Here is a 72,089-nt window from a genome sequence, read left to right on the forward strand (position 1 = left end):
TTTCTCCTCCAAACAAGGTGTGACATCCAAAAAGTTCAATTTTGGTCTCATCTGACCAGACTATATTCACTCAGTATTTCATTGGCTTGTCCAAATGTTGTGCATCTCAAACAAGCTTCAGCATGTTTTTTCTTCAGTAGGGGACTCTTGCATGGTGAGCGTGCAGAGGCCATGGCGGTTGAGTGCAGTACTTATTGTGTTCTTTGAAACACGTATACCTGCTGATTCCAGGTCTTTCTGAAGCTCTCCACGAGTGGCCCTTGGCTTATGGACAACTCTTTGGATATTCTTTTGACTCCTGTCAAAAATCTTGCAAGGAGCACCTGGTTGTGGACAGTTTCAGGAGAAATGATGTTCTTTCCACTTCCAGATAATGGCCCCAACGGTGCTCACTGGCATGTTCAGAAGTTTAGAAATTAATCTATAACCAATGCCATCACTATGTTTTGCAACAATGAGGTTGTGAAGGTCTTGTGGAAGGTCTTTACTCATCATGAAATGTTTCTTGTGTGACACCTTAGTAATGAAAAACCTATTTATAGGTAAGCAATGAGGACTAAACCAGCTGATATTAATTTGCACTGATAGGGGGCAGGACTCCATTCTAAATACTGACTGATTTCAGCTGGTTTCTTGGCTTAATATATGGTCTTATTTGTTTTGATTTTATTGTATTTGTAGATTACTTGGGTTGTTACTGACATCTGGTGAAAAATCCTTTTCAATAGCCCCATTAGAAATATGTTTACTGAGAAAATGTTGACACGTTGACTGTAGTGGATTGTTAAAAATGAAGTTTAAAGCTACAATGGACCAAAAATCAAAATTCAGCTGTGTTCAATTGTTCAGGAAAAAATCCCCTTGATGGTGTTTAAAAAATCTCCAGAAGCCTGAAGAGCAAAAGACTTTATTGCGGGCAATAAGGAGAATAGTTCAGATATGCACAAGGTACAAATCCGAAGGATTCTGACCTGCAGTGGTCTGTGCTCTACCTTATATCTAGTTCAGTTCAGGGTTTACCATGCCCCTGCAGGCATCTTCTCTTTGTTTCTAGGTTTTTTCAACTTTACACCATTAGGTAATCTTTTGGCAGTTGATGTGCCTTGGATTTCTCTTTTTTTTCCCAGATTAGTAATGTCACATTAAAGGTGCAGCCTTAAGGCACACCCCTTTTTATTTTCTCTCTATTTGTCCCAAGTTACACCATTATTTCTTGACCACTGTCCAAATTAATCCTTAAAAAGGTTATCAAACATAGTTATAAAATAATATAAAGCCATAAGTGCATAATACAAAGTATAAGAGCATAACACACAATAGTATTATTATTAAGTGTACTTCAAAACCATGGTGTGATTATAAGAACATTCAATCCATTACACAATTCATTCATTCATTCATTCATTCATCTTCTATACCCTCGCATCCCTTTTGGGGTTGCGGGGCCATTACACAATTATGAGTTATAAAATGAATACATATTTAAAGGTCACTGTCAGACAGTAAAGGCACTGTGAGTTTACTAGGGGAAAGTTCACAGCACGGAGAAGCTGCCAAGACACCTGCACACAAATCATAAGAAAGTCCCAGGAAGCATGTGCATGAGTACCACCATGCCTCTGCTCAATGCTCAGCACAATAGCACTGCATGATTGTTGCCACAGCTGTTTCTCTGGTCATCAGTGCTCTGCTTATATCGCAACACAATAGCTGACACATCTGCTTCTCAAGTCATCACATGTCTGCATAGGAAAAATTACACATCTGTTTCTCAAGTCATCACATGTCTGCTACAAGAATTCTACTACATGACCACTGTCTTTTCTAAAGTGCAGCCATACACTGTATGTATTCTGGAAGCCCAGGTTAAATGTTATGAAAATTAACATCTAACTCTACCACTGTTTGTCATTAAATCCTCATCAGCACCCATTGGGGCTACATTTTCAAGTTCTGGCACTTAACATGGAAATTTAATTTAATAAAATTTTCTGGTAAATCTTTTATCAGCGAAATTGACACAAAATGGAGAAAGTTGTACAGCAATATCTTCCTCCAGGTACAAAAAGTGATGTTATATCTTTCAAATCTCTGTGTTGCTCTCAAGGTGTGACTTGCATAATGCTTGTAGGCATGCACGTATTACATTGCCTCAATCAGCTGCCAAGTGTGACTAGCAGGTCTAAATATTATTACTTTTCTGCCTGATTGAGCTGCTTCCTCCTGTTGAAGGACACTATGTAAATTTTAAAATGTGCTATATAAGACTGCTTTGCCTTGCCTTGTGATTTTGGGCTCTATTTTCGTCCCCGCCGATGGTAGGGCACAGGGTGTGCACCCTGAATTCTAGCATCCCTGCAGTCTTTCAGGGGGACACCCCTCTGGATGGGTGGCTGCTAGGTGATAACAGCTATCCACCGAAAACGTGGTTGATGACGCCATATATCACACCCTCAACAAGACGGCAGCATGCCTGGACCTCCTGGGAGAAGTCTGGGGGTCGGACAGTTTCCTGCGCGGGCTCAGTCATCCTCGAAACTTGCCATGCGCCTCGCCAGCGGCGTTTTTAAAGGTGAGGCGAGGAGCTGGTGTGATTGGTGAAGATAGGACTCGGATGTGTCAAACCCACTCCACACCTTCTCCCCTCCTTCCTCCTTCCTTCCGAGTTGCACCGCTGGGTGGGACTGAGATGAGAAGGGGGAGTAGTTGCGCCCGCAGTGCAGTGCATGAAAATACCAAAGTCTGCGCCGCCACGCCCCATTGGCAAAGCAGACCTCACTTTGCGCCGTGGAAACGAAAATAGAGCCGCTTTGTCTGCTTTTACTTACATTGAAATCACATTAGGAACAGATCTATTCATGCCCAACATGGACAGTAAGAACAATATGACTGATAACTTTTTAATTTACTGATGAACATGTCAGTGTTGTTTTAAGACAGACTTGGAAAAATGTGTACTTATCCCCCAAGACCCCTAAAACCTTGTTTTCGTTGGTGGTTCAACTTCTCATTTTGCTGCAGTGATGTAGAACTTTAATTCAGATTTCATGTCACGACACAGTGACATCGCTGGTGGATGTGGTTATGGGTCCAACACAGTACACTTATTACTGTAAATGGCAAAGTATGTCCCTCACTGGCCAAGTGAGTTACATCATGGGTTGGTTGAGTATTGGAGTTTGCCCAGTGGCCCTTGCTCCGCCCTGTATTCATTAGGAGTGGGTATTGGTACGTGCTGCTTTTAAGGTATCAACTGAAATAACCCCGCACCAAGTAGCAGCAAAACTTTGTTCTGTAGGATATTGCAGGATATTTGCATTTGATTCTATTTTGTCCCCAGGTCTAGAGAAAAAATACTATTGCAGCCACAACAACCCATACAGTCTGTGGAATTGGACAGAGTTGGCAGTTTAGTGTTGGAATCTCGCCACTTGGATGAAGAAAGACAGGCTTACATGTTCAGCCAAAACCCTGACAAGAATCCAGGACAAAGAACAAAGGAATACTGCCAAGATCATGTCAAGTTTTGCAAATCACACCTGGGTGTCAAATTTGGTCTAAAACCAAATTTTGGTTTCCCTTAATATGTGAACTACTAGAACCCAGGGGAATCCCCATGTCACTGCCATGACGTCATGGATATAAGCATCAGCACGTCTCACTCCTCTTTTGGGTGGTTTGCTGTTTGTGTATCTGGCAAACAGATTTTACCTGCAGAAGGAATACATGGATTAACTGTTTCTTCTCGAAGGATACTTCTATGCCTCAAAGGAATGCTGCACACACTGGACGGACTAAAACATATGCTAATTGCTCTCAAAGTGATCTCAAGTAAGACAGGTTAATAATAGTGTGTTACTATAAGCATCATTGTTGTATAATGAATGAATGAATGGAGGCTTTATTTCAAGGCAAGGCAAGGCAAGGCAAATTTATTTGTATAGCACAATTCATACACCAGGCAATTCAAAGTGCTTTACAGAAGCATAAAAATACATTAAAATCATACATTTCAAAGAAAGAAAGAAAGAAAGAAAGAAAGAAAGAGATTAGAAGAGAATAGAAAAATAAAAATAAAATACAATTAAAGGAAGCCAGTAAAAGACAATAATTCAGTGTTTAAGACAATAATCTAGCATTTAAAATGATTACTTTAAGTAAAAGCTGTAGCGAATAATAATGTTTTCAACTCTGGTTTAAATGAGCTGACGGTGCAGACCTCAGGTGTGCAGGGAGAGTGTTCCACAGGTGAGGAGCATAATAACTGAAAGCTGCTTCACTTTGTTTGGTTCTCATTCTGGGAACACACAATAGACCAGCCCCTGATGACCTGAGAGGTCTGGATACTTCATATGGAGTTAATAAATCTACAATATATTTCGGTCCTAGACCATTTAATGCTTTGTAGACCAACAGTAAGATTTTGAAGTCTATTCTTTGACTCACAGGAAGCCAATGTAGTGATCTGAGGACTGGTGTAATATGGTCCATTTTTCTGGTGTTTGTAAGGACTCGTGCAGCAGCATTTTGAATCAGCTGTAGTTGCCTAATTGATTATTTGTTTAGGCCAGTAAAGACTCCATTGCAATAGTCCAACCTACTGAATATAAATGCATGAACCAGTTTTTCCATGTCTTCTTTGGACAGACATCCCTTAATTCTGGTTATATTTTTCAGGTGGTAGTAGGCTGATTTGGTAATGAGCTTTAACTGGCTGTTAAAATTCAGGTCAGAATCAATAATTACACCAAGATTTCTGGCTTTATCTGTTGTTGTCAGTGACATGGAATTAAGGTGAGCACTGATCTTTGACCTTTCATTTTTGGGGCCAAATACAATCACTTCTGTCTTATCTGCATTAAGCTGAAGAAAATTGGCACATCCACTCATTGATTTGATGAATACACTCACTCAGTGAAAGTAAGGGACTGTAGTCATGTGATGACACAGAAATATAAAGTTGTGTATCATCTGCATAAGTATGATAAGAAATATTATGTTGCTCCATGATCTGAGCTAGGGGCAACATGTAGATATTGAAAAGAAGCGGTCCGAGAATGGACCCTTGTGGCACCCCACACATCATCTTTTGTCGTTCAGACACATGCTCACCAATTGACACAAAGTAGTCTCTATCTTGTAAGTAAGATTTGAACCAAATCAAACATGTCAAACATGTAAAAGCAATGCAAAACAGCAGTACCAAAAACAAATGAAACAATATGAACATGTTCGAAAAGGAGTAGGAAGAAGCAAAAGCTTATTTAATCCTACCCCTTCACCACTTAGTAATTAATGTCTACTTCCTGTGTATCCTTTTTTGTGTTTAGTTTTTTTTTTGAGATCACATACTCATAAACACAATAGATAAACATATTTGCCTGTGCCAACAATAATAAAAAAAAAAATAAACAAGCAAACAAACAATATGTGAGAACTCTTCTTCCTCCCTGTACATTGTGAATACCACATGTTTGTACTGCTGTTTGAACTTGCTCATGCTTGAATATTGCCTTAGCTCCAACGACAGTTTGTTCCACAGTTTGACTCCACATATAGAAATACAAAATGTTTTTAAGGTTGTGTGAGAACAAAGAAGTTTGAACTTCAGTTCCCCACTCAAATTATATCCCCCCTCTCTTTGGAAAAAAAAGTTTGGGAATATTTCCTGGGAGTAGGTTGTTTGTTGCTCCATACATGATTTGTGCTGTTTGAAAATGAACCAGATGAGTGAATTTCAATGTTTTTGATTTTAAGAATAGAGGATTTGTCTGTTCTCTGTAACCAGTGTTATGAATTATCCCTATGGCTCTTTTTTGCAGTATAGACAGTGGTTGTAATGTACATTTATAAGTATTGCCCCATATCTCTGCACAGTAATTCAAATATGGTAATATTAGTAAACTATAAAGAATGTGGAGTGATTTGTGATCCAGAAAGTGTTTTGTCTTACTTAGTACTGAGATGCTCTGTGACAATTTATTTTGTACATGTTATATGTGAGAATTCCATATTGTTTTTTCATCTATAATTACACCAAGAAATTTGCTTACATGAACCCTCACAATGCCAACCCCATCTGCATAATGCTTGAGTATTCCTTTTACAATTCCCAAATAACATAGTTTTATCAGGCTGTCAGGCTTTGTTATGTTGTAAATAAAGAGACTGTTATTGTGCCTTTCTAAAGCTATTAAGATTTATTTTTGGCTTGTTTTGAGCATCAGTGTTTATTGATTAAAGGATTATTGAGTGTTGGTCAGTATTGCTGGAGTTAAATAAATACTATCGTGCATTTAAAGAGCATTCATCTGTGATTACTGGTGCATACGGGTTGTGGTACCAGCTGGTTGCAAGGGTCAGTGCTTGGATTTGACCCTTCACTGTGTCACTAAAACAGTACTTTAAACATTGGCATTTTAAGTGAACAGCCATTTGTGAGACTGGTTGTTTGGTTGTTGGTCCCTGATCTCAGGGTGCTGCCCCGCTATTATTAATTCATATAAATAATTTTATTGATATTAATGCAGTTACTGGTATCAATAACTATCCTAAATATCTCCCACCTACCAGATCCTAGCATCACTATGCTGAGATGCAACCAAAATTCTATAAAGTATGGTTTACACTACATGCATGTATTTGTATGGCGCTTTTCTAGTCTGATGATCACTTAAAGCGCTTTCATAACACAAGTCTACATTCACCTGTTCGCACACACATTCGTATGGTGGCTAAGCCACCTGCTTATTATGAGCGTTACCCATTCAAACACACTCACACACCAATGGCACAGCATCAGGAGCAATTCTGGGGTTCAGTATCTTGATAGGGATACTTCAGCATGTGGACTGCCAAGGCCAGGGATCGAACCACTCCACTTTCCTGCTAGAAAGAGGAATCCCACTTTTTCTTTACAAGTCATAAGGAACACATTGTTTATCTTGAAATATTTATTTCTTTATAAATTACATTCACACACTGAGTCCCTTAGTAATTGCTTGTAAAACATTAGATTGATACAATAGAGTTTCTGCTTTCCTACACTATCTGCCCCATTACAGCTCTCTCAACCATGCTCATTTTCTCTTCCTTGAAGGAACCAAACAACTTTTAACAAAATTTTTACAATCAAAATCTTTATTCTCTTTTTACATGGATTATTTTATGAACAAGACAATCACCAAACTGATTAAGACATTGCATATGATCAGTTGATTGAGCAAAGACAGAGTTCAAACTGGGTATTACATAAAATCTTATCCAGTGGAAAAGAAAAATATTATTTAACACACATGAAAAGAATATCCCTTTGAAGGAGAAAAGAGGCAGCAAAGGTCAGGGTTAATGATAAAATCTTTAGAGGCAAAATAATTGCTTGATTTTTTTTCAGCCCACTCAAAAAAACTTCAAGTGGATGCATGCTAAATTTACTGAACAATATGAGGGCATCAGTATGCTTCAAACAAAAGTGCCTGTCAGCAAACTGAACATTTGAATGCCACTTTCTGAAAGCTAAATCAGGGAGCTATGTCCAATTCTTTTAAATTTTCTGAAACAGACAAAACAACCTATGTCCACCTCAAACAACAATTGGCCAGATGCATGGAGGTGTAAAGCAGGAATGGTTTGAAATTGACCTCTATCGTTTCATGTGTACAAAAATACAAATGCCATCAAAAAACAGATTGAAAGTGGGAGCTGTTATTGCATCATGTATCTTCATGCCAAGATACGCTACAGAAACAAAGAGATGACGGAGGCGGTGACAACAGGCTATGTATCCTGCCCTCCAGTGTGGACAGTGAGAAGAACTAAAAACCTGTTCACTTTTAGATGTAGTCGGAGAAGTACGAACTAAATTGTTTGAAGCATACTAGGACTTTAGGGCCACAGGAACAGAATAAATTTTAACTGATTGTCAAAATGCTGAGATTTTCTTAAAAGTCTGTAGAAAGAATGTAAAGATTTCTAACACGTTTCTCAGAATATTGGTTGAAAGTGAAATGTGGTGAATATTCGTTTTATATAAATGAAAACACAAAATCGCATATAAATTGAGCAGATACTTTAAATATGTACACATCACTTCAGGAGAGGTTACTGGCAAGTAAGACAACTGGTAGAAGAGGGTGATTACAAAACAGATGAAACAGTATACATGCAATCATTGGTGGAGCATGTTTCTGTCTTATGCTCGGCAGATTTGTTACGTTTCCTTTTGACTCTGGCATAAACAAAAAGCAATCTTGCTTTTCATTAAGTACATCAAGCCTCCTCCCATTTGGTGAGATACTTACACAAAGTTTTAGCCTTTTTTGGTACTCCATCCCTCTCACATTCCTTCTTCTTCTTCTTCTTCCTCCATTGGCAGGTACGGTGGTATTGGTGGCATGGTGTCACAGTGGTAACACTGTCGCCTCACAGCTAGAAGGTCCCAGGTTTGATTCCCACCTGAGGCACTGTCGGCGTGTCTACCACCATGCCTTCGGTGCCTGTTGCTCAAGGAAAGGGGCCTTTATGTGTGGAGTTTGCATGTTCTCCCCGTGTTCACCCACTAAAAAACCCACTAAAAACACGCAAGATGATCACCACCTGACCAATGGTGACAGGAAGGAACTGGGTCCCCGGGCGCCGCTGTTGGCTGGCCGCCCACCACTCCTGGTCTGCCGCTACTGCTACCTTCTGTAATTGACAGGTCTGCCCTGAACTGACAAGAAGTTAATGCGACATTGCCATGAAGCAGTATCAGGTGCATCTGTATTGGAATAGTTTTACAAATACAAGTACATGAGCACAGTAACAGACCCAGTACTGGTATGGATGCATCCCTTATGGGAACCCTTGCTATCAGTGCCTGGCGTAACCCCACTGAGCAGCAATTATTTCAGCCAAGCATTTTCTGTTATGGTGGACCAGTCCGACACATTGGCTTGGAATCATTTTGGCCCATTCCTCCTTACAGAACTGCCTCAAACTCAGTGATATTGCTGTACTTCATTGTATGAACTGTTCTCTTCAGGTCTTTCCACAACATTTCTATTGGATTAAGTGGCTTGACCATTTCAATTTTTTTCTGCTTTAACCATACTTTAGTAGACTGACTTGTATGTTTCGTAATAAGATATAATAGAATAATATGCTTTATGTATATGTGTATATGTTTTGACAACACCCCAGGATTAAGTAGCATATGCATATACAGAGTGCGGAACCTGAAAACACAGGAAAATTCAGTTTTCTTACGACCTCTGTCTAATGTTGTGATTATGGCCCTCAGTCCTCTTGGTTGTGATTATCCATCAAAAACACCTTATATCTTCATTGCTGAGATTTGGGGACACAATGCCTCCACATGGCTTTTATGCATGAGGCATCAACACAAGCCATCAAAGACACCATATTATCTAAATGATAACTGTAAGTGAGATTAAAAGTGTTATTACCCAATCCGTCTACTGAAAACATCCACTTAATCTTGCAGACCTACTTCCTGTTTCAAATTTGACAGTAGACCTTAAAGTGGTTGTGTGCTCATGCAGTTTTACAACACTATGTATGACTGTAGCATACATTTCAGTTTCAGTCAGTTTTGGTTATTCCTCTAAACTGGGTGATTACATGATAGGATTAAATTGGGGACCCGTTTAGTTGGTAAGTAGTAGGAACAAGAGACCAAACTACAAAGAAATGTAAGTTAACTTAAGTTACCCTTTACACAAGAGAACATCAATTTGAACACAGCTTTAGCTGTCATGACTTGAAATGTGTGAGAATGAGGAAATCGATAAAAACACAGTTCAGTGGAGGAACAGACATTGTTAGTGGTTTTCACATTGCACATTATGTTATTTTCCCTGTTATATATTATCACGTACATAACCAATAAGAATAATGACAAATTCTGTGAAAAAAGGATTGCATAAACACAGCATTTTAATTAAGGGCTGGTGATATTCTATATTTTTCTGATGTCACCAAATCTGATGTGCTGAGCCAAACCAACACTGAATGTATCTACTAACAAATTTTGTGTGGGATATTCCTGATATATCGAATCCCTCTGTGCCACAGAGCTCCATTGTTGTTCAAATACTATCAAAAACACATCAGTGAGCCATATTGTTGCAGTGTTCCTTAATTACCTTGAACACACACTCTAGTTTATTTGGACTCAATCCCCACATACACCATCCTGCTGCCCCAAATATTCACTACAGCGCTTGATCTGCTGCAGAAAATAGTCCCAACAAATGCACTTCCATTTCCTCCTGTTAGAGTAAAGTTTGGTAAAAACTATAATGTCCAGCTGTTTTAGGAGATTGCTGAACTGTTTTTAAAAATGATTAAAAATATTTATTTATTTTTTTTCAATTATCATTAGCTGTTTTAAAATATGTAGGATCCTATGTGCTTGGAGCCATAGTCACAGTAGGGAAGTCACAAAGGAATGAGAGATGGACTAGCATGTGGTTTGTCTTCAGTCTTTTCAGGAGAGTTGTTGTAATTACAAAAATGTAGAATAAGATTAGACTTGTCATCTTGTCATTTGAGTGTTTTTCTGCCCAATTGCCCAAATCCGTGACCAAGTCTCAGTCCACATTCACTACCTGACAAACCATGACATGGTATGACTGCTTGACTAGCTCTTTGCATCAATGCATCAATCAAACTGCCACCCCGTCTCACTGTGACTCTAACATCAGCATCCACTGCGGGTTCTTATTTTAACTCTCTGATAAGCAAAGCTGGATTCAACCCTTTAAAAATCTCAACACACAACCCACCCAGCAGCCACACGTGTAAATGTATCTGATTTCCTCTATTCCCATGCTAAGATCACACACACAGACTTACACACAAAGACAGACACACCCACACGCAACCACACCCAAAGGGCTTGTCAATGCAAGGATCCATTCTTCATGAAGTGTCTTCCCCAGTTAAACACTGTACATCAGTCCCCAGAGCCACAGATACAAAGAACCAATGCTGTCAGCCCAAGCATGTTCAATACCAGCTTCTGCCCCACTCCCTCTCATCCAGCCCTCTGCCTTATCATCTATAGTCTCTCAGAACATTGCTGTGTCCTACGCCAAGCCCATTTCCTCCAAAACACTCCTGGGTGACTCATCCTCCTGTAAAGGGAAACACAGATATGTTAGAATCAAGAAGTCAGTTACACTTACAACACAACAAATAGACATATTTCAGGGCTGCCAGCTCTCAGGGGTACAGACACGTGTTACTATAGTTAGACCTTTTTCAATCACGTACATTATGATATTATGCAACCCTGAAACATTCAGAAATATGGAAAGAAAGACAAACATAATCTTGTCTCTGGCGGACCACACATCACACTGCCATGGACAAGATACAGCGGGTATTTCTCTTAAATAGTAGTTCACATGTGCATTAACTATTAAACACTTTTACAGTAATGACTTCCGCTAGTGTATTATACTGTGTGCTACACCTGAAATAAAGACCAACCAGGAAACATGAGTACAAATTCAGTGAAACGTTCCTTGAAGAAATAAATCGTGAGCTAAAGCCAGTGTGACTGAGGCACAATGTAGTTTAACATACGCTATGTGGGTGGCATTTGTATTCATTAAAACATAATAAGTTAGTTTGAATTCATTCAAATTTGATTTTTTGAGAAGTGACTTATCTCAAACGCAAGCAGAGTGCAGACACTGCTGCCACACCAAACTGAAATTAATTTGATAATCACCAGCTGGATGCAGGCTTCACCCAACAAAGTCACATAAAGTCTCATTCAGTGTTTCTGATACATTGATTTATTCGTGGCGGCCCACCATAATATCAACATTGACAGCCACATACTGATTTTTTTTTCCTTTTTTACAATTTAAAATGGTTTCAGTCGTATTTCATTGCAGAGCTCTGCATACTGCGCGGCGAAATAATTCGTTCAGTGCCTCCTTGACCTGCTCTTGCTTTCTCACAAACACATTGACTGCAATGTTTCCCACACTTAGACAACACTAAAATACACTAGAGAATTAGGAGAATTAAAATGATGAAATAAGAAATAACCCAGGGCATGGCTTAATTCCTATTAGATTTCATGGAAGTATGTTCCACCTTGTGATAACCAGCTAACTGTTAGATATAGAGGCAAGACAAGAAACCCAAACCCTAACCATCCTTGGTGGAGGTGAGAGGTGAAGCCCAGGTTACCTCCTGCAGTAGGTCTGCTTGTTCAATGGCCTTAAGGACGCTCTTCTTAGACGTGTCCTGGATCTCTCCTCCCATCAGGAACTCATCTAGAATGAAGTAGGCCTTCTCAAAATTAAAGATGATGTCCAGCTCACACACCTGCACAAACAAACACAAGCTAATGTTTTCTACAGAAAGGAAAACATGCTCTTGAGCAAAGAACTTCTCTCTTAACACTGTAACCATTGTATAAACACTACTAATAAAATTGAAAATAAAGCATTTTTCAAAAAAGCATTTGTCCTTTTTCATTTTAGTATTCTTCAACCTTCAGTCATCCTCCTCATCTACTTCCTCATCATTATCATCACCATTATCCATAGCCAGATCTTTTAGAGCTTGGCTGATAGACACTGACTTGAACCCCAAGAATGACTTTTGGAGACGGCTTCATGACTAGAGCTCCTGCCTGTTTTGTTAATCAAATGTATATCCAACTCTGGAGTCCTTGTTGCAATATTCCAGCTCCGGCAGCCTCTTCCTCGCTTTTCTAGTCAGTATCATTTTACTGCTGGATCCTTCTTGAGACCCCTTGTCCAGTCAGCTGCTTATTTTACTGACAGCATGCCTTACCACAATGATGTTTATGGCGGCCAGTTTTAGTGACGATAAAATGTTTTTTCATCAAAGTTGTTAAGAGACATAACAATTTTGAAAATACAGATGCTATGCTTTGGGTGACCCGTAAAACGGGGAGAGCGCTGCCCACTTCAGTTTCATAATAGGTCAGATGTCGGTGAGGATTCAGCCATTGTTGCATGTGCAACATTTTGTCACTGAGGTGGCAAAGGTTTTTGAGGGTATGAAGTGGAGCTTCACAATAGTCTTCCCTAAGGTAAAGTTTAAGAGTTAAGTGTGTTTTGATCAGTTTTAGTCTGAATGTGAATGTTTTCAATCAGTTTCTTGACCACCGGTCAGTTAGTAGATGGGGTTAAAATACTGTGTGACAACGCCACCATACGTCCCTTGTATAACCACAAATCTCAAGAACAGAGCGCATGTGTCCCCGACCAGCTGGTGCCTCACCGCTGCTATAGCAGTAGGGGTGATAAATCTCCACCTTCATACCTGCTGCATCGGGAACCATCCTTTCTTCAAACTATTTCCTAGTTTCATGCCTAACATATAAGCCATAGGTGAAAAAAAGGGTAAATGATTTTGATCTCCAGTCTGAATTAATTTTCTTCTGAAAATAAATAAATATAATATTGTAAATTATATTTATCACTAACATTTATTGACACAGCTGTTTATAGTTTTTCCAACCATCAAAATCTGTTTTTCACCCTTGATGGCACGCTCATTCAAAATTTCTTGGACTCGAAATACTTTGTCCATAGTAACCCTGCTTCATAAAGCGTCCAATCAATAGGGTCTCCATAATAACCTTGTTGCAGATGGGAAGCTTTTGAGTAATTCCCATTTAGACCTTTACAAGACTTTTATGTACCTATGGCTGTTTTTTTTTTTTTTTTTTTTTTTAGAACTTACTTTTTATTTGTTTTTATCACAAACAGTACTTCAAACATTTTAGTCACACACTTTCTTCTTTTAAAACTATAAGTGTCAAAAACAACAATAACAACAACAACAACAACAACAAAAAACACATACAGAACCAGAGCTTAATAATAATAATACATTTTATTTATAATGCACCTCTCATTCTAAGGAATCTCAAAGTGCTACAGCACACATTACAGTAAAAACATAAAAAATTTAAAAAGAGTACTTAAAGTATATTAAAAGCCTCTTTAAAGAGAAAGGTGTTTAAGTGTTTTTTGAAAGCATCCACGGTCTGTGGGGTCCTGAGGTGACTGGGCAGGGAGTTCCACAGACATGGTGCAGTAGCGCAGAAGGCCCGATCTCCCATGATCCGGAGCTTGGTTCTGGGAGTGTCGAGGAGGTTTTGATGTGCAGAGCGTGTATTCCGGGTTGGGGTTTGCTGGGTGAGGAGTTCTTTAAGGTATGGTGGGGTGTTTCCATAAATGCACTGATGGGTGATGAGAGCAATTTTGTAATTTATTCTGGCAGTGATGGGAAGCCAGTGAAGTGTGCGGAGTACTTGAGTGATGTGTTCATGTTTCCTGACTCTGAGGAGGATCCTGGCTGCAGTGTTCTGAATTATTTGTAGCTTGTGGAGACTTTTGCTGGGGGCCCCAATGAGGATGGCACTGCAGTAGTCCAGCCTGGAGGAGATGAAGGCGTGGAAGAGCTTCTCAGCATCAGATACGGAGAGGGAGGGGCGGAGTCTGGCAATGTTCCTTAAGTGGAAGAAGCAGGATTTACACAGGTGTTTGGTGTGGTTCTCGAAGGTTAGATGAGGGTCCAGTCTGACACCGAGGTTGGTGACAGCAGATGAAAGGGGGATATTTTGTCCAGAAAAGGTGATGGTGGTTATGGAGGATGATTGGACCTGGTGGGGCGTGCCAATAAGTATGGCTTCAGATTTAGAGCAGTTGAGATGGAGGAAGTTATGACTCATTGACATAGATGAGAGCAGTTTCAGGGATGTGAGCAGAGTGGAAACCTGATTGGAATTTTTCGTACAGGCCATGAAAATGCAGATGGTCTTGAAGCTGAGCTGCTACAACCAATTCCTATGGGTAGCATCTGAAAAACATAAAGCAGTCTTGGGAGAATATTCATACGTATACATTCAATGCGTCCCAATAAAGAGAGAGGGAGTGTAGACCATCGTTCCAGATCGTTACTAATCTGCCTAACTATTTTACTATAGTTAGCCTCATACAAGTTTTGTAATGATGGTGGGATGTGTACACCCAGGTACTTAGTACCTTCATTAGGCCATTTGAATGCACTCATTTGTTTAACTCTTTGTGGGATGTTGCCATTGACATCCATAGCTACTGTTTTTTCCACATTTACCTTGTATCCCGAATAGTATCCATACTCAGTGATTAGCTTCTTTAAATTTGGTATGGTTTTTGTTGGTTCGGTCAAATATAACAATACATCATCGGCATAAAGCGATAGCTTATGTTCTTCTTCATCTATTACAACTGCTCTTATTTCATCACTATCTCTAATAAGCTGGGCGAGCGGCTTGATACTAATTGCAAATAAAAGAGGTGACACCCTGTTTACAGCCCGGTTCAAGTATGAAACTCTCTGATCTACAACCATTAACTCTAACCGCAGGAGGGGCTGAGTAAACAGTCTGTATCCATTTAATGAAATTAGGGCCAAAGTTAAACCTTTTTAATGTTTGACTAAGATACTGCCATGATACCCTATCAAACGCCAAAGGGATAAAATTATTGCTTCTGTTTTCTTGTCCAGTTGGTGTGATGTTATGTTTAATAGGCATTGTAGATTATCTCCATAGTGCGTTCTGCTGATAAATCCAGTCTCATCTGGATGAATTATTTGAGTAATTATCTGATTAACTCTTCTTTGGCACAGTCCCATAGTATTAGGGGTGAGGTTTCAGGGGAAGTGTTTGTATCTAGATAGTTTTTGAACTCTGATTTTTTTTGAAAGAAATGAATTCATTATCATTAAGAAGAGATGCATTGAGCCTCCATTGTTTTGACGTTGGTCTGTGGCCTATTTTCCACTTAAGAGCTTAAGCAGCATGATCAGAGATAATAATGGGCAAAGGTTAAGTTCCTACTTCTTGGAAATTTGCTTCTCCATATATCCACTAGGCCTATTTCTGTTGATTGACTTTTAAGCATTCTACCCATTCTGGACAGGGGTGCTTTAGAGGGAGGTTGACAATCCATTAATCGAGACATTACAGTTAGAGTCCATCCCCATCAATAATACTCCGGAGGTGTACCGTACTAACACACTTAGCAGTGTTTTGATAAAACCAGGATCATCTTCATTGGGTGCATATGCATTTACAAGGATACCTCTACACCATCAATTAAACCATTAATCAAGATATATCTCCCCTCTTTATCTTTATGCACTGATGTATGTATGAAATTGATTTGTCTATGAGTAAGTATTGACCCTCCCTTCTTCCTCCCCGACAGATGAGAAGAGTAATATGCTTTATCTGCCCATGACATTTTCAGTTTTCGTGCTCCCCATCTGACAAATGGGTTTCCTGTAGAAATGTTTAACTGTCGTAGCTGGAGCAGGACTTTTTTCTTTTAATCGGGTTATGGAGACCCTTGACATTATAACTTATAATTTTTTTTGTACCCATTTATAATTTCCAAATTTTTCTATCTTGGTACCCTGCTGTTGGCACAAGGTAGGCAACAGTGGTAGGCAGAGGCGAACAATTTGTGCCCGTAATAGATAGATTATGATGTGGTAAATGTGGGACTGAGGGGAATTAAAAAAAAAAAAACCCCATAAAGGAGTGAGGTAGGCCAAAATACTTATTACACCTGAATCCAATTTTTTTACTTCAGCGTATACAAACAAGCTCTGCACATTAAAAGAGAGTTGTAGTTGTATTCTTATAATTACTGCTGGATCCCGAAGGAATGAGAGGATCAGAACAAAAAGAACACAACAGCTAATAAAGCTGTGAATATTTAACATGACGATGTAATAATGGGACTTGGTCCCTAGCCACTGGGTATAAGCAGCTGTGCTGGGGTGTGCTTAGGAAAAATAAGGAAAGTACGAAGAGAAAAAATAAGTAACTTATCCAGTATTAACCATTTAGGCTCCTGCAGGTTTTTGCATGCTTGTGTAGGGTTAAACAGCTCTGTCAGTGAGTACACTCAGTCTTCACACTCTGTAGACAGGATGACTTTCTTCTGGACGTAGTCCATGGCTTTGCTGGAGTCTGTGAACTCTTTGTCTTCACCCATGTGGGAGATCTGAAGCCTGGCGGGATACAGCAATCCATAACGGACTCCTCTTTGTCCTCGTAGCATCTTTCGTATGTCCGTGAATGCGGCTCTGGCTTTGGCCACACTGGCAGTATAGTCTGGGAAGATAGCGATCCGATTACCGTTGTACCTCAGGGGGGCTTTGTCCCGGGCTCTCCTCAAAATCTCCGCAGCATCTCCATCATAGTGCAGCTTGGTGATTATCACTTGTGGTTTGTCTCGGTCTGCTGGCTTTCATGGGAGGAGGGCGCGGTGTGAGCGGTCGATTTTGATGTCACGATCCATTTGCAAAACTTCTCTAATAACTTTGGAGACCGCCTTGGGCCGGAGTGCGGCTGCTCTTCTATGCCCACTATCCGAATATTGCCCCGTCTCAATCTTCCCTCCATGTCCTCATAGCGGTCTTTGAGAGTTACCACCTGGTTTTGAAGGCTAGATACTGTGGCTTGTAGCGAGGCCACCTCATCAGACCATGTTGACAACCTGTATTTGAAACCTCAGACCTCACAGCTTTCAATTCTGATTTGAGCACATTAAAGTCCTCTGCCAGCGCACTATTAAATTCCTCCTGTATAATTTGTGATATCTCTCCTCTCAGGGAGGATAAGATGTCGGCTTTCACTTGCTCAGTAGTCATTCCTGAATTTTCAGGAGGGGCAGGTGTACGCTGTCTCGTGGCTCTTGCAGGCCTCCTATGGCTGTTTTCAGCCACAAAGTACCTCCACATTTGAGTTTTCAGTGTGATTATATCTTTCGATCAAGACGGGTTGCTGGCCGTTGAAAAATGATCAATACCTCTTCATCAACACCTTAAAACTCTTGTTAAAGAATTCTTTGCCAGCATCGGTTTGTAACTTTTCAGGTCTGCCTTTTAAAACAGAGGCAAAGGCCTTTCAGCCTTAGAGAATGGGATCCAACGATATCCAAAAATATCTTCAAGTCTACTGACTCAACATCTCTGATAAACACGACACTCATCCTGTTTTTAATAACCTGATCCAAAACATCAATTATCTGACAGATAACTTCATGTTCCTCTATATACGTGTCTTCTACAATAATTACCCATTTTCAGTCATTAATGAATTCCCTTCCAAAAGTCCTCAGCTTCTTCCAATGCCTCGATCTAATGTATTCTACGATCAACATGTTATTTCCCTCTGATGCGTCTCGTCACTTGAGATGGCGAAGAAAGGCCTTGGAAGTGCCATGGACCCTGAGAATGTGACAACGGTCACACAGCTGTCCATCCGGCGACTGTCTATAGCCGGATGGACAGCTGTGTGACCGTTGTCACAGAGACCTGGCTGGACGATAACATCCCGGATGCAGCGGTGGAGCTAGCAGGGCGCTCTCTGTATCAGGCGGACAGGTCTGCAGCTTCGGGTAAGAGCAGAGGCGGAGGTTTGGCGCTGTATGTACACAATGCCTGGTGTACAGCTACACACACTGTCGGCACATTCTGCTCTCCTGATTTGGAATACCTGGCGGTGAAATGCCGACCGTTGAAGCTGGTTAGAGAACTCTCGTCCATTGTTATTGTGGGCGCCTACATCCCACTGTGGGCTAATGCTAAGCTAGCATTAGAGGAGCTGTACTGCCTAATCAGCGGGCAGATGAACGACAACCCAGAAGCGGCTGTGATTGTGGCGGGAGACTTTAATCATGTCGAACTGAAGGCAGTGTTTCCCAAATTTCACAAGTACATAGACTTTCCTACCAGAGACAATAACATTTTGGATCAGGTCTACTGCAACATCCCTGCTGCTTACAAGGCTGCAGCAGCTCCACACCTGGCATGTCAGACCACATCTCAGTGGAACTGATTCCTGCATACAAGCCTCTGGCCTGCAGAACAAAGCCGACCACCGGGACAGTACAGGTATGGACTGAGGAGGCCTCCTCTGTACTTCAGGACTGCTTTGAGCACTAACCCTCCCACCTATTGGAGGGAGAGACTGTGAGGACACTTCTTTTTGCACACTGTGACCACCTTCACTTGCACTTTCTGTGTACTTAACATTTAAGTATACACACAGTACTACTGCATTTTATGTATATTGTATATACGTTTTACATGCTGACTTTTTATGTCCTGTGAGTTTCTTATTTGTGAGTTTATTTTATCTTAGTTGTGAGTTCATCTTATTTTATTTTATCTTATTTTATTATCTTTTCTTTCTACACGGGGGTTGCAATGCAAATTTCATTGACATGTCCATGCTCAATGACAATAAAAGCAATCTTGAATCTTGAATGCTGTAGAAGAGGACAAATGCCATGTGGGTGAGGATGATGGAAAAAGAGGATGATACATATCCCACGAAGGAGTAGTATCCAGGCTCCAAGATTGGACAGACTTTGATGGTGTGGGAGGAGACAAGTATCTGGACTCCAAGCCTGCAGTGATGATGGGTGGTGTAGAAGGGTAGCAGCCGTTCGCTGCAATAGCAGGGAGAGTCAGAGTTTGTCGCTTGCTTTCAGCCAGTGGTGATGGTAGAATAGAGGGGAAAGACATGGCTTTTTCACAGTCTGTCAGCTGTCTTCTTTACATATGCTGCAGGCGGGGCACAGTTAGTAACTGGAGGTGGTGAAGGAGCTGCCAGAAAAAATATGAGCATTTCTCACCAGTAGAATGTCCCTTGAGATCTGACTCCTTAGGAACAGAGCCTTAAGCTTCGCTACTTTTTTACCTATCAATTTCAACCAAGTGTAACTGAAATAGTTGACAAGACAATTTCATCCGAGGGTTCACAGTTACACCTGATGGCTATTATTGAATACGTACCCCAAGACACAACCCGCTTCTAAACCCCATTCCTCCTGAAGAGCATCAGCCAAAGGTGTCTGGATCTGGCACAAATTCAATACTTTGTTTCTTGTTTCTTGTGTCCCCTGGTGTTGATTCTTGATAGCTTGTCACAGGCATCTCACAGATCACCAAGGAATTGGCCTTTCTCTTGGTCGTGTTTAGATTTTTTTCAGACTAAAAAATGGTCTCATTTTCACTGAATCCACTCATTGTTTAGGAAAAACTCTGCCCATGCCCATTGGTTCATGCTAACTCCATCCTCTCCTCCCTTATTGCTTCACCATAATTCCACCATCTCCTCTCTCATTGATTCACCCTAATTCCATCCTCTCCATTCTCATTGGCAGAGAAATGGGGATAGAAAGGTCAAAAGTCATCATCCACCAAACTCACATCAAAGTCCACATTCCTAAGTGACACATAGTGTTTCATTTATCTTTCTATGAGGTTAGAGGCAGAAGGTGAAGGCTTTGCCATGGCCCTCAGAGTTCCCTGACCTAAACATTGTTGAAAATCTATGAATAGACCTAAAAAGAGCAGTATATGCAAGAGAGCCAAAGCATCTCACAGAATTTGAACACTTTTGCAAGGAAGACTGAATGTTGGTCTTATGCACTGACAGCATGTCCAAACTTTTGCTTCAGACTCTTTTCCTTTTTTGTTATTTTGTGTTGTTATTATTATTATTATTTTAATATTTCTATTGGCTTTTTCAAGAAAAGTTAACAGCTCAACATAGAAGGACTGTACAAGAAAAACAAGTACAAAAATAGACATGGTAACAAAAACAAAAACAAGACAAAACAAACAAAACAAGCACAAACAAACATTTTGCAGAAAAAGGTAGCACATTATGCTGGTGATGATGCTGTGAGGCAAATGAAATCAGGTATAAAGTTGTAGAAGTTCATTACATCTGGGGAGCCTTTACGAAAAGGGGGGAACTAAATCCTAGTTCTAATATGTGACGGAATCTAGGAAAACCCGTCGGATGTCGCGCTGGCACTTTTCCAGGAAAACGTGAAAATAGGTCGAAAGTCAAAATTTTAATGAAACTGGGTTTTCATTAAATTATTATTTTACAACATCTTGTCTATCATTCCTGGAAATATCTCATTCTATTTTGCTTGTTTAACATGTTAAAAACGTTATTTAAATTAGACACGCTGTTAATTGTTATCTCCTATGAATGAAAAACGAACAGCGCATGAAATCCGCCCCTAATGTGTTAGTCTACATAGCCTACGAAGATGGTTTATCTATCATAGTTAGGGTGACCAGATGTCCCACTTTGTGCAGGACAGTCATGCATTTCCATTACTTTTCACACGTCCTGCAAATTGTGATGTTGTCGCCAATTATTATTGACAGTGTCGCCAACAAGTCGCGACAACATCAAAATTTGCAGAACATGTGAAAAGTAATGGAAATGCGTGACTGTCCCGCACAAATTAGGGTGACCAGATGTCCCATCTAATCGTCAAAACATTATTTTGACACCTCAGTCAGATGCTACGAGATACACAGAGAGAGATGTCAAAGCTTCAGAGACGGAGAGAGTTTGAGGTAGCTGGTCGTGTTCTGATTTAGAATCCTTGTCTTTAAACATGTTTTTCTCAAAATTCTGCTCCAAAAAAATCCTACTGATCAGCTGACTTTAAGTGATCATAACACTTGATACAAACCAGATAAAAAATAATGAAAAACAGATTTGAAAAGAGCCTGAAATAAGCTTCTAGGTGATATTAAAATCTTCAAAGGGTAAAATTTCGACATGTGACTGGTTTTCCCAGATCCCATCACATATAGTCCATGAAAGGCTTCCAAATTTTCTCAAAGTTTTCTGAGGAGCCAAGTACTGTGAACCTCAACTTTTCGAGTTTAAGGAACTGTATAATTTCCCTCAGCCACTGAGTCCAGCTTGGTGGCTGAGGGTTTTTCCAATTAATAAGGATCAGTTTTCATGCTAACAGAGTGTAATTTTTCAGGTTGGTTCCAGAAAGGTTTTTATTGTTCCCTCCCACTACGCCAAAAATGGCTATCATGGGATCTGGCTGAACCACCATTTTGAAAAATTCTGATAGTGTATTAAAAATTGAGCTCCAATCAGTGTTTAATTAGGACAAAGCCAGAATGAATGTGCCAGAGAGCCTGGTGAGAGCCCACGTGTCACACAAAGGGTCCACATCTGGAAACATTCTCGAGAGTCTAACTTTGGAAAAGTGAAGGCGATACAATATCTTAAATTTGATGAGGCCATGTTGGGCACAGATTGAGGCTGTGTGCACCCCCTCTTGGGCTCTTTTCCACTGCTCCACTGTCAAGGTCACTCCCAAATCACCCTCCCATGCAGACATAAATTCTAGTGATAGGCTTTGTTGATTGGACAAAAGATTATAAATGAAGGATATAGCTCCCCTCTTTGAGGATTTGAAGGAAAACAGAGTTTCCAAAGGGGACTCTTCAGAAAGATTGGGATAAGAGGGTGTGTTCGTTTTAACCTAACTACGAATCTGGAAGAATTTGAATAAATGTGATTGTGGCGAATGAAATTTCTTCTGTAATTGTAAAAAGGTGGGAAATATTTTATCTATGAATAGAGCCTTCATATTGATTATGCCATTACATTTCCAAATGTCAAAAGAATTATCCATAATGGACGGGGAGAAAAGGTGACTTGCATAGACAAGAGTGAGCAGGGAACCATTATGCCAACCATGCTGTTTTCTCACAGCAGACCATATTTTCAAAGATTGGGTTACAATGGGGTTGTTCTTAAAATAGTGCAATGATAAAGGCATTGGAGAAAACAAGAGGGCAGTCAAAGATGTCAAACCACAGCAATTATGTTCCATTTGTACCCAAAAAGGATTCTCATCCTGCTTATCAAATGGAACCCAAAATTAGAAAGCACGAATGCTACATGACCAATAATAAAACTGAAAATGAGGTAGTCCCAACCCTCCACCTGATTTTGGCTGCTGTACATAAACTTTCCTAATTCTAGGTATCTTTTTATTCCATATGAAATTAGAAATAATTTTGTCAGGGGTCGTGAAAACAAGACTTCTGTATTACTATAGGAATAGTACGGAAGCTCTGAAAGGCAAGGTGGAAAAAAAAAATAAAACGGCCAATGTTTAAGTTTATCTCGTATGTACGAGATAGTATCTCGTACGTATGAGTTAGTATCTCATACGTACGAGATACTATCTCGGAGGAGGAGAGAAAAAATCCTCAAGATTGGCTTTCTGGCTTGCTTCTATTGTTGGAATTTGTAATTGGCCTTTAGACTCTGAGGTATAGATGCTTGTGTTAAAAGATTTGAATAAATTGTTCATTTCCTGTTGGTCAGTAAGTATTACACCTGTAGCTGAGCGAATATCCGTTATAAGTCTGGACGCAGCTGATCGGCGGATCTGATGAGCCAGTAAACACCCAGCCTTCTCACCCTGTTTGTATAATCTATACAGGGTGCCCTTTGAAATTAAATTTAAGACCAACTTTACAATAAACACAAATGGAAAAAAAACCCACCACATCAATTACATAGGGTTAGGGACAACTTTACCCAAACATTTATTTTAACATAAAACATTACTTTTTGGTCCAGTGAAAAATTTCATTTTGAAAAACATAACACTTTCCAGAGTTGAAGACATGGAAAACAATACATAAAAGGATGTATACATTATGAATCCTCATTAAACACAACTGGCAGATAACTATTAATTCCAAATAACTATTCTGCTGCATTCATGAAGTATTTTGACCCCTAGTCAAGCATCATAAAAATACATGCTTGCAAAAAAACACAGTATAACCGTTGGCTTTTACTCTTTTTTGCAGCTATGGCATGGATGTGCGGGTTTTCGTCAGTTCCTCCTCCACCTGTTGCAATTCATTTTTTCTTTGTACCACTTCCTTAGTGTGTTTGATTTGGTGATGAGCTGTGCCATCAGGGTGCCAGGTTTCCCTCAGCTTGTGTAGCGAGCTGATCAGCATCATCCAGCAGAACTTTTGCTACCTCAGACAGACATTTTTTCTTCTTCTTAAGTTCCTCGATGCGCTCTGCAGCTGCCCTTTGGTTCTGTGTTGCAATTTCATTCATATTCTTTTGCTTTTCCTCATCTAGGTACATCCTGTACCTTGACCTAGCTGATGCAACTGAGGACAGCAGCTCCTTAGTGATGGGGATCTTGAGGACACCCCCACAAACGGTGACATAGTCACAGATCAGTCGCTGGCTGACCATGGTTTCTTCTTGAATGTTGCAAGTTTCAACCTCTTTGTTTATTGAGAAGCCTCTCTCCACTGTTGCCTGGCGATCCCATAGGAGAAGAAGTTTCTTACAAAACTCCCATAGGTCAGAGTAACTGTTGCTCTGGAAAGCATGATGGAGGAAGACATCCACCCTTGTCTCAGTGGGTCGGTAGGAGTGGAAGGTGTCATTTCTAGCCTCAACAGATAAGAAGTCACAAAACTGCTGTGTAATCACGTCACCTGCAAGAAACAATACAAAGGCACAGGCAAAATTCAAAACACTCAAAAGCATTTTACAGTCACACTAATTACTAGATAAGAATCAGGCAAATTCATAGTAATAGTATGCGCTTTCTGGATACATAACACTTCTTTAGATGCTATTTACATCACTCTTAGTTTCTTTTACATTTAGAGACAGATATCGTAGTGAATGCAGAAAGAAAACCTAAACTGCTTCACTCTCTTATACCGGCTGAGACACCTCCTGACAACTGCTTATCGTGCAGAAACCTCTGGACGAGATTCCTCATCTTTCCCTGGCACCATTCTGGATCAGAGAACATCTTTCTAGGGTCCAAACAGGTGAGCTGCCTCACAGTGGGATACTTTAAAGGGGTTCTTGTCTTGCACTTTCTGCAGGATAGTTGACATCACCTTGATGCAGCCCCTCTAAAACTCTAGGACTGTGAGTTCTCTTATCTTTTTCTGTCTTTGGAGTTCCTGACAGGGATAATGAGAGTAACCTACACACGTGGACAAAATTGTCGGTACCCTTCGGTTAATGAAAGAAAAACTCACAATGGTCACAGAATTAACTTGAATCTGACAAAAGTAATAATAAATAAAAATTCTCTGAAATTGAACCAATGAAAGTCAGACATTGCTTTTCAACCATGCTTCAACAGAATTATTTAAAAAAAAAATCTCATGAAACAGGCCTGGACAAAAATGATGGTACCCTTAATGTAATATTTTGTTGCACAACCTTTTGAGGCAATCACTGCAATCAAACGATTCCTGTAACTGTCAATGAGACTTCTGCACCTCTCAGCAGGTATTTTGGCCCACTCCCCATGAGCAAACTGCTCCAGTTGTCTCAGGTTTGAAGGGTGCCTTTTCCAGACAGCATGTTTTAGCTCCTTCCAAAGATGCTCAATAGGATTTAGGTCAGGGCTCATAGAAGGTCACTTTAGAATAGTCCAGTGTTTTCCTCTTAGCCATTCTTGGGTGCTTTTAGCTGTGTGTTTTGGGTCATTGTCCTGTTGCAAGACCCATGACCTGCGACTGAGACCAAGCTTTCTGACACTGGCCAGCACATTTCTCTCCAGAATCCCTTGATAGTCTTGAGATTTCATTGTACCCGCACATATTCAAGACACCCTGTGCCAGATGCAGCAAAGCAGCCCCAGAACATAGCAGAGTCTCCTCCATGTTTCACAGTAGGGACAGTGTTCTTTTCTTGATATGCTTCATTTTTCCGTCTGTGAACATAGAGCTGATGTGCCTTGGCAAAAAGTTCCATTTTTATCTCATCTGTCCATAGGACATTCTCCCAGAAGCTTTGTGGCTTGTCAACATGTAGTTTGGCAAATTCCAGTCTGGCTTTTTTATGATTTGTTTTCAACAATGGTGTCCTCCTTGGTCGTCTCCCATTAAGTCCACTTTGGTTCAAACAACGACGGATGGTGCGATCTGACACTGATGTTCCTTAAACTTGAAGTTCACCTTTAATCTCTTTAGATGTTTTTCTGGGCTCTTTTGTTACCATTCGTATTATCATTATCATTATTAAGGGTACCAACAATTTTGTCCATGTGTGTATATAACAACTAGTAAATCCATTTTCTGGACCCTGGTAATATTTTAAACAATAACTTGAGACACTACCTTCAGGGTTGATTCTGCACCCAAGCCAATGTTCACTTCCTTAGGATAAATATAACTCTATGCGTTACATTAACGCTCAACTTGGACTTCTTTCTGAAAAACAGTACTGTGTTTCCGGTAAATAGCAACAACAAAAACAGACTTGTGTATATATATTTAAATTGTTATATTTTATGCTCTTATTTTAGTAGATGTGTCATATTTTAGTAGATGTGTCATGCACCAATTTCACCAGAAAAAATTCCTCGTATGTGTAAAAGCGTACTTGGCAATAAAGCTTTTTCTGATTCTGATTCTGATTCTGATGGAGCCAATTCTTTTTGTCACCAACATCCAGTCTAGCTAACTGGAGTGGACTGATGTCCTGTAGGACCTCCCTCTTGGTGAAACGCCTCAAAACACACTGTAAACAGAAAAGCTAAAATGTAACCCAAATAATTACAACCATATTGACTTCACAATATGTCAACACTTCTTTGCTTTCTAGATTTTTTCAACATGACATATTTGTCACATCATGTCTATATGTACAAAATCAGAAATACAAACAATGATCAGTAGTAGAATATAATTACCTTCATCAATTCTGCCAAATCGTTCACAAGGAATGGCATCATTGGCTGATCTGTCTGGTATGTGGTCAGGAAGGGGCTGAAGGTCCTGATGACAGACATGTAGAAATGAAGTTTTGCCATGATGAGAGGATCTTTCTGTGCCGCTTCAAGGGTGTCAAATGATGAGGTTCCTGGATATGGCAGCCTCTTGGTCCTGACTGCATCCACGTACATGGTCACTGAAGGCCATACCTCTAAAGCCCTCTCCACAGCTGGTAGGTTCTCAAGCCACCGGTGGCCACAGAATGGCAGTGGATATTGTGTGGTTTTGATAAGGACTGTGAAGTCCTCCCTCATTGCAGGTGTATTATGGAAGAGTGCATGCATGGCCCTCAGAACCTTGTCCCGTTGCCACATGACAAAGCCACCTTTGCAAGCGTTATGTAAGGTGTGGAGGCCACAGCTTCCTACCACAATCAGTTGAGCGCCCCGATACTGCTCTGCCTGTTCTTGCTACAGTAGCTCCAAGAACTTCCAATTCACGTTTGGTCCATCCATGGAAACGGACAACAGCTTACGCTTATCCAAGCCCTTGGGACCTTCCTGAGAATGAACAATGCTGAAGCACATGAAGCATATAAAAATCATACTGGATTAATCAAGTAAAGATTTAGCAAACTGTCATACAGCATATTATCTTTGTAACAGATGGAAGGCTGACACAGAAAAGGTATCAATAATAATATCATTTGACACCTTAACAAGTCAAACCTGAAGACCCTACAATATAAACAACAATTGTACAATATAATGTGATCCAATACAACAGCCATAACTTCTACCTTTACAAATATAATAATGTTCTGTTTTGATTGACACGTTCAGAAAAGACATAAACTTAATTACTGATGTTATAATTTGCAGTGGTGTTGAAGTGGACTGCATTATATTGAAAGTTTTGGTCGCCACATTTACATGCATGAGATGTTTCTAACTTTATGCTTCCATAATAATCTATGTTTGCCGCCTACTTACTTTGAAATGGCGTAGTAAATCCTGGGCTCTTCTATGTCCCATGAACTGCGACCCCGAATATCTTGACTGGACGTGATCTTCGTACCAATAGCGGACATGCAGATCCAGTTGTTTTGTTTTCGTGGTCTGGTTGAGGCTCTCATCAAACATTAAAACAAACACGTAGTTGTTAGCATCCACAAGAAGCTGCTCTGAAATGTACGGGGCTAATCCAAACTTGCTGATGTAGGCCGTCTTGTCGGAACCGCATGTAAATGAGTGGGCAATGTTAGAGTCTGGGAACATTGCATGGAATAAGTCTCCAACTCCCTCATTTGGCTTGTATGATTGGTGTTGTCACGGTGTTCAGAGACCACGGTACCTCTGCTTTCAGTGTAGGCGTACACCCGAACATTGTCCGGAGATGCGGTGCTGCGGTCCCAGTTCTTGATATCGGGGCTGGGGGTGGAGGCATAGTGGAGACTGGGAAATACCTGGTGTTTGTTGGCAGCTTGATTTTTAGGCTTTGTGTTTCGCGCTGTGCATGTGTGACTCCACTGCCTTGACTCCCATCCTGCCAAGTTTGAAACATTTCTTGCACAAAATACACCGTGCCTCATACACATTGCCTGGTACAGATTTCAGCCACGAAGAAAAATCTTGGTTGGACAGCCAATTTTGGTTGAATTTACACTTTCCCATGTGGTCCAAAGTTGCTACATGAAGGAAGTGCATCTGCTCTTAAGTACCGGCTGCAATCACATCACTGTTTTGTCGGTTCCGCTATCGTGATTGCGCAATGTTACCGTGAGAGTCATTCGGTAAATTATTTAAAATAAATAAATAAATGTTACCATTTATTTTGAGACTAATTACAATCACAAAATCCTACTTATCATGTGATAACATTTTTAAGACTTTTGAAAGATTGATTTAAGACATTTTAATGCCTATTAAGGCCTTGTTTTTAGATTAATGAATTCAATGCCTTTTAAGACTTTTTAAGGATCCGCGGGAACCCTACTATGTCTAGCCTGCAGTAATAATTTAGCTGATTCATCAGTGGAAAGGAGGTCAAAGTCCGATTGCAGCGAAATCCTCTTATTGTAAAGATCAGGTGAGGGTGTTTCAGCATGTTGACGATCGATATTTTGTATTTCGTCTGATATCTCAGACAGACGTTGAAGACGGGATTGGTTGGTGGAAGTATTGTAAAAAATTATCTGCCCGCGGATGCAGACTTTAAGAGTTTCCCAGAGTGTCCCCTTCGAGACCTCCCCATGATCATTAATAGAAAAAAATTATTCTATTTGGGTAGAGATGAATGACACAAAAGCATTATCAGTCAGCAATAAGTTATTAAATCACCAGGTGGCAGCTGCTGTTTTATGATGAAAAGCTAAAGTCAGAAATAACAATTGCTTCGTATTCACAGTGTTTGACATCCGTCAAGAGTTTTCAAACAATAAGAAAGTAATCAATCCGCAAGTACGATTGGTGGACAGGGGAGAAGAAAGAGAAGCAGCGAGTATTTGGATTTTTAAACTGCCAAGGATCAGCAATACCATAATCCTCTAGAAAAGATTTAATGCTCTCCACTGCCCTACAGGGTGACTGGGCAATTTGGGAAGATCTGTCTAGTTTTGGGTTTAAGAAGCAATTGAAGTCTCTCTCCATAATCAAATGATGTGAATTCAAATTTGGAATTGGAGACCACAGTGATAAAAAAAAAATTGAGCATCATTAAAATTGAGAGCGTATGTACAAACCAAGACCAGCGGGACATTATATAGCTTTCTCTCTACAATCACAAACCTGCCTTGTATGTCAGAAAAAAAAAAAATAAATAAGAACAAACAAAAGCAGTTGTCTTGCCTATAAAGATTGCTGCCCCCTAGATTTAAACTGGAAGGAGGAATGATATACCTGGCCCACCCAGCCCTTACGTAAACAGCCATGGTCTTAATTTCTCAGATGGGTCTCCTGAAGAAACACTACATCTGCCTTTTTTTGAGGTTTGTCTGCTCTGGGCTACTGTAGAAATGTTTTGATTTTTTGAGATGTGTTAAGACTCTGCTTCTTTTTATAGTGTCATTCAGTCCTTTTGCATTCCAGGTGGTAAACTGGACTAGGCTTTCCCCAGTGTTAACTGCATTAACCATCCCCTATTGGCACCAGATGAATATAATATATATAATCACTATAATATAATCACTTTTTCCTTCTTTTTCCTCTCCTCTCCCCTCTGGACACAGCTAAAAGTAGGGCATCATGACTTCTTCCCCTTAAATTTAGTGAAAGCTTTTTAGATGTGATATGTGAAAAATTATGCTATTAATTCCAAACAGAGCAAGGCAATAAAATTAAATTGCATTAATTGAGCGTAGTCCAATTTAAACAAGAGAAATATAGGTCACAACCTGACTCTAGATTTTTACCATGTGCTCTGTGTTTGAAAAATTGTCATGGATTAATAGCCTAATGATGTTGCTGCCACCAAGTCGTTGCAACTTCAAAACACTTCACAAAAATACACTCAAATAGGGCAGAAATGCAAACATAAAATTTAAACCATGCTTGAAATTTGAACCTCAGTGCCCTGCCATGTCTCAGCACCGGGCGTGGGTATGTGTGTGTGTGTGTGTGTGTGTGTGTGTGTGTGTGTGTGTGTGTGCGTGTGCGTGTGAGCACACGTGTATATATCTGGGAGTGGAATATTGTCTGTCATACTATGCTTTTATTCTTTCTGTTCCTGTATTCTTTTATTCTGTGAAGCACTTTGGGATGCATTTTATATGGATGAAAAGTGCTATATAAATAAAGTTATTATTATTATTATTATTATTAACCATGATAAACTCTGACGATAACTTTGCCAGAAGGGTATGGGGATTTAGTCCAAAACATCTTACTGGGTACCAGTACTGAGTGATGGTGGGGTTACAGTCTTACTGCTGTCTATTCCCGGAAGATGACAGTTATTCAGCGTCTGCAGTTTAATAAAAGGTGAACAAAAACACTATCTGTCTCGTGGTAATTCAGCCGCTGTTTATCTCAGTTTATATGGCTCGAACCGCTGTTGGTAGAAATCAAGAGAAGAGATCGGGAGAGAGGAATCATCCATCTTGCCGTGGAGATATATTCGTCTGATAAAAATCCTCTGCGGCTTGAGAGATTCAGGTTGAGAGCGAGGACCGCCGGGTAGTAGAGGCTGTAGTCGATCTACGCCTCCCGGAGCTTTGCCTTTTTTGCACTGAAAGTAGCCCAGAGCTTGCTCACCTCGGCCAGCAGGTCTGTGTAGATGGGTATCGGTGTGCCCCGGTATGGGAGGGAACCCTTGCCTTTTGCGAGACCCACGATGTTCTCTTTTTGTGCATAACAATGCAGCCGAACGATGAATGGTCTTGGTTGGGCTCCTTTTTTCGGTTTCGGCTCTAGCGAGAGGTGGGCTCGGCCTATCTCCACCAGGGAGGGAAAGTTATCTGCTCCCAGCACTTCAGGAATAAGCTCCGTCGTAAACTTTGTGGGACAAGCACCTTCAGCCCCCTCCGGGATGCCGACAAACCTCAAGTTTTGGCGCAGACTCCAGCTTTTGAGATCAAAACATTTCTCCTTCAGTTGTTTCAGCTCTTTACGTTTCGATTCCTCGAGGCGCTCCAGCTGCTGAATGCAGTCTTGAGCGTCGGTGAGGCGGTGTGTTATGTTGGTTTATTAGGTGACCATCTGGCCTTGCTCCTGCTGAAGTCTGTTTATCTCCTCCCCCATCTCTTGGCAAAGCCCATGAATGCTTGTTGATGTCTCTGACCGTATAGCCTCAATTTCTTGCCTCAGCTCCTTGTGGAGCCCTGCCCTGAAGTCTGTCAGGATAGCTTCACGGGAGAGCCGGAGTTCTTCACAGAGGAATTCAGCTGTGAGTTGACCACCGTCCTTTGCTAATTAGCTTGTTAGCTTAGCTGTTTGGCTTTTTTTTTTCATGCTCATTGCCTTCTAATTTGTTTTTTTCTGGTTGCTGGAGCTGTACATTAGTAGGATTGAAGAGACCGCTGACTGTTTAACTGTGTTACGTCAAAATGGATCAACTGTAAGTGAATAAGTGCATATAGTAATTGCAAGAAAACGGGAGCTGTCAGGACCTATGTCTGTTCCATGTGGAAGCTTATCCCCTGTCCCCTTTTTTGTTATTTTGACAGTAATGTATTTTAACAGTAACAGAAATTTGGACAAAGGGTACCCAAACTTTCACATGCCACTATATACAACATAAACAGTTATTATTGTAGATGAGTCCTCTTCCTCCTCCTCCTGCATGCTCTACCCAGGTGCAACACCTCAACTATAGCATATTTCTAGTAGGCGAGAACGTGCCAGGCATGGACTTTCTCCTGTTGCATGCTACATGTGTGAAATGGCAATTCAGGACAATATAGGACAACGTCCATGCCTGATTGTCTAGACATTGCCAAGAGAAAACAGCTCTAGCTTAGCGGTGTGAAATCACCTAAAATAAGAGAGAGCAAATAGATCAGGAACAACACAGAGAGATTCAGAAATCTATGACTTACACTGCCAAAGTACTTATCCAGCAGCTCTACAAATCGGTGGATGACTTCCAGTGTGATCAGCTCATTGTCCTGCTCTTCGATCGCACAACAGAAATAAAGGCTGGCATACCTGCACGAATACAGACATGATCACACACAAAAAAATAGAAAAACAAGTCAATATAATTACAACTAACATGAACTATTCTCTGTGGCAGAGTTGAAAACAAGACTAAAACACATATTTAACAAAGTAAATACATGCATGTATACATATAAAGCAACAACTACTGTGTCTGCATGACACCAAAGTTAAAAGTGTTAAGCTGCAGTTCATTCAATTGCCACTAGATGTAGGAAACACCAGCTAACGGATTTTACTGTTGAATGCTACTGGGTGACGTCTACAAATACTTGTGTTGGACTGTTTTCACCAGGAGATTTTACCTCTCAAACTAACAATTACTACATTACTCAGACTGCGTTATTAAACTTTGAGACTTAGTCATTATTGACACAGTGTGGAGAAGAGCAAATATTTCAAACCTACAGAATATCTACTAACTCATATTCCTACGTTCAAATTTACATAAATACTACTGTGAAATACTCTTAGCTTGTTTCTGTAAACTATCAGCTGCTACTGCCAATCAGGTTGTTGCTTCCTCATTACGAGGGGCGGCCAGCTACCGCTACTAGTGTAAAAATGTACTTACCTAGATAAATGTAAAAAGTAAATGTTATCGTGTTACATTTTGGAAATTACTGGTGATACATTACACTAGTGTTAAACTGTAGACCACCTCCAATTGCAGTCAATGTCCAACACTAGTGGAAAATCACATCATGCCAATCCCTGATGTCCAAACCAAGAATAAATTCTATCTGTATAAACAAATGCCAGTGCATACCACTGACTGTCAGTTATAAATATACAATGGTCCTTTTCTGTATAGTCTCACTAGAATTAACCTAAAAAGATAACAAATAAAAAAGATAATTAAACACAAATGACAACAATAAATAAAAATAGGTATGGACACAATGATGAGTGCAACAACCAATATCAGGCTACAGAAATTAAATAACTGCCATTTTAACAGCAGAAAACATCCCAACGGCGGACAACACAGATGTATAAACAACATAAACTTCATAGCAGTTGCAGCCACAAAGACACAATAAAGCTAACAGAGCTTCACAGTTTTTACAAGTGTGGCACGTTCACAGGCAATGCAGTGATTGTTGATGTCTCTTAGGCTGTTATGTACTGACCTGTCTGAACATCATTGTCTGAGCCTTGTACACCACAAGGTTCTCAACAATTTGCTTGGTTGCTTTGCTTGGTTCAACTTCATTGCTTGATTATTTTCAGTTCATATTATAACCAGTCCCGCCAGGCTCTCTGTCCCACTATAAACAGTCCACCTCTCTGTCCCACTTTGCTTCTTAAAGTTTTCAAACATTTTGAGCTGAATGAGGCTAGGTACAGTAATTACTGACAGTATGAAAACCATTAAGTTCAAAATAAAGCATTTTAAATTAGGGCTGCAACAACTAATCAGTTAAGCCCCTGATAAAGCTAACTCCCCTGATATTGTTATTTGAAAGCTAAGGCTTGATAAAGCTAACACCAATAATGAAGCTTGATCCATCACATAATGGAGATAAAGCACAAGCCTGTCAGCTACGTTAATTTTTAACTTAACCTACAATCATTTGGTTTGTCTGTCAAAATCAAAACAGAAAACAAATTTGACAGAGAGGGCAGAATTCACTAACACTAATTCCAACACCGTAACTGAAAGATAAGTCATGAGATTAGATTTTATTTATCCCATGGTGGTGAAATTCATCTGTTACAGCAGCAGAATAAAAAAAGGAGAGGCAGAAAACAGAACAAGTAGAGCAAAAGGAAATAAAAAAAGACACAAAATGAAATCGACAATAGATAAAAAGACAAAATCAACTATAGAAGGCTATGTACATTATATACAGAGAATAAAAAAAATATTGCCAAAACACACACAGAGTTCAAGACACTATGCGCACACACACACACACACACAGATGTGAAAATATGAGTGTTAGTCTGGGGCCCCTTCCTGCAGAAGTCTATCACCATCTCCTTTGTCTTGATGTTGTTTATGTGCAGGTGGTTCAATTCACACCATTTGACAAAGCTGGTGATGACTTTCCTGTATTCAAATGCATTCCCCTGTGATACATGTCCAACTATGGCTGTATCATCTGAGAACTTCAGTCAGTGTTGTGTCTGAAGTCTGATGTGTACAGGTTGAAGAGGAAAGGAGAGAGCTCTGTAACCTGCGGAGCCCCCATGGTGCAGACTACCACATCAGACACACAGTTGTGAAGCCTCACATACTGTGGTCTGTTCGTAAGGTAGTTAATGGTCCATGTAGCCAGGTGGCAGTTTACTCCAGCTCCTTCCAGCTTCGCCCTGAGCAGTGATAGCTGGATTTTGATGACAGCACTGGAGAAGTAAAAAAAAAATGACCCTCACAGTGCTCCCAGTGGTTTCAGGTTGGGAAAAAGATTGGTGAATCAGGTAGATAACTGCATCTTCCACAACAATGCCATGTCTATATGCAGACTGTAGGGCGTCAAACTCTCTGCTCACCATGATCTTCTCCATGGCCTTCATCAGTTGAGAAGTTAAGACCACTGGCCTGGAGTGACTGGGCTCTCCAGGGTGCAGTCTTTGGGGCTAGGACCACACAGGGAGTTTTCCACAGGGCTGGAACTCTCTCCAGACCGAGGCTCAGGTTGATGATGTGCCAAATGACCCTGCAGAGCTGATCTGCATAATCCCTGAGCAGTCGGGGTAGGGGTAGAATCAAATCTCTTGAAAAACAGATTCAGTTCATGTGCCCATTCCCCAATTCTGGGGAGATGCATCTCCAGCTTCCCCCTGTCACTGTCTTTGCCTCTCCTTATCTCCCTTTTCAGCTCACTCTGCACCCTCCTGCGCTAATTTTTGTCCCCTGATCTAAAAACCCTAGGGCTTTTAGTTTTGGAGGTACCCAGGGTTTGTTATTTGAGAAACAGTGTACTAGGCTTGTTCGGTATACCGGTACTAAATTGGTACCGGGGTACTGAGGCATTTAAAACGGTACTATACTGCGCTTGGATGGGACCGGTACCTTTTCTTTTTTTTTTTACGTTGCCGCGTGACGTCACCGCATTGTAATTTGAGCCGAGGCGAGCGATCCGGCGAGTGAGCGAGCGACCGAGTGAGCATCGTAAAGTTGCAAACGGAGCAGGAGTCTGAAGACAGAGAGAGATTAATGCTACGTTTATACGGAGGCGATGAAAACAGAAGACGCAAAAGTGGTGTGTCGTCTTCAATTTTTTATCCGCGTTTAGACGAGTGTTCTCAGCAGGAATTGTTTGTTTATACGAAGACGCAAAAGTGGGCGAATTCGATTGGATATGCATGCCAGGCCGCTAGGTGGTACTGTGATAGAGTGGCAGTATGTCCGTGAGCATTCACAAAGTTGTGCATTTCTGCTTCTGAAGTTTTCCACCCAAGCATTGTCATCAACTAATCCATTCTCAAAATTGTCCCACCACTGACTGGTTCTGCCCGGTCTTGTCCAAACCTGCCTCTGTCGCCTACGACGTGTTGGGGCATCCAAAATTTGACACATGTAATTGTATACACGTCTCTGTTCGCCTATAGTATCCGTATACATTCTATACAATTGTTGAAATGACTCTTGTTTGTTGACTACAGCTGCTAGCACAGCTTGAACATCGGTGGGATCCACGTAGTCAGACATATTGTTTGTTGTTGTTTTACCGGCTTGGCGCGTTGAGTGTGACGTAAGGTGTAGTTGCTATGCGATGTGACGTGACGCGACGCGGTTTTGCGCTTCTTGCCGTTTAGACGGAGACACAACCCGAGTCGTCTTCAAAACTCTGCACTCTGGAAGGCGTCTTCAGATTTTTGCGGTTTCAGACCTCGACGGCGCCGTCGCCGTGTAAACGAAAGGCACTTCCGATAAAATATTTTGTCGTTTTCATTCGCAATCGTCTTCGTATAAACGGGGTCTAAGGAGAGAAAGAGAGAGAGATAGGAGCAGGGAGAGAATGGCAGCTGCTGCAACCTTCACCACGCCGCAGCTCGTTAATAAACCAGGTGCGCGAAGTGCCATATGGACTTAATTCGGGTTCAAAACAAATGAGCACGGCGAAGCAATGAACACCGAAGCACCACTGTGCAAACGGTGTTTGAAAACATGTCTGACCAAGGGTGGAAACACTTCCAACTTGGCAAAACACCTTAAGGACAAGCACCCAGACCTCCACAAGGAGTTCAGAGAACGACAGGTAATAACTTATATACCCGTGAAAAAAGCCACATCCAGTGCTAAAAGCAAGCAACACCAGCCCCCTTCAATCTCCACAAAAGTAGCTCTGGAAAAAAATTAAAGCTGCATTGCTATTAGCTACCACTTTCTCTGGTTTAAATAGCCTATTTATATTATTTTATTATATTATATTGATATTCTCACAGTGATTTTTAAACTTTTTGCCATACATGTAGATGCTGATTTATGATAAATTTGAAGTGGTCCCTTCATTTTGTTTTCCAGAGCTGTAAATGCACACATGCATGATCTTTATGAAGTAACAAACTTTTACATACACATGTAGCCATTTAATATGTTATAAAGACTACAGCATAGTAACATACAATTTAAAGACATTGGTCCTACTTAAGACAGGCTGTATCTAATGAAAATATTTTTTTAGGTTATCTATCTCAAAGGAAATCACTTTGCACATCTATTGAAACAGGACAGGTGCATTGGAGAGAGAAGACCAAAAAGAAGCAAAAGGACTCCTGCACACTGTCTAATTTGCAATATAAAATGTATTTGCAACGTTTCGGTACTGTGGTACTGCGGTATTGTGTTTTCTTTTTATTTGGAAAAGTATCGAAAGTATTGAAAGTATCGAAAAGTATCGAAAAGTATCGAAATACATTTTGGTACCGGTCTCGATACCAAAATGTTGGTATCGTGACAACACTACAGTGTACCTTCTTCATAGGCACACCATTTTCCATACAGAACTTTATGAAGTCCATGATGCAGGTTGTTAAACTGTCAATGTCCTCCACGAGTGGACTGCACAACACTTCCCAGTCAGTCAAAGCAGTCCGTCAGTGCCATACTCACATATCTTATGGTTAGCGGTTGTTTCACTATACGTATGTAGGCAGGGAGCAGAAGAACCAGATTGTGATCAGAGTGGCCTAGCAGGGGTAGGGGTGAAGAGGTGTAAGCATCCTTTGTGGTTGCTATTGTAATGGGAATTCTTGTTATTCATCTTCTCTGTACTTAATCATAAGTATTCACTGTCTTTAAGCCAAATGAACAACCATATCATATGATTAGGTGCGTGCGTATGTCATAATCTGCTGACCATGTAACCACGTACAGTATGTTATTATGCACTGATTAAGTGAACCTTGTGTCCTGATTGTACAACACATTATGACGTGCCTATTGTGCTGACATTGTTCTGATGATAGAACAAAGTCATCCTGTCTACAAAGATAATATATTGTATATAATCTTTCAACTTCTCTTGCTCCGGGCTCTTTCTTGTCATCTCACACTTGAGACAACAAGAAGGGAGTCCGTCTGCAGGCGTCAGAATAAACTCACAGAAAGACAACGAACGACTCTGTGCTTTTTAGTACAAAATTGCCAGAACACTATCTTCTCTGGTGTGGCATTTCGCATACTGGGTAAAGGGGGGTGGGGCAGCTGTGGCTCAGGAGGTAGAGTGGTCATCGACCAATCATGAGGTTGGTGGTTCGATCCCTGGCCTCGGCAGTCCACATGCTGAAGTATCCTTGGCAAGATACTGAACCCCAAAACTGTCCCCGATGCGGTGCCATCGTTGTGTGCATTCATATATACGTGGCTTTGGATAAAAGCGTCTGCCAAATGACAAATTGTAATTGTAATTGTAAGGTGGAAGACAGGGAAGCATGATTGAAGTCACTGGAGATGAGGAGGAGGGACAGGGGGTTGAGATGTCTGCTGCTGTGAAACTGTGTGCAGTGTGAAGGAACTCACAAACTGCTGGAGCATTGGCTGACAGGGGAATATACACCGTTATTGCAATGACATGAGAGAAATACACCTGAATGCTAACAGCTAGCAGCTCTATGCCTCTACTGCAGCTTTGCTCCTTTACACTGATGTGCTCTGGGTTACACCATTTGTTGTTCACAAACAGCGCTATGACCCCACTCTTCCTCTTACCAATCTTTGTTGCTCTCCTATACACTCACAGCAGTTGAAAACCACCAACATGCGATATTGTATGTGAAAATGGTAAAAAGAGAACCATATTAAATAAAGTACCTGATGAAGAATCACTGACATGGATATTTCTGGAGGACACTTCCAGCTGCCCAGCAGAAAAGAGTGCAACAGTTTATGATTTAGTGTTTTTACCTTTTATAGACAATCTTGAGGTCCCTCCATTCTAGAAAGCTGCACATCTTTGGTTTGCGAGCGAGCACTATCTGCATCAGCTCCCTGACCATCTTCTTCTTGTCACGCTCAGCTGTGGCTGTGTACCACTTCTGCAGCCGCAGCTTCCCCTGCCGGCTGAACAGCAGCATGAAACGCATCTATGCACAGACAGGGACAGAAACAATTCATAATGACAGGAAAGCATTAATGACAGGGCCAATAACTCAGGAAATGTATTAATGGTTCAATAAAGGAATTTCAAACAATGACTACAACTGGTGGCAAAGATGTTGTCTTTTTTATTGTTCATCAAATGCAAGTGCTTCATATCATATAATTACACATAAATGTCTTTTAAAAGATCTATATACCTCCACATTACAAAATAAACAAATAAATATTGTCCTCTTCTGTGTTGAATTATGTGCTTGTTTCAGCTTGACCTACTTTTTCCCATGTTTTTTGTGACCGCTCAGAGTGCTTATGAGTGTTAATAATAAGGATCCCTAAAACTTTCTTGTTAAAGAGTAAGATCTATTTTGTTTAACGAGAAACCGTTGTTATATCACTCTTGCCAAAGCCATCAGACTCTATTCACAGAAACAGTGATTTTATCATTGTACATACTGAACACACTTCATTCAAATGCAACTAGAACAAAATAAAACTCAGCAAAACCTTCTTGGTTCATCCTTAAACCTTTCCAACAATCATCACTAAGTCTAAGTCCTTAATCATCACTAAGGTTTTATTGAAATAAACTCTTGATTCATGATTCGGGAGCGAGACAGAGGACAGACATCTGTGAAACAATGGGGGAATACAATGGAGCATATTGGATGAGTAACAGACTGTTTGCATTCACCAAACACATTTGGATCCTCAAAAGGATCAACTGTTTGTGTAGCCAGTGACCTCCCTTTGCCTGCAGAGAGAAGTTTGAGATTTACTGTTTCGTCGATCAAGCTAATTCTCTACTGTTTCCTCTGCTGCCTACCAGAGATGGGGTCTCGAATTTGCGACTCGGACTCGAGTCGCACTTAAGTCGCACACAGAGAGACTTCAGACTTGACTTGGACTCGAGCTCAAAAGACTTCAGACTCGACTCGGACTCGTGCTTTGGGACTCGTGAACAATCATTATGTTTTCTTTTTTCCTTTCTTTTCTTCTTTTTTTTTTTTTTCTTTTTTTGGCGTATTAACATTGGGGAAACTGAAATATCTGACGAGCTTAATGTCATTCCCTCCTTTTTGACATGGTAACCGTGGCATCGGGTGCGTGGCTCGCGGCCCCACGCATTAGTACCTCAAATGACACTATTGCGACCGACACACCCCCAGCTGCTGCTGCACCCTTTGTAATTACGTTTGGTTATAAAAACTTCAAACAAGACGGCTAGCAAGCATGTTTAGCTCAGCATCAGCTATGTTTAACTTAGCTTGCTACCAGCTTTGTAACTGAATATTTGAATAGATGAGTGAATGTTAGTTTGCTTGTCACACTTATTTGCATGGAGAGGCGTTAACATGATGTTTATTGGGTAACGTTATTCATCTACGTTCCTTCAACGCCTACAATGCTTTTGACTGGGTGAGGTGTAACATTTTCTATATTTTTGTTCTTATTATGGTCTGACTCAGCCCGCGCAATATGGGGCAAGATATAATGTAACTGTATGTTCATGTTGAAAGAATACAGTCTCCTTTAAAGGAAATCATTCACTGTGTGTTTTCTTAATATTGCATTGCAGTACCCTGTTTAAAGTGATCATATAACAAACAACTAATCAGTACTGATACTTTATGCTAATAGATAAAGGAGAGATAATAATACAGTAGATGCTTTGAATTTCTTAGATATAGCTGTGCAGTATTCTTAGTAGACCGAATAACAGCAGATGATAGAAGGCTCATTAAAACAAGAAGAGACATGAGAGATTTATTTTTTAGAGACTTGAGACTTGGCTGGACTTGTGACCAAAGACTTGAGACTTGACCAAGTCTCACCCCACAAAGACTTGAGACTTGACTTGGACTCGTGACCAAAGACTTGAGACTTGACTTGGACTTGCAAAAAAAGACTTGTGAACATCTCTGCTGCCTACAGTCTGCTGTAAACCACGTAAACCACCAGACCAAGCACCACAAGATGCCGCCGCGAACGGCTGCCTCGGTGAGTTGGTGCGCGTTGTTTTGTTTTGTCTTGTGTTTTAAACCTGTTTTTTGTGACGGTACCTGGAGTTCTTTCACCAGAGAAGAGCTCATGAACATCAGGGGAGCAACACCAGAGGATTTATTTCCTAAATTTCTGCTCCCAACAGTGGAAGTTTTGGACATACTGGTCAAAGGTGCGCTCACCCTTGCTCACGCAGTGAAACGCCGGAGGAGAGGAAAACGGGCCGGCGCGCTCGTGCACCTTCGCCAGCGCGGACTACATACAGCGTTACCGGGAATATTTCTCTCTAACGTGCGTTCACTGCCCAACAAACTGGAGGAATTGCAACTGCTGTTGGGTAAAAACAGGGACTTTTCTTCATCTGCGGTTTTGTGCTTCATTGAGACGTGGCTCTGTGGATTAATACCGGACTCTGCGCTGGCTGGCTTCCAACTCCACCGCGCGGACAGAGACACGGAACTCTCCGGCAAAACTAAAGGTGGAGGAATCTGTTTCTACATCAACAGTGGTGATCCAGCAGCACTGTTCTCCTGACCTGGAATCTTTCACCATTAACTGTAAGCCTTTTTATTCACCCCATGAGTTCGCTTCATTCATTCTGGTCGGCGTTTACATCCCGCCGCAAGCCAACGTGCAGGACGCACAGCGTATGCTCGCTGACCAGATACTGCGTGTGGAGCGGACCAACCCGGACTCTTTAGTTATTGTCCTTGGCGACTTTAACAAAGGTAACCTCACCCACGAACTCCCTAAATACAGACAGTTTATCAAATGCCCGACCAGAGAGGAGAACATTCTGGATCATTGTTACACCACCGTCAGGGATGCTTATCACGCCGTCCCCCGTGCTGCACTGGGCCACTCTGACCACGTCATGGTACACCTGATTCCTGCGTACAGGCAGAAACTAAAGCTCTGCAAACCTGAGGTGAGGACATCAAGGAAGTGGACCAGTGAGGCTGTGGAGGATCTCCAGGCGTGTTTGGACTCTACTGACTGGGATGTGTTCAGGACTGCTACCAACAGTCTGGATGAGTACACGGAGACTGTGACGTCCTACATCAGCTTCTGTGAGGACTGCTGTGTTCCATCACGCACCAGGGTGAGTTACAACAATGACAAACCCTGGTTCACAGCCCAACTCAGGCAGCTAAGGTTGGCAAAGGAAGAGGCCTTCAGGAGTGGGGACAAAGACAGATACAAAGAGTCGAAGTACAAGTTTAGCCAGGCGGTGAAAGAGGCTAAACGGCTGTTAAGCTTTTTTCTGATTCTGATTTCTGATTTTCTGATTTCTGATTTCTGATTCTGACAATGGCCAAGTCACCATCTGAGCTTGAAGAAATTCCGCTGGTCACTCTAGATTAACTGAAACACATAATAAATGCTCGTGAAGCAATCTAAAGTAAGAGGCTATTGTCTGGGCAGAGACAGGTTAGTAATAGTGTGACTGTAAGCTTCATTGTTGTATAAACCTTACTGTTGTTGTGAAATCAATGTACGCCAGATTCCTGTTGTTGTTGTTTGAGATACCTCAATCATTGTGCTTGCTGCTTGTTTCTGTGTGCTTAGTAGGTTATACTGAAAGCAAGGCCAAGCCCTCACCTTGTTTTGCTTTGTTTTGTGTCAGTTTTCTGGTACTGCGGTAAAGTTGCTAAGCTGCACTTTATGAGTTAAAAGATCAGTCCCACAGCTGACAAACTCTGAGCTGAGTGCACATGCTGGCTTCTGTGTCATAAAGAGACAGTTATTGTGTCTCTCCACCACAATTACAATCCCTTCTACTTTACATGCATTTTTCTTTCTTTCTTTCTTTCACTAACTCACACATGCACACATCAGGCATTCACATACACCTTAAATGTGAGGATAGCAGTAGTATAACTTCATTTTTGTGTAGTCTTGTGTAGTCACAGCCAGACATAACGTTATCTACACAATTCATGCCGTAATGTAAGCTCAGATATCAGCCGGTTTTGTTGGTTTCAGAAAGCCCCTTATGCTGCATGCCGTGTCTGTTGCTGCTGTATGTAAATGTACTTGATAGATATGCTCTGTGGTACGCTGACTGTTGTACTTCTATATTATGGGTTTTCTGCCAAATAAATGCTGTTGAGATATCTATCCTATCCCTTGTCTAACCATAAGAATGAATCACATTACATTTACTATTTAATAAACCATTATGGGGCAGGTTACTCCTTCCAAAATACATGTATCTCATGTATCTGTATCTCGTTTTCATTCCTATTTGGAGCCAATAAACACATCTGTTTTTAAATGATTTTTCTCTTTGTTAAGATATGTTCCCTTGCATTGTTAATAGAATGAAAAGAGGTAGAATCATGTTTTGAGCTGAGTAAACCCCTTTCTTTTTGTAGTACCATGATGCGTCACTGTGAAAAAAATACAAAAAAAACCTTTGATATAAATCTTAGATCATATCGGTCACCCCTACTGTGAAACGATATAAGGAGTTGGCTGAATTGTTAATTCCATGGTATTTCTCCTTTTAAAATGTTCGGTTGTATTGAACCATTATAGGCTGAGTTGCACGTAACTAAGCAGGACTGACTTAAAGCGATATTGGAATTGTAATAATTAATAGTGTTCATACTCGGGAGTTGAGGCAACAAAGTACAAAATCTGTAAAGTTTGTAAGGAAATACAGTTTATCTTTATTGATTATATTGATGCAGAATTGACAAGAAGACTGTCGACATACAACACCTTTTATCCTCTGTTTTGAGAATAATGTGTTTTTGCAGACAATTGTTAATACATCTTTTTTTCTGAAAAGGAGCTTGAATATTTTCCCTGAGGAGTGCAGGGAGTATCTGTTTAAGTCAAATACTTTATGAATTTTTTGTGTTTTGTCACCGCCAAATAAACACTAGATAACTCCAAAAGTATGATAAGGTTGTCTGATATATATTGACTGTGGTTAGTTATTGGTTTGATGAATGCTTTACAACACAATAATGTGTGTTTTAGTGATTAGTGTTGGTGGCTGATCAGACTAAGTACCAGCTAATTGTACTCAGTTGCTAACAACAGTTTTTAAACTCCTTTCCAAAACATGATGTGCTTGATGGTGTGATTAATGAAACAAAATGCTAAGCATTCTTTATGCCCTTTTTAAGCTTAACTTTTATGAGTAACTAACATTTATTATATTATTATTGTTTTTATATTTACTTTCCATATAGAGCTGGTACAGACCAAACTCTTCATCTACCCAAGAATTTAATATTCAGTGTTTACCTGTATAATATGACTCCTCCTCTTTTTGTCAGCTGCTGTGTGTCTGCAGTTTATCTAGTGACTAGAAGAGACTCGTGTCTTGAGTTACCCATTAGTGGGTTTTATGTTTAATACGTCAAAAGTGTTTTAAGTAATTTTTGTGAGTGCTCTTATAATCTCAGACTCAAATTCAAATAGTTACATGTGTGCTGAAACCTGTTCAAATCTATCTTGATCAACCACAGCCCATTTATAGACTTTATCTTATCATTTAATTAGAACTATAACAATGAATATGAATAGTTCACATGTTTAAACAAAATCAATCAGACAGGATTTTGTGGAAAAATCATACATTCAGTTCACAGTTTTAATAAGCTCAGTACTGTTTTTCAATACAATGACCCAATTATTGATTGTAAACTGTTTTGTCTTTATAATATGCATTATTATCACTTATTGTTACTGCGCCAGTGATTTTAGTCCATGATGCCTCCATAAATTTCTATTTATCAATAGCCAATGTGGACTTTATTCCGGTTTTGAATGATAATTGGAAATGTTCAAATGTTACCTAATTACAATGGCACTGAGTTGTGCCCTCTTCCTTTATGTTGTTTCTTATTACTTCCTTTTATATATTTCAGTAGACATTCTGAACATAGCTTTTGTTATGTTTAGGGTGACAGACCCAAGAATTTGAGGGAAATTCTGTAATAACAGAACTGCAAGAGATCCTTTAATGTGGCAAGCTGCAGAAACCCAGCCTACTGACAGCTTTGGCTGTCTTTGTCAATCACATGACCCTAACCTTGCCAGCTGTAGCAGTCTGTTGCGTCTCCCATACAACTGCACAGGACTGAGGTTAAAGTAGGCTGACATTAAACTCATTGTTTTAAATTTATAGTCCACGCAACCGTCAACCCCTCAGCTAATACCTGCGACAACAAGCTCTAAGAAACCCATTGTATACTACCTACTAGGGATGTAACGATTCACTCTAGTCACGATTCGATTCGGTTCACGATTTTTTGTTCACGATACGATTTTCTCACGATTTTTTTTCTATTATAAAAATGAGCTACAGACAAATTATGACCAAATAAAATGTTTTATTCGTACAACCTGGTGTTAACTGGTGCACCAGTAATTCAGCAACTTAAATAACAAAAGATTATACAATCTTGACCAAAAAAAGAGGTCCTTTCTTTACAGAAACACTGTGTTAAACACTATTTTTGTGTCTTATAAAAAAGTGCAACTGAGGTAGTTATTCACATAAATAACAAAGAATAACTGGATCTTTAAAAACAAATCCCACATCAAAATAATATCAATGCATAAACTCTCTTCAAATAAACTAAGACTGGCTTGTGTAGCTTGAAACTTTCAGGTTTCTCTTGAGGAAAATCAACATGTCAACATTTTCAGGCCGTAGCTGAGATCTCTGTGAGGTTACAACATCCCCTGCGGTCGAAAAGACCCTTTCACTCGGGACAGAGGTGGCTGGTGTGGTGAGGTAGGCCTTTGCTAGAGGTGAAAGCAGTGGGTAAAACTTACTGTTCTCCTTCCACCATTTCAGTGGGCAGCTTGTGAGGGAAATAGACATTTCACTTCTGTACCTGACAATTTCTGCCTCAATTCCACACTTTGCTGTGTTTGCAGTCCCTACACTTTCTGTGAAAGTCCCTGCTAGGAGATCCTCCAATGCAGTCTTCTTGAGAGGTGGTTGTTGAAGGTCTGCATCCACCATGTCTGCCTGGTCAGCAGGCAGCTCTGCTGCATGTGTAGAGACATTGGTGTCTGTTACACCTCCAGTTTCCTCCACAGGGGAATTGGTCTGTAAACAGCAAGACAAGAACTTATTAATACATGTATTATATTATTCATATGCACAATTAAAAAATAATATATATATACTGTATATCTGTTTAATGATATAAAGGCAAATAATTGTGCAGGAGAGGAAAACAATCCCAAAGATCTTATACAAAATCCAACACAAAATCACTAAAACAGATCAACCAATAGAAAAAGAAAAAAAAGGAAAACAAGCAGAAAGGGGAGAGAGACAAGGAAAAAACACAGGAAAAACGAGACAACAACAAGGACAAAGATCAGTATGAAAATAAGTATGAAACACAGGCCTGGCCTTAATGCAAAAGCAACACTAGTACTACTATTGATTAAGTAAAATAAGTACCTGGTTGTACATCTGCACAGCTCTCTCTTTCACCCTCTGGAACACATCGTGGCGCTGATTTTCAGTAAGATGAGGTAGAGAGCAGAATCTGGGGTCCACGGCAGTGCAGTCCAGCAGATGGTTGTCCCCAGGCCCAGTGTATCTGTCTGATAAATTGTTGAAGATTGCTTTCTTCATCATGCTCACAGTGTTGGAGTCCTCTTCCAAAGGCAACATGCTCTGCTCAATCGTGTGCATTAAGGGCACAATTAGCGACACTGTTGGGTTTTGTTCATCACTTAGCACGGTGGTCACTGTCTTTAAAGGTTTAAGAAGTTTCACGATGTCCTCTGCATCACGGATGTCCAAGCTGTCAAGTGTGTCGATCTCGCGGGCGTTGCGACGGACTTTGGGGCTCAGCAAAGCAGCAGCCACAGCCGGTTGCAGGTCGAGATAACGTTGCAACATGTCCAGGCTGCTATTCCAGCGTGTTGTAACGTCCACAATTAGCTTGTGCTCATTGATGTTTGGGCCGAGCAGCAGTTTCTGCTTCGCAGCCAACACAGCAGTGGCTGTCGGGCTCCTGTGGAAGAAGTTCACAATCCGCCGGATCCGACCCAGCAAGCACGAGACACGCGGCACACTCAAACCAGCCTGGGTGGCTAAATTTAGAGTGTGGGCGAAACATTTGATGTGCGGTGCCAGCCCGGCTTCCCTCACTGCCACATCCATATTTCTCGCGTTGTCGGTGACTACTGCGATGCCATGTTGTTGCCTTTCCAGCTTCCATTCCGCCACCGCTTCCTTTAGCACTTCGGCTATGTTAGCCCCCGTATGCGACTCCAAAAGAGGTCGCGTCTGCAGCACAAAGCTAGCCAGCTCCCACTCGGCATTGATCACATGAACAGTTATAGTGATGTAACTCTGCGTGGCTCTAGATGTCCACCCGTCGGTTGTGATAGACACAGTATCTGCCTCCCGGAGAATCTCAACCACACCATCTCTTACCTCCTGGTAAAGTTTTGGCACCACCACCTGGCTGAAGTGCTGTCGTGATGGGATGCGGTATCTTGGCTCTAGCTTGTTCACCAACAGCCGAAAGCCCTCGTTTTCAACAACGGAAAATGGCCTCAAATCTTTTCCAATAAAATAACCAATTGCCTTGGTGATTTCTTGTGCTTTTGCGTTGTTATGAGGGAGATGAGCAGCAAATCCTCCCGTCAGGGTGGTTTGCCCCCTCGGCAATTTTCGCTGAGGTGGCGTAACTTTACTTTCCTTCTCACTGTGGTGGCGGCTAACGTGCTGCTGCATGTTGCTTGTGTTGCCGTTATATGGTAACAGTCTCCTGCAATACTTACATGCAGTTTTGGTTTTGTCTGTCCATTTCTCACCGGTTGTCTTTGTGTATGTGGGGAATCCAAAATGCTGCCACACAGGTGACTTGAGACCACGCTGTGCATCCTCTATGAAAAAGTCGCTTCCTTCTGTCGCCATTTCTTCCCTCGCTCTGTGCCGTACCTCTCCAATTCGCAAATCGATTCATTTTTTTCTGTCAGAGTCGTGATGCATCGTTACATCCCTACTACCTACCCATCACAAATTACCATCTTTCTACATACAGTGTGTTTATATATTCTTTCTACACACACATACAAACAACATGTACTGCAACTAGAGGAAACAAACCCAGTAACCCTGCATAAACTTTAATAAAACTCTACAGCTCACACATATCTACTGCACCTACTAGTTATCCTTACTTAGATCTGCCTGCTACCAGTCTTCCACTCTCTGTGGTCTTTATGACAAAGAGACAATATGGGAGGTGTGGTTTGTGTTTGTTGTAGAGCAGCAGGATACTTGGAAGAAGGATATATAAATATTGTCTGAGGAGCTATTTTAAAACAATTCTATTTGTTTAGTGTAAAGACCTTAAGTGTGTTAAGACCTTAAGTTGACCAAAAGCTACTGTACAACTGTCTGTAACACTGTTTAGAATTAAGGCAAAAATCACTATAAGATACATAACATGGCCAAAAGTATGGGGACTGCCACACATTTCAGCCATATGTGACAGTTTAACATGGAATTCTGACAGCATGGGCTTTGATGATATAACAAACTCAACTCTTCTCATTTCACGCTTTCCACCAGATGTTGGAACCTCCCTGCAAGGATTATCTCTTATTCAGATACAAGGGCATTAGAGAGGTCTCACACTGATGTTAGATGATAAGTTCTACCTCACAGTCTGCATTCCATTTTTTTCCCAAAGGTATTGGATGGGACTGAAGGTAGGGCTTTGTACACAGTGTTCAGGCCAAGTCAAGTTCTTCTGATTGTACCAAGCGTAATTACAAATTTATCTTGTTTCTACATTATTATTATTACATTTTTTTTTATTATATTACATTATTATAATAGGTTGGTTGCAGTCACTTGACATTAAATTCAGACGGAGGACAAGAAGTGAAAACTGCAATGGATGAGATCAAGAAAAGTTCTTACTGGGCTAGTTTATATGAAATTATGAGAGAAAGGTACACACAGAAAATCAGAACATATGGTGGATGGATCTTTACGTTATTAAGAGGAGCGATATTTCAGCTGAACTGAAAGTTTTGCTGCTACGGAGGCAGTAGATATAACAACTACCTGCTCATTTAGATGTTGTTCTACTATAGAAAACGCACGAAAGAGGAGGCACAAAACTTTGTTAGTGGTTGGGTACACAACCATGGTACCAAAGTGCTCTGGGATGACTGTTGTTTCATTCTTTCAAGGGTGCGTATCTTTCATTGTCCTGTGGATTAACGAAGCAGCAAACTTTCAGCGCTGCGGTGCTGAATGCTGAAATTTATGTTATGGTTGTTAGCTTAACCAGCTGTAAAGGTCCAGTGAAATGACACTAAAGATGTAGATTGTCTTGAAACAAGACAGGGTATGTTATTTACATTCAGCTGTCTTATGTGAAACCATTAAGGCTGATTTAACAAGTGTTAGTTGTGTTGCTTGTAGCCATGACTTTAAATCTATCACGAAAGATCTAAAACAATAGCTGACAGTTAACAAGGTGTTTTTTCTGCCATTTTTCAGTCAGTTTCTTGCATTTTCCACCCTTATGAACAACAGCATTTGGTACTCAATAAAAGCTCCTCCTGTTTTTTTGATTTGATCGATCTGAGCAACCGTAAACAACGCAAAACATAGGCATTATGAGTGTATGTTATAATATTTCCTATGCAGAAAATCATGTATGGCCCTCCATCTGCAGTTTACGCAACAACAAAAGAATGACACAACATCACCTGCAAACAACCTTTTGGATAAAAGAATTCAGTTTCCTGTTGTTGGGGTCTTCCCGGGATTTATATCAGTCAGTCACAGTCAACGTCTTCCTCACTTTAGCTTGTAATTTTAACTTTAGAAAGCTGCTGATTCAGTTAACAATTATGAAGCTATACTATTTTTATTCTTTATAAAACTAAATATATTATTTTATACTTAACATTACTCAATAATCTTCAAAAGTGGCAATATTGACAAGCTACTGATAAGTCTCAACTACTGGTGTTTTTATATCTGACTGATGATTGATATAGTTCACAGCTCTGCACTGTAGCGATGTCTGTTTCAGACCTATAAAAGTAATCCGCTTTGAAGAATGACAATAGTAACACTGCCTGTTGAAACCTGTCTGAGCACTTTGATCATTAAAAAAAGACTTATTTTTTCTTAAACATCAAAATTATACAAAGTGTGATATCTTCTTTGTTATCTTGCTTGAAAAAAAACAAACATCTAAACTGAGTGTAAATGCAATACATATATCATAATTCAAACAACAGCCAAGCAGTCTTTTTACCAACTTAGAAAATTAATGTTAATTAGTTGCTTCTGAGTATATCTGTCAGCTACAACTGTCATTATAGACGGTGGAATTAAAGAGCATCAGAGGCCATTTACAAACACTATCTGGCCACATACTTGTGGCGATGTAGTGAACTGATTAATTTTAACAGTGATCCAAGAAAAAATAGGAAAAGATCTTCGTACTTAACAGTTACTGTGCCTTCTAATATAATCAATTGACTATATTCAGGCTGCAGTTTGGTAGGCAGTTAGAGAAACGAGAAACTGTCACCTCCGCTGTTGACACTGACTAAAACAGAGGGCTAAACTCTTTACCTGCGACGACGACGAAGCTCGGCAATTAACGTTATTCAAATCTTTAACGATCACTGACATCCTCATTTCTAACATTACTAAATGACATTTAGATACAGCTAAAATTACACAAGCCATACACTGATTCAAAGCCGTACAGTGTGACAAGCCTTTTCACACCTTGTGCTATTACTCGGCCTGTTAGCTTGCATGCTATGCTGACAGAAACCAGGTGAAGGCAAGCGCAGGTGCACACTTCCTGATATCACAACTGTTATTACCTTGCCAGCATTAGCTTAGCACCTAGCCCCTGCCTTTTTTTGCAAAAGAGAGTCAGTAACTTACCATTTTGTCGAATTTCTTAAGTTACTGCGACGTTAAAAGCGAGCTCAACGTCTACACTGCCCGGCCCAACGTAAACGAATACACCGTAGCTAATGTTGACAGTCCATGTCTGTGTCAGAAACTGTACCACTGAAACTAAATTGAACCTCCTCCCTGCCAGTGAGCAGTTCCGCCTCTAGTGAGCATGCGCAGTGGTCTACTTTCTGCCCTGAGCATTGTCTTCTTCTTCTTCTTCTACTACTACTACTTCTTCTTCTTCTTCTTCTGGTATAATGGCAGTTGGCATCAAGCTTATTGGTGCATTACCGCCACCTTCTGTTCCGGAGTGTGGACCAGCCAGTAGACTTAGAGTCTTATTCCTTTACCTGACTAGATCAAAAGCAATATTATACACATAATGAAAAAAAAAAAAAAAAAAAAAAAAAAAATCTTACTTTAAACTCTTCACACCCATGTCAACTACAACCCCCTATTCCTTTAACCCTGCTTATCCATCAGATTCTATCATAAACCCCTGTCCCGCTTAAGAATTCTATCAGTGCCCTAACCTGTGCCCTCTCTCCCATACTTTTAATGTAAATTCCTGTATCCCTAAGTCCTTCATCTTATTCATCATCTCCTCTCTCTGCACCTCATACCTCCTACACCTCAGAACTTCATGCTCCACTGACTCCTCCTCCTCCTCCTGACATCCCTCACACAGGCCTGTCTGGCGCTTCCCTATCAGTTTCAGTGTTTTATTTAGTGCACTATGCCCCAACCTTAACCTTGTCAATACAATCTCCTCTCTCCTGTATCCACTGCTCATCATCCCACCTCTAACACTCTTTTGAATTTGATAAAGATACCTCCCTTTCTCCTCTCCATCCCACCTTTCTTGCCACATTACATTGGTCTTTTCCCAGACTACACTTTTAACTTCTGCTTTGCTGATTCTGAGCTGCATATCTACATTTCCTTTCATTAAAGCTCTCTTAGCCAACTCATCCGCCCTCTCATTCCCCCTCACCCCTACATGCGCTGGAAGCCACAGAAGCTTTACCTGACCTCCCTGATGAACTATTCTTGTAATTGACTGAAGGACTTAATACAATATGTCTTGACGGCTGTTTGAATGGAATGACCTTAAGCTGGCTAGCACTGAAGATGAATCTGAACATAATCAATGCCTTATCCAGACCAGCTTTCTCCACCCACCGTAACGCTACCAGCACTGCCACCATTTCCACTGTGTACACTCCTAATTTATTAGATTTTCTTCTATTAATCCCAATTTCTTTTGCTGGTACTGCAACCCCAAATCCTGTCACTAATGTCTCAGGTTGTTTAGCACCATCTGTGTATATATGTGTAAAATCACTATACTCTGTCATTACATGACATCTAAACGCACTCACCAAATCAACCATACCTTTTTCCTTCCTTTTAGCCTCTAACAAATGCCAGTCAACCTCAGGCCACACAAGCATCCATGGAGCCATCTCTGGATAAACTACCGTTGGACTTACATTCAAATTGAATACTCCAAATTCTTTTGCGATATTATTCGCTTCTCTAGCAAAGTTTTGTCTCTGGCTCCTCCCATCCTCCCAGCACTCCTGCAAGACTCCTTTCGTGGGATGAGAATCATTGTGCCCCTGCAAATTGGCCCAGTAGTTTGTCATCAATTGCCTTCTCCTGATTTCTAAAGGCATTTCACCCAATTCTACCTGTAGGGCAGGAACTGGTAAAGTCTTAGTTGCCCCACTACACACTCTCAGAGCCTGTGCCTGGATAACATCCAATTTGTTTAAGATGGACTTAGCTGCTGATCCATAAGCCACACGGCCATAATCAACCACAGACCTTATCAATGCTACATATAGCCTCTTCAGTGCTGAACAGCTTGCACCCCATTCCCTTCCAGTCATACATCTCATAACATTTATTACCTTTTTGTACTTTTCTTCAATTCTCCTGATATGATCTGCTCATGTTAGCCGTGAATCAAAAAGAACTCCCAGAAATTTAAATATTCCAACCCTTTCTAAAGTTTCCCCATACATCTTCAACTTCATCCCTTCCTCAATTCTTTTCCTTGTGAAAAATACTGTTTGTGTTTTTTCCACTGAGAACCTGCACCCCCAATCATACCCCCACTCCACCACTTCATCAATTGCACCTTGAACTTTCCTTATAGCGTGCTCCATGTTCCTTCCTCTTTTCCACAAGGCCCCATCATCTGCAAAGAGTGATCTACCTATATCTGCTGGCACTTTTAAAAATACATCATTGATCATGATGATAAAGGGTAGCGGGCTTATCAATGGTACACCCTTGAGGTGTACCATTTCCAACTGTATACTGACTAGACATTTCTGGCCCAATGCGTACTTGGATTTTTCTTCCAAATAGAAAATCCTTTATCCAATTGAAAACTCTCCCACCAACACCTATCTTGTGTATTTTTATCAACAACCCCTCCTTCCACATCATGTCATAGGCTTTCACAATATCAAAAAATACTGCAATAACGGATTCTTTATTTGCCTGAGCCTTCCTTATTTCAGACTCTAACCTTACCACTGAATCCGTGGTATTCCTGCCTTTCCTGAAACCACTCTGATAGCCTGCCAAAAGTCCCCTCTTTTCAAGTTCATATGACAACCTTTCCATTATCATCCTTTCCATTGCACATATTTGAAGTCAATGCTATTGGGCTGTAACTAGTGGGTTTGGATGGATCCTTGCCAGGTTTTCTTATTGGAATCACTACTTCTTCTTTCCAGGCTCCTGGTAACCTTCCCTCCTCCCACACTCTGTTATAAAGCTGCAGCACCTTCACTAATGCTTCTTTCCCAAAATACTTTAACATGCTGTAACACACCTGATCTTTCCCTGGAGACATTGGTCGTGATTTCTTTATAGCCCTCATCATCTTTGCCAAGGTAAATGGCTCATCAATCATGCCAGCTGTATTTTCCCTCCTGTTTAAAACCCCTGGATACTGAGTTATAGTTCTTTTTCTTCTCTGTTTCCCTTCGCCTGAAAAAAAAAAAAAAAACAATTCTGAGCTATGCACCCTTACAAAAGCCTTAGCCATGATCTCTGCCTTTTCCCTGTTGGAAACTGCTGTCTCCTCCTCAGATATTATGACCGGATAGTCCCATTCCCTTCTGTCATCTCCCATCTTCTTTATCATTCCCCATACTTCTCCCACTGGTGTAGTTCTTCCTATCTCATCACAGAAATTCCTCCATCTCGCCCTCTTAGCTTGACGAAATTGTTCTTCTCACCACTGCCTGTGCCTTTTTGTACTGAATCAAATTCTGCATGTTATGGGTTCTCTTAACTTGTCTGAATGCTCTGTTCCTATTTCTTACAGCCTGGTGACATTCTTCTGTCCACCATGGTACCATCTGCTGTTCCTGTGTTCCTCTTGCCTTTACTCTTGGGTATAGCACCATCTGCTGCCCTTACAATTGCTGAGGTTACCTGTTAGTTTATTTCATCAATGTCTCCAAGCATTTCTATCCTGTTCATTGATTCCTCACTCAATCTCTGAAACTCATCCCACTCTGCGTTTTGAAATACCCATTTTACGATACCCCCAATTTTTCTCACTTCTACTCTCTCCCCCACCATGCATAAGACTGGGTAATGATCACTTCCTATTGTTGATGCTGTCCAAACTTCCCACTTACTGATTCCAGCCAATGTGTTAGACACTAAAGGTATATCCAATGCTGACTCAGTACCCACTGTTATGTTTACCCTTGTTCCTCTGCCATCATTCACACACACCAAATCCCTTTCATCCATCAAATCTTCAATGACCTGTCCATTCGCGTCTGTCTGTAACCCTCCCCACACCGTGTTGTGAGCATTGAAATGTGCACACCAAATTACCTTATTTCTGTCTTGTCCTTTTATCCTTAATAGGCTATCCAAAGCCAACCTCTTACATGGATTATAGTAGTTAATTATAACCACTTTCTCCCCTCTTTCCCATACTTCCACCGCTACATATTCCTGGTCCACTCCCTTTTCCAGTAGCCCATATTGAATGTCTTGTTTGATAAATGTAGCACAACTTCCTCCTCTCCCTTGACTTCTGTCTTTCCTTATCACTGTATACCCATGTACCACAAAGTCTAGATTTGGTTTTAACCACGTTTCCTGCACACATTACATCTGGTCTTTAACAATCAGCTGGATTTTTTCACTTTTTGACTTCACCTCAGCCATACTGTTGACCACCCCTGCAATGAATGTTCCCAAGTCCCTTTTATCCACATACATGCTGTCATTTGTTCTTTGTTGCCCCTCTCGACTTCTCATTACTCCTTGATCATTAGTTCCATTCTTCTGCCCCCTCGACGCTCTTACAGCTTCAACATACGATATCTTTCTTTCCACTCTTACTTTTTGGATATTATTCTCCCTTTTCATAGCCTCACATCCTCCATATCCCATGTTATGGGCTCCTCCACAGTTACAACATTTTGGTTGCACCCCTGTTCCACACTCTCCATACTCATGGTCTCCCCCACACCTAGCACATCTCCTCTTCTCCTTGCAGTTCTTGGCTATGTGCCCAAACCAGTTAAAGCACCTTAATGATTTTGGAACATAAACTCTCACTGGGTAACTCATAAAACCCAGGAAAACTTTCTTAGGCACACACTTTCCTTCACACTGAATTAATACAGTTTCGCTATCCATTCTCACTCCTTTTGTTGTCTTCATTCTTTGCAAATTCATTATTCTTCCTCCTTTGATATTCCTCTAAAGTTCCTCCATACTCACACTCAGTGACAACCTTGTAATCACTCCTTTGCATCCACCACCATTTCGTGCTCCCACCCTCCCTGTGCTTGCCACCTTGTTTTTTCCCAACTCTTTCAGTTTGAGTGCCTTCTCAACTTGCTCTTTATTAGCACATTTCACCAATAAATTGCCATCACTCAGGACCTTTGCAAACTGTATCTCTCCTATTTTACTTGCTAGATGTTGTTAGCACAAAGGGGTTAAGCTTCTTCATGTTTTCTTGTGTCTTTTCATTGAATCGTATGATGACAAAATAATTCTCAGGTGGCTCCTTCCTCCTCACTGCTATAACTGTCATCATTGCCATTCTTCTTCCTTTTATTCCTCCCATTACTCCATCCACTCGCTCCTCTTTCAAACTCACAATCTCCCCCTTCCTCCTCATCCATATCTGCCCAACTGCCTACTTCTGATCCATTCACGGAACAGTTGTGCTCAACCGCCAGGAAGTTATTTTCAACTCGACTGGGATCTCCCACAATCTGCCAATTATTTTTACCCCGTCCATGCCCGGCTGACGCCGCCGCCATCTCCTGCCAACCTTTCAGATCTGTCAACTCAAAATCAACTCCAAACTCCTCCGTTGTTTTCCCTCCAAAGCTGCTCCTCATCCAACTCTCCCTGAACATTGTCTGCCAGGTAACGCCTGGTTTTGTCAGTTGGTTGATACTGGAATGTCCGCGTTACATTTTTAATTACATGGCCAAAAATTAATGGACATTTATTTTTGAAAGTAGTAGTTGTAGTAACATATTGGTAATCGCTGCTCTTCACATCACCCCCATATAACTCCTGTGGTAAATAATTTGTGGAGAGAAACATATGATATTGACTTATGTTAATGATGGGAATTCCGGCTCTTTTAAGAGAGCTGATTCTTATGGCTTGGCTCTCTTAAAAGAGCCAGCTCTTTCAGCTTCCAAATGGCTCCTCAGATTTTTTGTTGCATAAATTATTACCAAAAAATAATATCAAATTATGTGTAAAATGAATTACTAATGCACAAAAAATACATCATGTCAAATGTTTATTATTTATACGGCTTATTATAGTCAACATGGAACACAGTGCTACAAAAATACTTTTAAAGTACAAAAACAAATACCCATCTCAAAAAGATCCAATCTCTGATTGTGTGCATAAGATTTGTAAACTTTTAACTATTTACAGTTAAACAACATAGAGAAGGTTAGAGAATCACACTCTGCCTTTCCACAGCAAATTCTGGTCTTTGGAATAAACTCTCAGTGAGTTCAAATCAACCCAATGTGAGTGTACATGTAAGACCATCAAATACACTCTAGGACAGAGTTAAAGTAACTCCTTTCTAAGAGTTGATCTTTTAACCCTTTTCAGGAGTTAAAACTTAACTTTTGTGGAGTTAAAACTATATATCATATAACTGTATCTCATAAAATAGAACTCTCACTTTGAGTTAATTTTCATGTGAACTCTATTATAGTGTTAAGATTCAACACTTAAAAGTATGTCTTATTTAACACTGATGGAGTTATTATTATAAGACACTGCAAAAACACACCATATTGTTGACTACAAATCTTTGTTTAATAAATTTGCATTCAGTGTGTTCAACAATCCATGCTGCATACTTGCTGGTGTAACAAGTCACATATTGATTAAAGTGCAAACAAGTGTAAACATACATTTCAGCAAACATTCACACTGAAAACACTGTAGAGATAACAATCCATGCTGCACACTTCTGTTTGTTTGACTTTATGGTGCCATGCCATCACTGCATGATGAAGTGCAAGTTTGGTGACATTTAGTCAGGAAAAGAAATATGGACGCAATTAAAATGCACAGCAAGGTGGAGTGAATTGTATGTAACTGTAAAACTGTAATGAAAAATAGAACATAACCATTGACAAGTAATAACCTGCAGAGAAAAAAATAAGATCTCTGGCATTCACCACTGGATGCAAAGTGAAAAAAGCAACATTCAAACACATGATCCCAACAAAGCAGAGGAATGCATTCTAGACTTGAGAACTTTTGATCCTCACGTCAGAATACACATTCTTCCTTCTCAAGCTAGCAGGCTACTTACTTGTATAACAAGTTAAATTACATTTTGAATAAACCAGTGTAAATATATTTCAAACACTGACATTGCATAGCTGCACTTTTAGCAAATTATGCAACAATGTTAACAAATGATACAGCTCTCTGACACAACATAAAATGTAAATTACACCCATAGGACATTTGGGCATCAAAAGATTTGAAATGTTTTTTTCTATCCCTTTCTAGAACTAGTATCTTCCTCGGGATTTTTTCACTTACTTTGAAAGCATGGAAATGGTCATGGAAACAAGTTTCATGATCAATCAAAAGAAAAAAAAAAAGAGGTGTTTTAAACACACAGTCATCCCTTCGGTGATGAGGTATGAAAACACAATATTTATAATGTTCAGCAACAACAGCAATAATTGCCAGTGCAAGTCATCCTCTGTGTTATGACCCTGTGGGTCATTTGTGATTGGGTATGTGTTTTTCCTTGCAACCGTGTCTCCTCTCCCGGTGTGTGTGCGTTTCTCTCTCTCTCTTCAGCGTGAATTGAGAACAGGTGGCGCATGATGATGACTGCTGCAGTGCGATTGGTCAGGGGGCGGATCCCTGGCCTATTTGAGCACTGGCGGCCTACACACTGCTCTCCTCTCCAGCCTTTCCACCACAGGGAACTGCCAGCATGGTGTTTTGAATTGTTGGGTTGGAGTAAGCTGTGTAAAAGAGTCGACATAAGATCGTTTGTTATAGGATAGAGTAATTCTGTGGTAGATCGCTGAGAGCATGTGTACATCAGGTTGAACATTTGTAAATATTGTAAATAGTTGTAAATAGTAGGGCAGCTAAGTAGGGGGGAGAAGCCTGTTTGTTTTGAAACCCCTTTTCTCCTGTTTTTTTATGTTAGAAGCTTAGGTTAGAAATTTGTCATTTATTTTCCTTTCTTTTATTAAGTAAGTTTAAGATGATTTTAGTTTGTTCTGCCTGTTCTTCCCCTGAAGTTAAATAAAACGGCACCATTTTTTGCACTTGGCTTACTTAGTTGCTGGCCTTCTTTGGAGTGGGAAGCCTGGGGGAGCACCTTTATCTGTTATGTCAAGGGTTCCCCTAGACCAGGGCATAGCACTCTGGTACCAGGTCATCAAATATCAACGATATGTTTGTGATCAAACACAGTGTTTGTGATACATTTAACCCTATTCCATGTCCTCCACCATCAAGCATAATGTTATGTTATGTTATGGCTATCTGTAAAAGAAAGACAAGTCAACAAGACTTTTTTTTTTCTTTTCCAGATAGCCATAATTAAAAGCATACATCTTATTTAACAAACTTTCTTTAGAGATGAAATGTTCAATGAAATACTCGAACAACAATTTGACCTCATATTGACCAACACGTTCCAAAATATCATGCATGATGTCAACAGCAGAATTTTCTGCAATATTGAAATATTGCACTGTATTAGGTATGTTCTTTCTCTTGATGCCAGATGAAAGGGTTAATTAGGGATCATCTGCCAAACTAGTATAATGTTGATGATTCAGAACTTGTGATCTTAAAGTCAAACATGGGTCGTTCTTATCAGAAAATTGACTGAGCTGAAGATTTATCAGTTAAGCACAATCTACAGAAACAGTTTGCATTAAATGACTCCAAGAACTCAAGAATGCTAAGCATACCTAAGTAATTACCAGTAACCTGTGCAAGAGTGCCATGTACAGAAACGTCTGCAAAAGGAACTGCAACCCCAGTACTCTCTAATATAAGGTCCCTTACTAAGGCTTGCAGTATCTCATCAATTCTGTATATGTTAGCATCTTGTGCATGAAACAAGAATGAATGTTCATTATCCTCCTCGGACCTGGTGTCCACATATGTGGACATCACATTTTGGGTTTTTCAAGTTCAAGTTCAAGTTTATTTGTCACATACTCAGTTATGCAAACTGTAATTGGTCTAGGGTAGGGGGTAGGGAAGGGGTGATGAAAGTTTTGATGAGCTTTTCAAAAACATTCATTCATCTTCTATACCCGCGCATCCCATTTCGGGGTTGCGGGGGGGCTGGAGCCTATCCCAGCTAGCAATGGGCGAGAGGCGGGGTATACCCTGAACCGGTCGCCAGCCGATCGCTACATACACAAACACACAGACAGACAACTCACACCTACGGACAATTTAGAGACCAATTAACCTAATGAGCATGTTTTTGGTCTGTGGGAGGAAGCCGGAGTGCCCGGAGAGAACCCACGCTTGCACGGGAAGAACATGCAAACTTCACACAGAAAAGGCCCCGCCCGACCCAGGGTTCGAACCAGCAACCTTCTTGCTGTGAGGCACGCGCACTACCTGCTGCGCCACCGTGCCGCCCACCTTTTCAAAAACATTTCATTATTATTGGTGTTAAGGCTATGAAGCGGTTTGGGGGGTTTTTTGGGGACAGGGACTATGGTGGAGCATTTAAAATAGGTGGAGATAATGCATTGGCAGAGGGAGAGGTTGAAGATTTCTGTAAACACAGGAGCTAGTTGGTCTACACAAGTTCTGAGGACTCGCCCCGTAATCCTGGGGTTCACCTGCTTAAGTGCATGCCTCACTTCATGTTCTGTCACCTGGAATGTCACTTCCTCGCCGCTGGATGAAATGTGGTGGATTTCTGCAGCCTGAGTGTTCTCAAAGCGCGCATAAAAGATGTTAAGTTCGTCCACGTGGGAAGTGTTTGCATTTGGGATGGGTGTGGATTTGGGTTTATAGTCCGTGATTGTGTGAAGACTTTGCCATAGCCCCCTAAAGTCCGATTGTTGTAATTGTAACTCCAGTTTCTTCCCATAACATTGTTTTGCCTCCTTAACTGCTCTGCGGACATAGTAGGAGGCAGCCTTGTGTTCCTCCTTGTTCCCCATTGCTAGTGCTGAGTTATATGCAGCGGTGCGGGCCCTCAGAGCGTCACCGATGTTTTTGTCCATCCGCGGTTTCTAATTGGGGAACGTTGTAGAGATGTTCACCCCTCCACATCCAGACTAAATAAATCAACCATAAGGGTGCTGGACCATAAGGTTTGAACCAAACCAAATTTAAGACAACCAAACTAAAAAAAACTATGAAATTATGCAAATTAGTTGATAGCGTTGATTAGCAACTTCTAGCGACTTTTAGGACAGCCAATAGCGTGATGGGCCAAGATGGCGGTGGTGTAGGATGCAAAAAGCAAAGTTTCTTCCTCAAACAATTTGAGGCTTTGTGAATAGACAGACAGAATATGTGGTAATTTTAAGATTTTAATGATATAAAAGTGAGTTTAACACATTAATATTTTGGTGCCAGGGCTAATGTTCCATGGAATAGAGAAAAAGTTTGGAAAAACCAAGACAGTAAAAGTTTGAACGCAAGCTAGCTTACACGCCAACGGACGTTAACGTAAGAGAAGGGAAGATGACCTCCAATGCTAAAGTGAGTGACTCTGAAAAGTCAGTAGAAATGAATACACCAGGTAAGGGAAGCATAGAAACTACTCCTGAATATACAATGGACACACTTTCGATCCAGTCCAGTAACACCTAAGCGAAACATGTTAACAAGCGGAAGAAATGCGACTCTAACAGTAACGGTGACAGTGCAAATATCAGAGCTGACATTTTGGCAGCTATTCAAGAGCTCTCAAATAAACATGACGAGACATTTCATAAGATCTCAGTGATTGAATTCACGACAGAAACAATTTCTCAACATATTAAAAAACTGTCCTCTACAGTTGAGCAACTTGTGATGGATACTAATCACCACAAAGACATTTTGAAACAGACAAAGTTAGAAACTGAACAACTGAAAAAAGAGAACCGGATTCTGAGGGCAGGGGTTGCTGAAAACAAGCGTTACAGTTACAGATGGACACTGAAACTACACGGAGTGAGAGAACGAAGACATAAGAGCAGTTGTGATTGACATCCTTGGAAAAGTTTCCCCGGGACTTCATGAATATCTACAGGAGGGTGTTGACATTGTACATTGCCTTGGTCCAAAGAGAAAGGACGGATCCCACCGGTCCCTAATCATCCTTTTCGTGCTGCGCCGTATCCGTGATGCTGTTTGGAAGAGTGCTTGCAAGTTGGGCTGCAAGGGCTGCAAGTTTCTGCGGGACATCAAGTGGTGTCTCACTGAGGCACTTTCCCCGAAGGATCGAGTGGCAGACAGGTTTAATACAAGGCAAGGAAGGAAGGTAAAAAGGCGTCCTTCCTAGGACCTTATGCTCTGATAGAGGGAAAAAATTTAACCATTTAAACATTGATTAAAACCTTTTCCTCAGACAAAATGAGGAGGATTTATACATTTTGGTAAGCTCCCTACACGCGGCACATCTCCAGGGAGGTTATAAAAGAACTATGCATAAATGTATTGACTATGAACTATTACCTCTCGGCGATGACTGATGAAGAATGCTGTTTCCAAACACTTCACTTCCCCAGGGAGGATATATCTGTATGCATAGACTCATTGACTAAGAACTACTAATCTTCGAGGTGACAGATGAAGATTGATATGTTTCCTGTCGATATTAAGAGATACCTGGTAATGTAGAAGAAAGTCATCGTTAAAACACCAGCAGTATTATTATTTGGGTTAATCCCACAACATTATACAATTTTATACTAATATTATTTGTTCCGTGGGGTAAGGGAGATAAATGGTCCTAATACAGTATGTGTTCTGTTTGAATAGTAATATTCTGGGTTTAACCCAACGTCTTTGATAGTTATTGATTAAATAAATTTAAACTAACCATATTTATGGTACCAACAATATATTTTTCTATAGTCAGAAATTTTTTTTGGCTGTCTATCACTTCCTCGTTTAAGGAATCTAAACACACTTCAAAGTTCTTGTTATTTATTTGTGAGAGCTATATCATTATTTTATCCTTTTATTCTTAATGGATTTTAAGTTTGATTCTCTAACAGTTATGTCACTGAATGTCAGAGGTATACGCTATTTGTTGACAAGAAAGGCCACTTTTCTATTCTGTAAAAATAGTTAGGATAACTTAATACTTTTACAAGAAACACATTCAAGTGAGTCATATGTCAAGTTCTGGAAAGGGCAGTGGGGAAATTAGATTTTCTGTAGTCATGGTACTTCTGCTCGAGTTTCAATTTTTTTGCATAAATTTAAAGGGGAAATCTTAGAGGTGGTGTCTTCACATGATGGTAGATGGATTTTCATAATTTTCAAAAAATGCTAATTCAAATTTTGTAGTATGTAATATTTATGGGTATAATTCTCACTCATCCAATAAGATACTTTTTAGTCCGATCACCTCATAAATGCGCCATTACACAAATATCCTAATTCTTATGTAATTTTAGGTGGTGACTTTAATGAGTTTCCTGATGATGCAATAGATAGATTCTCCTCAAAAATGTGTCAATCTTTTCTGAACAACAATATTGTTTGAAAACTTTGCTCAGATCTCTCCCTGACCGATACATGGTGTTTTTTTTAGCACAGATATACAGGATTTTACATGGTCTAATAGTAATCTTTCATTTAGATTTAGGATTGATATTTTTTTAGTTTCTTCCTCTGCACTTCAGTATGTGAATGATGTCTCACATTCTTTCGCTCCATTGTCAGATCACAGGAAAATCACTCTGAAATTAGGGGGCTCACAGAATATGACTAAATTAAGAGGATACTGGAAATTTAATAATATCTATAAGGACAATTGCTTTAATGATAGTATAAAAAATCTAGCCAGTGAAATTTTTAATGAAGTTGCAGACAATGAATATGCACAAAACTGGGAGTACTTCAAGTTTATGACAATAAGTATTGCTGTAAAGAGAGGTTAAGAGTTAAAAGCCCTCAAAAATAAAACAGAACTGAATTACTGAGCAGAATTGGTTTCCTCTTATCTAAGCCCAACTTATCTTCTGCAGAGGAGTTAGAAGTAAAAGAAATACAGGTAAAAATAGATCAGATTTATATTGAGTTAGCCAAGGGTGCATTTGTGAGATCTAGAGCCAAGTGGCTGGAAGAGGGGGAAACAAACTCCAGCTATTTTTTTTGCTTTGGAGAAAAGAAATGGCCAAAGAAAGTCACTAAGTATGCTTAATATTAATGGTAGTAAATGTAGGGATCAAAAATTAATATCTGATTCTGTTTTTTCCTTTTATAGCAACTTGTACAAATCAGAATTCAACAATCCTTCTTGTGAAATATTTATTTGTAAGATTAAAAAACACATCGTCACAGTTGATGAGGACTTGAAAAAAAACTTGTGACTCTAACCTGACCAAAGAGGAAATCAAAACTGCTCTTTTCTCAGTGAAAAGGGTAAATCCCCAGGTATAGATGGGCTTTCAGTTGAATTTTATATTCATTTTTGGGACATCATTCAGGAACCTTTATTTTGTATGTACTGTGAATGTGCTGATCGGTGAGATGTGATTACAACTATGGAACAAGGCATTATATGGCTAATCCCGAAACCAGATAAAGACAATTTATTGATAGAAAACTGGTAACCTATCACTCTTGTTACTATTGATTACAAGATTCTGGCATCAGTGCAACTAGATTAAAAATGGGTCTACCTCATATTGTTGCTGAAACACAGTCAGGTTTCATTAAAGATGGACATACAAGTAATAACATCAGACTTATTTTGGATTTGGCGCTCATTCTCTTTTTAGACTTTTACAAAGCTTTTGACACCATTGAACATAAGTTTCTTACGGAATGTCTTCAATTGTTTAGCTTTGGAAATCAATTTATAGATACTATTGAAATGTTTTATAAAGGAACTAATAGCTCAGTGATTATCAACCACAGCACGTCTAACAGATTTAAGACAAATCGTGGTGTTAGGCAGGGGTGCCCGATTTCACCTTTTCTATTTATTTTAGTTTTTGAATTGTTGTCATTAAATATAGTTCATGATACTGATTTTAAAGGCATTGGTGGATGATACAACCCTTTTTCTGAAAAAGAACAGCTGTTCAAAGCTATTGATCTAGTAAAACAGTTTTCATTAGCATCAGGCCTGAAACTCAATGTATTTAAATGTGAATTACTGCCCATACACAATTGTGATGACACTTTCATAGATAATATCCCAGTAAAACCACCATGGTCAAGTATTTGGGCATTCACATAACAAAAAATTTAATAGCAAGACAACAACTGAACTTTCTGGAAGAATTAAAAAAATAGAGATATCTTTAACCTTTGGCCTCAGAGAGACTTAACATTATAGGGCAGGGTCCTTTTGTCAAAGGCTGAAGGTGTCTGTCATTTTGTTTATGCAGCTCTTTCTCTCTTTGTGAATGATGCCACTGCTAATGAAATTAACAAGCTATTTCGAGAATTCATCTGGAAAAATAAAACAAACTTGAAAATGCAGTTCTGTCTAACAGCAGAGCGGAAGGTGGTCTTGAAGTGCTTAATTTCATTGAAATTATAAATATTTTTAAAATTAACTGGTTAAAAATTCATTGTGGTTCTTCATCCCCAAGCATATTTTTGAAAGAATTGGTAGACTTGCTTTCGTTTTAACCTGCAACTACGTATCCAACAAGCTTTTGGTCACTCTGTCCAAATTTCATCAGCAAGCACTTCTTTCCTGGGAATAGTGCTTCATTCACAATTTTTCTCCTCACAAAACTTTGTTATTGAGTAACCAGTCTATAAGTATTAGGAATAAGTCTCTTTTTTATTCCAAATGGTTTGAGAGAAGCAGAAATAATATCTTGTCTGTTTTGGATGAACATGGTCTTGCCCTCTCCTATGAGAGTTTTATATCTCATCATAATTTCCCAATCAAATCAAACTTTATTTATATAGCACTTTTCATACACAATAAAATGCAACACAAAGTGCTTTACAGCAGTTAAAAACATTCTAAAGGAAAACATAAAAACAGAGAAAACCCATCCCTCCCACCCTCCATATGTACTTATGCACATCCACGACCACACACACACACACACACACACAGTACCTTTCAAAGAATACAACTCAGTGATAAAAGCAATCCCCTCTGGCTCACTTAGTTTGATAAAAAGTCACTTATCCTCCTGTGAAGGAATTAGACCAGAGGGCACATCTGTTTTCTGTTTTGTAAGAAATGTAACAATACATTTTTCAAGATAAAAAAAGGTTTTCTCCAATTTTATTGGCACTCTCATTTAGAGGACATAGACGGAAAAAATACGGCTTTTACCTCACAAATACTGTATTCATAACAAAGTAAAAGAAACTCATTTCAAAATTCTTCCCAAAATATATCCTGTTAACTCTTTCATTTCAAAATTCATGGATGTGGACAGCTCTTATGTTTTTTGTGGGCATGCTGATGAAACTTTAAACCGTCTGTTTTTTGAATGTAATGTCACAATTGTCACGTATGAGCAGGGAGAGTCTGGACCCAGATGCAGAGTCGTAACGAAAGGAGTCTATTGTAGAACACAAAATCACCTTTACAGGGAACAAGTCCGACAAAGAAAAGGAAAACTCAAAAACACCACTGCGGGAAAAGTAGCAACTCAAAAAAAAAACACAAAAACACCACAAGGGCGAAAAACTCACTCAGGAGGTAAAATAACTAAGGGTGTCTAGGAGCAAACTCACTAGAGAGCTGTACAGCAAAACTATGATCGCTGGAGGCACAAGAGAGAGAGACAAGTGATAGCAACAGGCGCAGAGCTCGTATGGCAAGAGCATAGAGAATAGTCTGGCACAGGAGTCAAACTGGAGCTGGCTTAAGAAGCCGGATGATGAGCCCATGAGGCGCAGGTGTGTCTGATAAACTCGCACCTGGGGAGATCAGACCCGTCTCTCTCTCTCGAGCTCCGCCTGCTGACAGAGAGGGAGGAAAGAACACCGTTAGCCCTGGGAGAATAGAGACACCGGAGCTGAATCATGACAACAATGCAATTTTGGTCAGACTTATGTTCTCATATCTTCACTCATGTTAACATATCATACCATTTCTCCCTGAAAGATGTTATATGCTATTATGAAAATAAGAACAACAAAAGTCTTCAGTATTTAGTTATTTTTTTCATTCTATTAGGAAAATATGTTATTCATAAACAAAAATTTTCAGCCTCCAAACCAAACTTTACTCATTTTTTGGTTGAATTTAACTTTGACTGTCTTCTACCAATTGTCTCACTTGCTAGTAGCCTCTCACAAGTGAAGCATAATATGTAAGTGATGTCCACATATCCTTCAAGCTAGGGTTGAGCGGATAAAGCATTTTTGACGAGTACGAGTATGATACGAGTAAAACTTGTTAATATCCGTGCTTGTGCTGAAGGAAAATTCTCATTGGGTAACTGACTGTCTTCACGCTCTGTGATTGGCCAGTCACACACAGCGCCCACCCCTCCCTACACAGTCACGTTGCTCTCTTCAGTACTCCTTACGTTGTATTTTTAAAGTTACTTGGTGAACTTGTTTCGTAACATACGCGGTGCATTTGACAAGACAGAGCTGAAAACGGCTCGTGTTGCGTCAGTCGCTGCCTCCACTCCGGTCGGGTTTTTTTTTTTTTTCTTCTGCTTGCTCTTAGTTTGGCTGGTGATATTGTGATCAAAAACATTGAATCTCAATTCTGAGGCTGTTCTGTAAATATTCATTCATACACTTAAGAATATTCAGGTTCTGAGTTCATAAAAAAACTTGTTCTGTAAATAGTTCTCTTGTGATCAAAAATATTGATTTGAATCTCAATTTTGAGGCTGTTCTGTAAATAATTTTCAAATAAACAATAAATATAGCAACTTCTGATCAATCCATATCAATTTCAGACTTAAAATAATGTACAGATTTAAGCCCCACCCATTTCCGGTTAAACCACGCCCACTCCGAGTACAGATACGGATACAGATAATTTAGATGGTTGAACAGATACAGATACAGATAGTGGTGTACTCGCTCATCCCTACTTCAAGCAATACACAAAATAAACACAAATGCTGAAAATATAAGGCTTTTTGTGTTTTCACTGATGTCATACAGGGATGTTCACAGCATTTCACTTTCAACCAGGTATTTGATTCTGACCACCTAACTTTAGTCACTTAATGTAGGAACCAGTTAACCTGATCTGTGTTGCTCTGATATTTCAAAGCAAGTGGCTGACTAGTCGTGATTTTGAGTTCCACTGTGTATACCCTTATGTAAATGTAAGGGGTAAGTGGACAGTGGTAACAGTGGTGGAACGGCCCAGGGTACCGAAACATTTGGTCATTTTGAAATCCCAATATTGACAGGTATGTTTGATGCAGATAGTTGCTAGTTGTTATGGTTATGGTTAGGTAAGTCTCCAGAAAAATGAGTATAAGTCTATGTAATGTCCTATGTAATGAAATGGGCTTTGTGTCTGGTATGATCGCATCGCAAAATGGTATTTTAATATTTTAAACAGTCACCAAACTTATGAACATCTACTAAGCTAAAATAATACAGTACAGATGTCTAAATTTTATTTTTTATTTTAAAATTGTATGTAAAAAAATTTAGTTCATTTCCAACACTGAACACAGGCGTTGATAAAGCTAACCCTGGTTAGTGTTAGGGAATCAATTTCAACCATGAAGAGGGTCAGCAGAAGTAACTTTATTATATTGTCAAAATACCAATGCCTCAAAAAGAGTTACTTTGTACTCTGTGGTACTCTGTGGTATTTGTATTCTGTGGTGAGGACCCAAAGTCCATTTAACTTTTTCTTTTCTAACTTCTCTAACTGTAAAATTAAATATCCCCCCACATATTTTCAGACACAAAATCTGTTTTGAATAATAAGAATTTGCATCAGATATTGGTTTCCACAAAAAAGTTAAATTAATTCAAGAATTATTAAAAAAAAATACTTAAAATGTACTTAAAATGATATCTACTCCATTTCATTCCAGAGTCTATGGATATGCAAATAAGTTGGATAGCAAGGTGTTTCCAACTTCACCAAAAAGTGTCACAGTATATTCAGTTCTTGTACCCGCTGCCATTGTCTTCTCATCTGCTCACCTGACCACACCTGTTCTGTTCCACAGTAAATATCTTAGCCTCTTGTCCCTGACGAGGAGTCTTGCCTAACGCAGTGGTGCTGCTCGGGTCTCTTGGGGCTCCAAGCAAGAAATCCCTGGGGCCCCACCCACCTGTGCACGCTGCAAAAATTTGGTTTTTGCACACATTAATGTACAATTTCTGGGACATTTGAGATGAATACTGAAAAAATAGATTAGTGGTTCTCAAAGTGAGGTCCAGGGACCAAGAGAGAAAGCTCAGGCCTATCAATAATCATTGTTGTAAATAAGTGGCTGGGGCTCCAAGCAACTGCCTGGCTTCCCTGTCCGTAAGCCCCACCCCTGGCCTTATGCTTCCTGGATTTTGGTTTGCCTGAGATTGTTTGGTGTTTGCTGCACCAAAAGAGACTCAAAAACTTGATATTAGCACTTCCTAAATCTTTGCCTGCCTGTGACTGCTTGTTTGATTCACCTTGCATTACTAGAGACTCTATTGTTGCTGCTTATCTGGACCTGCCAAGTCTCAGATTAATGAGCAATTATGAGCAATATCCGTGCTGTGGTGGTTCTGCACTTGGGTCCAAAACCCCCTCCTCGTCACAAAAATTGACAAGTCCCAACTTGTGATGTCACAAATTATACTTTAAAGTGTACATCTCAAAATCATGCCATTTCTGGTGCCGTTGCAAGTGGCAGCCCTTCCAGCAGCTCTGTGTGTGATGTGTGCTGTTTTGTACTTTTTTGTACTTTTTGAGCTTTCAGTGCTCTTTTTTGTCACTAATTAACCTCTATCCTATGGATATGGATTTTAACAAGCCTAAACTTGTTCATTCAAGTAACCAACTACTCACTCTGCAAACAAAGTTCCGTGCCAGTGTGGTTCCCCAGTGACCTGACCAGGTGAGGAGGCCGTATCGAGGCTGCAGAGACGGTGCTAACCTATAGGCTAAGCGGCTGGCGAGGAAGTGGAGATACAAGCCTTCGGTACTTTCGAATATCATGGGAAATGTGAACTCACTACTGAACAAAATCAATGATCTGGCTGTGCTGGTGAAAAATGTCAGTTTGCTGTGCTTTTCTGAAATGTGGTTCACGACAAACATCCTGGATGCTAACGTGGAGCTACCCGGCTTCAGCACAGTCAGGGCAGACAGAGACACAAAAGCCTGCGGGAAGCAAAAAGGAGGAGGACTCACTATATACATCAACACAAGGTGGTGTAATCCTGGGCATGTAAGCACCAAAATCTCCATCTGCTGCAGGGACATCGAACTTATGGTTGTAAGTTTGTGTCCTCATTTATTATTTGCCCAGAGAGTTTGGACACGCCATTGTCATTATTGTTTACATCCCTCCACGGGCCGCTGCAGAGGTAGCATGTGACATCATCCACTCCACTGTTGCCAATCTACAAACACAGCATCCTGAGGCCATTGTGTTGATCTCTGGGGACTTTAATCATGTGACTCTGGACACAACACTACCTGCTTTCTTCCAGTATGTGGACTGTAACACCAGGGGAAATAGGACTATTGACCTACTGTATGCAAAACGTAAAGGACGCATACAGCGCCACCCTGCTGCCTGCACTGGGGAAAGCAGACCACAACCTGATTCTGCTTCAGCCTCACTACAAACCAAGAGTGAGGAGGCTACCCACAACCACACGCTCATTCAGGAAGTGGTCTCCTGAGGCAGAGCAGGCTCTAAGAGATTGCTTTGCAACTACGGACTGGGATGTATTGCAGGGGTCACATGGTGAGGACATTGAAGGGGCTGTGAAATGCACGACTGACTACATCAACTTCTGTATGGACATTGTTGTTTCCTTAAGGACTGTATGCTGCTATGCTAACAACAAGCCCTGGATCACGAGTGATATCAAGGGCCTTCTAAACCAGAAGAAGAGGGTTTTCAAGGACGGTGATCAGCAGGAGCTTAAGCGTGTACAGAGGGAACTCAGGGTCCAGCTCAGGGAGGTGAAGGAGCAGTGCAGAAGGAAGCTTGAGCAGAAGTTGCAGAATAACAGCACGAGGGAGGTGTGGGATGGGGATGGGGATCATCACTGGCTGCAGCTCAAAGCGGTGTGCCACCATTGAAGGAGATGTGGGGAGAGGAAACCAGCTGAACAACTTCTTCAACAGGTTTGACCACCCCAACTCATTCGCACCTCAGAGTACTGCACCCCCTCCCCACCCTCTGCTCTCCCTCTTGACACCAGCACAGAGGAAACCATCCCGCTACCCAAAATCACAGCAGCCCAGGTGTGCGGAGAGCTGAGGAGGCTTCACCCCAGCAAGGCAGCGGGTCCAAATGGAGTATCCCCTTGACTGCTGAAGGCCTGCGCGTTGGAACTCGGAGACCGTCTACAGCACATCTTCAACCTGAGCCTGGAGCAGGGGAGGGTCCCTCAGCTGTGGAAAACATCCTGCATCATCCCAGTCCCAAAGAGACCAAAACCTGAGGAGCTCAATGACTTCAGGCCAGTCGCCTAGACATCACACGTGATGAAGACCATGGAGCGGCTGCTGCTACACCACCTGAAGCCACAGGTGCGCCACACCCTCGACCCTCTGCAGTTTGCTTATCAGAAGAAGGTGGGAGTGGAGGGCACTATTGTCTACTGGCTACACCGATCCCTTTCTCACCTGGACAGGGGCGGCAGTGCAGTGAGGATTACATTTTTGGACTTCTCCAGTGCCTTCAACACCATCCAGCCTCTGCTATTCAGAGATAAACTGACAGAGATGGGAGTAGGCTCACACCTGGTGGTCTGGATTACAGACTATCTGACAGGCAGACCTCAGTATGTGAGACTGGGGGACTGCAGGTCTTACACTGTGGTTTGCTGCACAGGAGCACCGCAGGGGACCGTGCTCTCTCCAGTCCTGTTCACCCTGTACACATTGGACTTCCAACACAACTCAGAGTCCTGCCACGTGCAAAAGTTCGCAGATGAGACTGCTATCATGGGCTGTATCAGGAGTGGACAGGAGGATGAGTACAGGACACTAATCCAGGGCTTTGTCACATGGTGCGACTCCAACCACCTGCGCCTCAACACCACCAAGACCAGGGACATGGTCGTGGACTTCAGGAGGCCCAGGCCTCATCCGGGGCCTGTGACCATCAAAGGGGACTGTGTGGAGTTTGTACAGCCATACAAATACCTGGGAGCACAGCTGGATGATAAAATGGACTGGACTGCCAACACAGATGCTGTGTGCAGGAGAGGACAGAGCCGACTGTACTTCCTCAGAAGGCTGGCATCCTTCAACATCTGCAAAAAGATGCTGCAGATGTTCTACCAGACTGTGGTGGCAAGTAGCCTCTTCTACGCAGCAGTGTGCTGGGGAGGCAGCATCAGGAAGAGGAATGCTACACGTCTGGACAAACTTGTGAGGAAGGTGGGCTCTGTTGTGGGCACAAAGCTGGACAGCCTGACATTT

At 40.6% G+C, this 72,089-nt stretch overlaps 1 protein-coding gene across 1 annotated transcript; it reads right to left on the reverse strand.

Annotated features, from left to right (window-relative positions):
- Positions 1–9,804: 9,804 nt before the first annotated feature.
- ap1s1 (adaptor related protein complex 1 subunit sigma 1) lies at positions 9,805–51,045 on the reverse strand. Its single transcript, XM_076724618.1, has 5 exons — positions 50,777–51,045; positions 38,647–38,825; positions 32,168–32,276; positions 12,211–12,348; positions 9,805–11,138 (listed from the first exon to the last, which is right to left on the reverse strand). The coding sequence occupies exons 1-5, from the start codon at positions 50,777–50,779 to the stop codon at positions 11,091–11,093; spliced, it is 477 nt and encodes a 158-aa protein (XP_076580733.1). The 5' UTR covers positions 50,780–51,045; the 3' UTR covers positions 9,805–11,090.
- Positions 51,046–72,089: the final 21,044 nt, after the last annotated feature.

Source organism: Chaetodon auriga, chromosome 24 (genome assembly GCF_051107435.1).
Source record: "Chaetodon auriga isolate fChaAug3 chromosome 24, fChaAug3.hap1, whole genome shotgun sequence".
Lineage (NCBI taxonomy): Eukaryota > Metazoa > Chordata > Actinopteri > Chaetodontiformes > Chaetodontidae > Chaetodon > Chaetodon auriga.

What these genes read in the sequence shown, in the direction of transcription:
- ap1s1 (XM_076724618.1), bottom strand. An exon ending in CTCAAGATTGTCTATAAAAG is followed by an intron (nt 32,277 to 38,646) that starts GTAAAAACACTA and finishes GTATTCGTGCAG; the next exon opens with GTATGCCAGCCTTTATTTCT. An exon ending in AAGCAGACCTACTGCAGGAG is followed by an intron (nt 11,139 to 12,210) that starts GTAACCTGGGCT and finishes TTCCCTTTACAG; the next exon opens with GAGGATGAGTCACCCAGGAG.